At 46.6% G+C, this 71,672-nt stretch overlaps 5 protein-coding genes across 5 annotated transcripts; 4 read left to right on the forward strand and 1 right to left on the reverse strand.

The window, feature by feature from the left end:
• The first annotated feature begins 11,522 nt into the window (after positions 1-11,522).
• On the forward strand, positions 11,523-43,829 carry LOC123168993 (receptor-like cytosolic serine/threonine-protein kinase RBK2). Its single transcript, XM_044586853.1, has 6 exons — positions 11,523-11,694; positions 11,776-12,677; positions 14,019-14,098; positions 14,216-14,351; positions 14,435-14,587; positions 43,512-43,829. Exons 1-6 carry the CDS (start codon positions 11,658-11,660, stop codon positions 43,671-43,673), a joined length of 1,470 nt encoding a protein of 489 aa, XP_044442788.1. The 5' UTR covers positions 11,523-11,657; the 3' UTR covers positions 43,674-43,829.
• Positions 43,830-49,056: 5,227 nt separating this feature from the next.
• On the forward strand, positions 49,057-50,636 carry LOC123168595 (probable inactive leucine-rich repeat receptor kinase XIAO). The gene has a single exon (XM_044586481.1). It carries the CDS (start codon positions 49,220-49,222, stop codon positions 50,420-50,422), a length of 1,203 nt encoding a protein of 400 aa, XP_044442416.1. The 5' UTR covers positions 49,057-49,219; the 3' UTR covers positions 50,423-50,636.
• Positions 50,637-52,888: 2,252 nt separating this feature from the next.
• Positions 52,889-53,808, forward strand: LOC123167652 (cysteine-rich and transmembrane domain-containing protein WIH2). Its single transcript, XM_044585485.1, has 3 exons — positions 52,889-53,082; positions 53,172-53,346; positions 53,445-53,808. Exons 1-3 carry the CDS (start codon positions 53,067-53,069, stop codon positions 53,488-53,490), a joined length of 237 nt encoding a protein of 78 aa, XP_044441420.1. The 5' UTR covers positions 52,889-53,066; the 3' UTR covers positions 53,491-53,808.
• Positions 53,809-63,572: 9,764 nt separating this feature from the next.
• Positions 63,573-64,519, forward strand: LOC123166495 (cysteine-rich and transmembrane domain-containing protein WIH2). The gene is made up of 3 exons (XM_044584305.1): positions 63,573-63,830; positions 63,962-64,142; positions 64,249-64,519. Exons 1-3 carry the CDS (start codon positions 63,815-63,817, stop codon positions 64,292-64,294), a joined length of 243 nt encoding a protein of 80 aa, XP_044440240.1. The 5' UTR covers positions 63,573-63,814; the 3' UTR covers positions 64,295-64,519.
• A 482-nt stretch (positions 64,520-65,001) lies between these two features.
• LOC123166494 (histone-lysine N-methyltransferase ASHR2) lies at positions 65,002-67,456 on the reverse strand. The gene is made up of 2 exons (XM_044584304.1): positions 66,146-67,456; positions 65,002-65,303 (listed from the first exon to the last, which is right to left on the reverse strand). Exon 1 carries the CDS (start codon positions 67,354-67,356, stop codon positions 66,169-66,171), a length of 1,188 nt encoding a protein of 395 aa, XP_044440239.1. The 5' UTR covers positions 67,357-67,456; the 3' UTR covers positions 65,002-65,303; positions 66,146-66,168.
• Positions 67,457-71,672: the final 4,216 nt, after the last annotated feature.

The raw sequence follows: 71,672 nt of genomic DNA on the forward strand, positions 1-71,672 counted from the left end.
TTCACCACCTTGTCCTGCAACCAGACACCAACCCAACCCAGTCAGATCACACGCGCCGCAGAGATTCCAAGCAGGAGCACAGGGCTGGGTGCAGTACCACTGGCTTCTTCTTATGTTCCTCGGTTGCAGCCTTTGCAACCTCTCTTTCATATCCCTACGAACATACATAATCATCAGAATCAGCACTATAAGCTCTGGTTGCTCATCGGACATATAATTAACAAAACAGAGTAGTTTGTGGACATTGCAAAAGAACAGAAAGCACACATATATATTGAACAAAAGCAACAGCCAGGAATAGATGACTTAACAGTTCATGTTTGTTAACAAAACAAGAGTAGACATCTCACAGTGAGTTAACTATCTGATGACTTTAGTAAAACACATACTAGCATTCGGTGCTACAAGAGACAATGGGAATCCAACTATCTCGACATCCCAACTTGGTAAATCCATGATACTAAAAGGCCAATCCTAATCGGGTTGGAACTGGACCTGGTTTCAAACATGTGAGCTACAACTATCGCAATACCACAGCCCAAAAAAAACCTACAGATCCATCAAACTACTGTTTGTAGGTCTAGCATCAGTGGTGTCAACGTACAGTCCACTTACAGTCATTTGGGAGAAAATTAAAGTGGTAATTAAAGTGCATTCACACAGAACTTACACTCATACCGTGTGATTATTACAGTGAAATTATGACCAGAACTTATAGAAAGTATGAAAACAATGATCACAGTGGACTCACATAGAACTTACACTGTCATTTGAGAGAGAGAAAATTATAGTGATAATTACAGTCATTATAGTCTACTTAGAGTCTACTTGCAGTGTGCTTACAATGATATCTTAAGAGTTACAATCTACATACACGCAACTTAAGTCAAAATTAGCACTGGAACTTCTAAAAATTACAGTGTATTTACACAGTACTTACATACACACTGTTTGAAAATTACAGTGACATCGTGACAGGAACTTATAGATAATCGGTGATTGTATTTACATAGAACTTACACTGACATTGTGTAAATATTACAGTGGCATTACTACTAGGACTTAAAAAAATACTGTGTAAATATTACAGTGGCCAAATGGATTGCACTCAACTAGACCCGCTGCCAAACCAACAGAACAAAGAGGGTGGTGTACATGAGAACAAAGTAGATGAACAGTAGAACAAAAATTGCAATGTGATTAACATGAGTACATCTTGAAAATTATGAAAAAAACTGCTGCATATAACCACTGTAAGAACTGTAGATTATACCACTATAAATGAGTGTAAGTTTGTGAACCTCATTTGTAATTTACAGTAGTGAATCGGTTGAATTGCACTAGTATATTTATAGTTCTACAGCGGAGTTACAGTGTAAATGTGCAGTTGAATTACATTATAAATCTGTAGATTTGCAGTTTTCACAGTATCACCTAACGTTGACAAACCCCTAAAACTATCTAGAAAAGTGATGTTACCCAACAAAGACAAACCAAACAAAATTGCTCTGAAAATTATGTTGTAACTGCCCTCTGACTTACAGTGAGTTGCACTAGAATTAGTGAAACTCTGGCTAGAACACAGGCCGGAGTTGGGCACCCCTTTGCACGAGTGCTGCGAGGCGTTGTCATCCTCGAGGCCCAACAATAAAAAGTTAGCAACATAAAAACATTATTCATTGTCTAATTCAGAATGCAACAATGCAATGTCTAAATGTTCTCATCACATCACGCATAAATAAATTTTTGAAACATAACAACTAAACCATCACTACATTTTCTTAACACACGCTACAGCCGACGAAACTAGAACAGATGCTTCAACCAAAGAAACTACAAATCTATAATTGTGATGATCTTCCTTACAGAATCCCAGATCAGCTAAATGAACAAGTGTGCACAAATGCACACAACAGAATCCCAGACGGCCTCACCTTGCAGCTTGCTAGTGGGGCGACGGAGGGCTGGAAGATGGGGTTGGCGTAGCGGAACAGCAGCACCTCCGCTGTGTACGCCAACGCCGGACAATCCATTGGGGCGGGTCGAGATCACAGCCACCAGACCACCCCAGAGAGACTCGGCGGTGAGGAGACGCTGCAGCGAGAAGGCGTCCTCTATGGCGTCGGAGCAGGGGAGGAAGTGGCCATCCCGTCCATGGTGTTCCATTCCTCGAGCGATGATGGATCTGAGAGGGAGAGGGAACGTGGTGAGGAAGAGAGGGAGGGATGCGACGAGGAGGACTAGAGGGACTCACCTGAGTCACCGGATCACCGGAGCAACGCGCCCGTCGGATCCCGTCGACGCCGTTGCGTCCTGGTTGCCGAAGAGCCGTGGCGAGCGTGGGGCAAAGCCACCGCAAACCCTAGCGGCGAAGATGAGTACCGGGGGAGAGAGAGGGGTCGCTGGAGAGAGATGGATAGGTGGGGGGCTCTGCCTGAGGTGGGGGGGAAGCGGAGAGGAGGGGGAGAGGCCGCCAGCGGCAAGGTTTGGGAGGGAGACAAGGGGAGGGATGGGATCGGCGTGGGTGGCGGCGGCGATGTGGGAGACGAGGGTGAGAGCGGCGGGGTACGGATCTGGAGCGCTAGGGTTCGTGGGGAGAGAGGGTGAGGTAGTTTTCTTTTTCTTCTCTTTTTTTGAGACAAAGAGGGGGTGAGGGAGAAAGGGCTGCCGTCGGATCCGGGAGCATCCGACGGCGTTTGAGGCATGATCCGCGTGCCATGCCCATGGACTAATCAGAACTCAGTACACGTTATGACCTTCTAAATTGGTCATAATTGACTAAAAATAAGGTGTTGAATCATGTTGTTTCAAAAAAAGGTGTTGAATCATATAAACAGTTTTCTGATATGAGAAATTAAAAAAAACATTCTCATTGTGTCACCAAATGTGACATAGTTTTTAGGAAAACTAACAAACTTGGAATTGGAATAAGACAAATATCTTTAAAAAGTGTTTTGAGAAATGAGTTCTAGGAAAAAAATCATTTTCTATTTTCGGAGTGACAAAATTCTTTTTTTGTGAAGAATCTACCAAATATTTGTTTGAAAATGGCACCACACCATTTTCCAAAACTATAAGACTACATTTTATGTACAGTGGACCAAATCTTAACATGTAAAATGCTTTCGATCCACCTCTCATCAAAAAGACAAATTATGATTCAAAAAAGAATCTACCTTAACATTCATGGCATAGTTGATTCAAATGATCTCATATTTGTGCATAAGGGTGCATATTGGAATGGCAAACAATGTTGCCTAAGGAAATTTTCGTTTTCTTTGGACGAAAAAATCATTTTCCATTTTTCGAGTGCCCCAAATGAGGTTTTTTGTGAAGAACCTACCAAATAATTGTTGCAAAATTGGACCAAATCATTTTTATAAAATACTAGGCCGTATTTAATGCACAATTGACCAAATGGTTGCGTGTAAAAAGTTTTGATCCACCTCTGGTGAAAAAGACAAATTTCCGCCGTTTCAGTTGGAAGCGGGTCAAATTTGAACTGCGCTTGCCTCATAGTTTGTTATTTATTTTTTCCAAAAATCATTTCTAGGTACAAAAGTATCTATTTAATTAGAGAAACACCAAAAATTTCCAAGATTCAACCACTAGCTAGGAACGGTCATTCCCGCCGTTTTGACCGCATTTTGAAACGGGCATAAAAAATTCAAAAAAATCAAAAATTGGAAAACCTTCGCATTGTGTCATTATATGTGACCAAGTTACCAGGAAAAATAATAAACTTGTAATACGGCAATTATTTTAAAAACATGTTCTCAGAAATGAGCTATCATGTGTGAAGATTCATGGCTTTCAAGTCAAATGATCAATCTTATGGCCACATTCATGGCACAGTTTGTTAAAATAATCTCATATTGTGCACAAGGGTGCATATTAGAATGGCAAACAATGTTGCCTAAGGAAACTTTCATTTTCTTTGGACGGAAAAAATCATTTTCCATTTTTCGAGTGCCCCAAATGAGGTTTTTTTGTGAAGAACCTGCCAAATAATTGTTGCAAAATTGGACCAAATCATTTTTATAAAATACTAGGCCATATTTAATGCACAATTGACCAAATGGTTGGGTGTAAAAAGTTTTGATCCACCTCTGGTGAAAAAGACAAATTTCTGCCATTTCAATTGGAAGCGAGTCAAATTTGAACTACGGCTGCCTCATAGTTTTCTATTTATTTTTTCCAAAAATCATTTCTAGGTACAAAAGTATCTATTTAATCCGAGAAACACCAAAAAAATTCCAAGATTCAACCACTTGCTAGGAAGAGTCATTCCCGCCGTTTTGACCGCATTTTGAAATGGGCATAAAAACTCAAAAAAAAATCAAAAAATTAGAAAACCTTCGCATTGTGTCATTATATGTGACCAAGTTACCAGAAAAAATAATAAACTTGTAATACGGCAATTCTTTTAAAAAAAAGTGTTATCAGAAATGGGCTATCATGTGTGAAGATTCATGGCTTTCAAGTCAAATGATCAATCTTATGGCCACATTCATGGCAAAGTTTGTTCAAATGATCTCATATTGTGCACAATGGTGCATGTTGGAATGGAAAACAATGTTGCCTAAGGAAACTTTCATTTTCTTTGGACGAAAAAATCATTTTCCATTTTTCGAGTGCCCCAAATGAGGTTTTTTTGTGAAGAACCTACCAAATAATTGTTGCAAAATTGGACCAAATCATTTTTATAAAATACTAGGCCATATTTAATGCACAATTTACCAAATGGTTGGGTGTAAAAAGTTTTGATCCACCTTTGGTGAAAAAGACAAATTTCTGCCGTTTCAGCTGGAAGCGGGTCAAATTTGAACTGCGGCTGCCTCATAGTTTGCTATTTATTTTTTCCAAAAATCATTTATAGGTACATAAGTATCTATTTAATCAGAGAAACATCAAAAGGTTTCCAAGATTCAACCACTATCTAGGAACGGTCAAGCCTGCCGTTTTGACCGCATTTTGAAACGGGCATAAAAAATTCAAAAAAATCAAAAAATTGGAAAATCTTCGCATTGTGTCATCATACGTGACCAAGTTTCTAGGAAAAATAATAAACTTGTAATATAGCAATTATTTTAAAAAAAGTATTCTCAGAAATGAGCTATCATGCGTGAAGATTCATGGCTTTCAAGCCAAATAATCAATCTTATGGCCACATTCATGGCATAGTTTGTTCAAATGATCTCATATTGTGCACAAGGGTGCATCTTGGAATTCCTAACAATGTTGCCTAAGGGAGTTTTCATTTTCTTTTTTTCCATTTTTCGAGTGCCCGAAATGAGGTTTTTTTGTGAAGGAACTACCAAATAATTGTTGCAAAAAGGACCAAATCAATTTTATAAAATACTAGGCCATGTTTAATGCACAATTGACAAAATGGTTGGGTGTAAAAAAAATGTATCCACCTCTGGTGAAAAAGACAAATTTCCGCCTATTCAGTAGGAAGCGGGTCAAATTTGAACTGCAGCTGCCTTATAGTTTGCTCTTTATTTTTTCCAAAAATCATTTCTAGGTTCATAAGTATCTATTTAAGCATAAATACATGGTTTGGTGGTGATACGTTGAGGTTTGGACGGTGGCCCAGGGCCCCAACTCCAAAGCGCGTAGACTCGCATGCCCGCCGCGTGGTCACCGCATGACCGTGGCGTTGCCATGCGTTCTGGGAAGCCTAGGCATGTCTAGTAGGTTTGGCACTCCCCACGTAGATGATTGGAAGAAAATAACAACAGAAGAATCTCACGAGGAGACCGAACAATGCTCAAACATGAATTAGCACCCAAGTGTTTGATTAGTGGTACGGGAAATGCACATGGCCAATGGGCCTGAGTTTTGGCCGAGGATGATCATCTACTAAGGACACTATCCTGGAAAATTTGCATCTCAAATGGAGGAGCCTAGGTGTCACTTGCTTTGCAACGTACCATACTGGACAGAAATATGAATGTTGAAGCCACACTCACATGTATTGTCAGATGGGGCTCAAATTTTGTGGAGAGCTATGATTTGGGAATATAGAAGATGTGGCAAAAATTTAGCTCATTAGGATATGCCTAGCTAGTACTTCCTTCACAACAGTTCGAGTTGAACAAAAACTTTGGAAATTTGCCGAGGAAGATTTACCAGGCAAATGGAGTTGAATATTGTCATGAGGCAACGATTTGGATAGTAAAGAATGCCCAATTTTTTGGGAATTTTGGGAATGACAGAAATATACGTTGCTTCACAACCTAGGGCAAAAATTGACACATGGACATGACACATAGGCAAAACTGATGAGGTGGCGCCTAGTCATAGAAATCCACCACAACTTACAAGGTTATGACCATCTATATTGGTCATGACCAGCTAGAAATAAGGCAGCGGATCAGTGTTGTCTGCTTTGTGACCTTTTCGTGTAAGGAAATTACGACCTTTCTGACCAAAATGGTCGATATAGTTAGTGTTTGGAGCCCCCAAACAGCTTTTGACCAATTGGTCTCAAATGGTCGTAGATCTATGACCAATTCTTCCAGGGTCACTGACAGAAGGTCACTAGTTGACATATTTCTTGTAGTGTCTCGTTATCTCTAACTCTTGAGAAAGTAACTAAGGAAGGAAATTCTGATCACGTGTTTTATTTTAGCAGATAATCATTACAAAATAGATGGCAAAAATAATTAAATGTAATTTCTTTGGTGGCCCCCAGCCGATATTTCCCAAGGAAAGTAACCTCCACCATCAAAATCTTCGGACGTGTACATCCAGCTCTGGTGGTCTTGAACATGAGTAGCAGACTAGGATTTCATCATTAGTCTCAACAAAATATATCTCCTTTACTTGTGGGCCTAGTGGCCTTGTTTGGTACGAGGCAACCAAAAGAAACAAACAAATTGATGTACACCTTGATAAAATGTGTTTGGATTGGAACTCTTTTCTTTTTCATCTACATGCTCCACGTGAATTTGTTTCTTCTCATTAGCTAGTCTAACGGCTTATATTTTTTGGCCTTCTCTTGGCGCTCAACAACATCAACTTGATTTTGAGAACTGTTGGTACAATAGAACAAGAGTTGGTCATATCATTAATCATGTTCCAGTTGTTTCCAAAAGCAAACACTGGTTATGGCTCCAACGCACGGACCCTTCTAGACCATGGAGCCACCTGCACATCCCGCGTGACGCGGACGTCGGCGCCATCTTCCGTGCATCCACCTCTTGGTCTATTGGGCGCTTCTTGCAAATTCTGGACTGACCATTGGATCAATGGCCAATCGGTGGCTGAGATCACGCCCTATATCTACGCGATGATTCCTAGGCGACGCCGCAAAACCTGCAGCATTTTGGAAGGCATGCACCACTGTTCTTGGGTGCAAGATATTCAGGGCGCTCTCGGTCCTGCCGCCATGGTGCAGTACATCCAACTCTGGCGGACCGTACACCACATTGGGCTCTCGAACTCCTCGGACATCATACACTAGCGATGGACCACGACGGGCTGCTACTCCGCTAGCTCATGCTACCATGCACTATTCCTCGATGCTTGCGAGGACCCACACTGGAAGCTCACCTGGAAATCTTGGGCACCTCTCCGCATCCGGTTCTTCATTTGGCTCGCGATGCAAGATCGGTGCTCGACAGTTGATCGCCTCGCTCAACATGGTTTGCCCCATGAGCCCGCATGCACCCTTTGCGACATGGAAGAGGAGACAATGCAACATCTACTCATAGATTGCTCCTTCTCCACGCAAGTATGGCATGAGATTCTGGCCTAGGCGCGATCCACCACTGATCTTCCGAGCGACGAGATGGACTTTCACACTTGGTGGGCTACATCTTGTGCTCACGCGCCCGCCGCCGCGCGCAAGGGGCTAGCCTCCCTCATCATGCTCACCGCCTGGTGGCTTTGGAAGCACCGAAACGGTTGCGTCTTCGATGGAGACCGGCCATCGGTCTCACACATCTGCTCTAACATCAAGGACGAAGCACGCCTATGGGCTAGGGCCGGCGCCGGCGCTCAACAACATAATCCCAGAGAGTTAGACCGTGTTCTATCTATCGGGATGAGCAACCCCCTTCTGTTTGCTCGGCGATCACTTCCATGCCTGCTTGTATACATGGCGTAGTGCATCGTTGTAACTCATGCTGTAAATCACTCCTTCTACCAATGAAAAGATACGCACCGTATTCGCCAAAGAAAAAAGCAAACACTTCGGAAATGTCGTTTGGAGGCCGAGCTCCATGCAGCTCGTAATCTCCATCGTCAGTCATCATACCCATCAGCTGCAGTCTCTACATGTATTTCAGCTGATAGGTATTCACACCACACCGCATTCTCCATTTACTTCCCGCAAAAAAAAAAAAAGCATTCTCCATTTACGTGCAGTGTCATCCCACATCTTGTCGACGCCGCGCTGCAGACGTTCCATCGTTTCGCAGTGCGAGCAGTTCACGAACATGGGCGTGCGTCCGCTCTCATGTTCCCATTCCAAACCACTAAGCCGTTGCACCACAGTCCTCTGATTCAGACGGTCAGACCATTTGGGAACCATCTATCTATACTGTTCAAGAACAGCACCAACAGCTGAACACCTACCCACACGCACAACCCTCATCTGAATACCACTTCAAAACACTACTACTTAACCACATGAACTGGTTTAAATTAGGGAACAGGAAACAACCTCGGCGTCCAACAAGATCCTTGTGATTTCGACACGAGCACACCCTCTTCATATCCATCTTCAGTTGCCATCTCACCGGCCATATTTGCATGACCTAGCTCGCATGAATCGCCCACCACTTTGCCCTGGTTAGGCCTCTACTCCCTCCGTCCGTGAATAAGTATATTTTTAGTTTTTGTCTTAAGTCAAAGTTTTGAAATTTTGACCAACTATATACGAAGGAGTAATGACATATATGACATTAAATTGATATATTATGAAGGTATATTTCAAAATAGATCTAGTGATATTAATTTAGTGTCATAAATGCTATTACTTTTTCCTATAAAGTTGGTCGAAGTTTTAAAACTTTGACCTAGGACAAAACCTAGAAGTGCAATTGTTCGCGGATGGAGGGAGTAGGTGACAAATGTTTCCTCAGTCTGCTCGTCTGCTTCGTCCTCTAGAGCGTACCCACCCCGGCGCCCTATCTCGGAAGAAATCAAACCATCTTGGACACGCACGGGGGTTAGAGCATCTCCAGCCGTTGCCCCCCCCCCCCCCCCCCCCTCGGCGACGATTTTACGCGCCCCCTGGGGCGAGCCGGCGCTAAAATCAGCGCGGGGCGAGCGGGTTCCTAGCCGCTCGCCCCAGAGTCGCCCCAGACGCGTTTTTTTTTATTTAAAAAATCTGAATTCGGAAAAGTTGGGCCACATTCGGCAAAGTTTGGCTTAATTCGGCTAAACTTGACATTCATATTAAACATGTTCAGCGTTACATAAATTACTAAAAAAAGACATCCACGGGCTGAAGAAGTTGCTGAGTGCGGCGAAGTCGCCGACGTCGCCGCCGTCCTCGTCGTCGTCGGCGGCCTTCTCCTTCTTGATGGCACGGCCGCCCCTGCTGCTGGACCCCTGCCCGGCGTCTCCAAGGCGGACCGGTGGTGGCGGCGCGTCGTCATCGTCGCTGTCGTCGAGGACGACGACGCCTCCCTCGTCCCGGCCACGGCGCCGGGCTTCGAAGCGCTCGAAGGCGAGGATCTGGCGCTGCAGCTCCGTCTACGCCCAGTCGTTGCGCGCCCACTTGAGGGCCGCCGCGTCGTCGAGCTCCTCCTCCTTGACGCCGCCAGCGAACCCGGGCTCCGTCTTCACGACGGGGAGCCCCGGCTCCCGCTTGACAGCGGCAAGCCCCGGCTCCATCTTTGGCTTGACGAAGCGCGGAGGAGCCGAGGAGGAGGCGCTCCGGCCGCCCTCGTTAATGACGATGCCGGCGCCGCAGGTGCGCCGACCGAGCGGCGTCTCCGCGGCGGGCTCGGCCTTGACGCCGAAGAGCGCCGGCGAGCCGGAAGAGTGGGAGGAGGAGGAGCCGAATCTCCTCGGCACCCACGGCCCGGCACTCCGGCGGCGGCGGCGGGGGGGGCGGGGGGACGGCCACCGTGGTAGGGTATGCCAGCGGCGGGTCATTGCCGCCCTCGAGGTACTCCAGCACCCCGTGCAGTGTGCGGCCGGGGACGCCCCACCAGACGTGGCAGCCGTCGCTATTCTTGATGCCGCCCACCACCGGCGCCCCTTTCGTGGACGCCAGCCGATACGCCTGCCGCCGCTGGAAGTAGTCCGCCCACGCCGCGTGGTTTTCGGCGGCGTACTGGGGGAGGGCGCGCTGCTCCTCCGTCAGGGACGACCGCACGCGGTCGACCTCGGGCACCGGGGGTTGGGGACGCCGCCGTTGCTGAGCCTCCACCCCATCGGCCCGCGCGCGCATGTCTGGCGGTGCCGGGATGTTGGCCTCGAACAGGAGCCACGCCTCCGACGCCTGGAGCGAGCGGCGGCCGAAGCCGTTGGCTGCCGCGGCGTCGCCGGGGAAGCGTTCGGCCATCGCTCGAGAGGGAAGGGAAGGGGAGGATGGGGAGATAGCAGAGCTCGGCGGCGCAGACGGGAGAGAGCAGAGCTCGGCGGCGGCTGGTTTGGGCTCGGGCTGGTGTGGCCAGTGGTGAGGGGGAGCGGCGGGTTTCATAGCCCGCGCCGTGTGCACACATGGCGGGGGGGAGGCGTCGCCGCGCCGCCCGTGACGCGCCACCCGTGAGGAATCAATGGCAAGGCTGCCGCATTGATTCCCCGCGGGAAACCGAGGTGCTCTAGGGGAAGACGAGGCGTTGTCTCGCTGACGCGGCTGGGCCGCGGCTCTTTCGCGCCAAAACCGCTCGCCCCGGCGCCCCCAGCGCGCCGGGTTCAGCCTGGGTCCGCCGGCGCCAGTTTCGGTCCAAACCGACAAAAAACAGGCTTCTGAAGACGTGAATGGGCCGATTTTTTAGCGTCGTCGCCGCAAAAACACTTGGGAAAGGCATGTTGGGGACGCGGCTGAAGATGCTCTTACACTGGTCTCATCGTCAATCCGCCGCGCGCCGGCAACTCCATCTCTTAAGGCAAACCCAAATCGACTACCCGCCAGGCCGCACGATGGGCCAAATTCAAAGCCGCCCACACAGAACATCATGTTCACGGGAAGCACCAGCCGAAATGTAGGCCCACATACAAATCGTGAACACCAGAGGACGGCACCGGTGTATTTTCTCGTAAATAGCGATCGTATATAGTAGCTCAAAAGTCAAACGTCACGGATCTCGATGTTAAAAGGCTCGACGCAGATTTCCGCCTCCAAAACGCCTCTCTCCAAACACGTTCACTATACCATAAAAAAAAACACGTTCACTATAAAAAAAAACGTGTGCGCTTTGGCCACCTTTGATGAAAGTTGAAGGAGAGGCTTACCGCAGATTTCGTGCCAAAACACCCCAGCAGCTCCGTTGCTTTTCCGCCACCGCACTCTCTTGGGCGCTCCAAAATTAGATCGTCATCGTTTGCAAGAAACCCCCAAAGCTTGGGACTAGAAAAAGAAGAAAACATCTTTTTCATGCCGACGAGGAGCAAAATCTGCTTGACGATGGATCGACCCAGGAGTTGTGCCTCGACGGATTAGACAAAGCAAGTAAAAGATCCAAGATTCCATGGCGACGGAGCCACAAAAAGATTCTTCATACAAATGTAGGGATGGATTTGGTTGATTGGTTCTACTTACTTTGTTTTCTCACATGCCATGGATTTGATCTATGGATGGATCGGCAGCGGCGGGGGCGTCCATGTCCCGTAAGAACGGCTGCGGTGGAGGCGAGAAGTCATCGCGAGAGAGCGGCCACGATCTGGTCTCCCCGCGAAGCGTCCTCGAGGGATGCACGACGTCGAGCGACGTTGACGCCGCCGCAATGACAGACGAGACCAGCTGCACGATGGGGTCGTCGTCGACGAAGATGGGCGTTGTGGCCGCGTACTCGGAGCCGTCCACGCCCGCGCCGCCGCGAAACGACGGGCCTCCGGCCACGTGGAAGGGCGTCATGGAGGCGTGGAGGTCAAGGACCAAACGCCGCCTCTCCAGCGGCATCCCGTCAACCATGTCGTCGAAGCTCCGGAGCTTGAGCATCCGCAGCAGCAGCAAGTGGCAGTGGCCGTCGGCGGGGCAGGTGAACGTGGAACAGCACGACCTGTGCGCGCTGAGGCTATCCTTCCGGACTTTCTCGCTGTCGGAGCTGAGGAAGGCCACCCGCAACTTCAGCAAGGAGAACGTGGTGGGCAGGGGTGGGCACGCCAAGGTCTATCGCGGCCTCCTGCCTGACGGGCAGCTGGTGGCCGTGAAGAAGCTGTCGGCGACGGAGAATGGCCGCATGGAGAGCTTCCTGTCGGAGCTGGGGCACGCGGTGAATGTGCGCCACCCGAATGTGGCGAGGCTGGTGGGCGTGGGCCTGGAGGGCGGCGAGCACCTGGTGTTCCCCTTCTCCCGCCTGGGATGCCTCTCCCGCAGGCTCCACGGAGGGTCCGGCGAGGAGGGGACCATGCCGTGGGAGGCGAGGTACAAGGTGGCCCTGGGCGCGGCCAGCGGGCTGGAGTACCTCCACGAGCGGTGCGCCAGGAGAATCGTGCATCGCGACGTCAAGCCCGCCAACATCCTGCTCAAAGACGACTACGAGCCACAGGTAACCAAAATTGGATCGGTTCTGGTATTTCTCGGGTACCTGGAAATTTCTCTAGCGTGAGTCACCTTCTTCATTCTGGCATCGAAACCTCGTCAGAGAAGAGAGCCCCACTATCTGAATTCATTGCCCTATTATCTATCCTAGGGCGGGAGAGGGGGGTGCAGGGGATCGCCGGAAGTTTTCCTGGTGCGGAGGGGCTTAGAGGGATGGTCAGGGTGGGGTAGGACGAGGGCATCGTGAGGAGGAAGACGGTGAACAGTTTCTGGTTCTATTCTGGGCGGTTGGATGATGATCTGACGGTTTATATTAGATGTGACTGATGCACTAGTTTTTTTTCAGTTAACTGACAAATAGAGGCTCCCAAATTGGAAGCAGTGCGTGATATGGAGTATGTGAATTTTTTTTGAGAATTTTATCATTCAAATCATGAATCAGTACAAAATAGTTGACTTTTACAAGCACACTGAAACGCAAATACAAAAGACCATGAACACCTAGAGTACCCTAAGATAACCATAACACAAGAAGATCTCCAGAGCCCTGTGTCATCATCCCTGAATCTTGAGAGAAGACCCCTGCAGCAGAAGGATCTGCAACCAGTCGCAAGCAGGTCATCATCTTCGACCTCGGTACATTGCCGCCACGCTGCTTCCTCCTTTCTTGACACCAGCGCTGAGAGGGCATGGACATCAATCCAACACACCTGCAACAGCCGTCGCCATCTTTGGCTTTGAGTACCGCGAAAAGTGTCCCTTCCGGAAGGAAGAGAACTCGAGTCATCCGACCGGTCCAGCACCGCGGCCGGGCCATCCGCCCGGGCAAAGCAGGATCTCCCACCAGTATCAGCGCAGAGGAAGGAGAAGAACAATAGCAACAAATCATACCAACAAGGAAGAAGAAGGATCTTCGTCTCCCTGCATCCATCGCCCATCTGAGGACACAAACGGCCAGTGCCGATGGACCTCCGCCACCATAGCCCGCGACCTCGACGAGATCCGGGGATCCTCAACCCTGCTGGCTCCTAGACGAAGGCAAAAACCTCGCCTGACCGCGAACGGAGCCCGGCGAAATTTATTCCGACGCGACACCATCGCAACGGCCTCGGCAGCGTCTCCCTCAACCCTAACCCTACCACACACCGACCTAGCGAACAAACCCGAGGTTCCCCCTCCCTCCCGCCGCCGGAGCGGCCGACGGAGAAAGAGGGAACCGGCGGCGTCACCGGCGGCACGCAGGGAACTCTCGTCGCCTCCCTAGATCCTACTTTTCTTTCTGAGCAAATCCTTGGAGTATGTGATCTTGTGTGTGTTAATTTGGTTGTTGTTCCCGTTCGTGCTTCAGATATGTGACTTTGGGCTAGCAAAGTGGCTGCCGGCCAAGCTGACGCACTACCAAGTGACTACCTTCGAAGGCACATTTGGGTCCGTCGGTCTGTTTATCTGTCTCATTACAATCACGCCAATTTTAATCATCGTCGATAAATTGACCGGTTTGGGATCGAGTTTAAGTAACACGAATGAATGAAATCATGTGTACAGGTACGTGCCGCCCGAGTACACGACGCACGGGATCTTCAACGAGAAGACGGACGTGTTCGCCTTCGGCGTCGTGCTGCTCGAGCTCCTCACCGGCCGGCGAGCCATCGACGGCAAAAACCACAGCCTCATTGCATGGGTCCGCTTGTTTAAGCGTTCAAAGCAACATGGACGTAACATCCAACAGCTTTCATCACCTTTGATGAATCTCATTTTTTGTAGGTACGATCGTTCCTGAGCAGCAAGGACGAGGTCTTGAAGATGGTCGATCCCGCTCTAGGAGGACGATACGACGTGGAGCAGCTCCGCCGCGTCATGCACGCAGCCCAACTCTGCATACACACCTCGCCGGCCCAAAGGCCACGGATGAGCCAGGTATCTGTTATTCTGGCCCTCCTTTCTTTCTGATTTATAAGCTCCAACGCCGAGCCCCAAACCTCCCGCAATCGTTTGGACCGTGTTGTTCGGAACGCGGAAACCATCCAATGCGGTCCTGTATTGGTTCGTGGACCGGTCCGGACGCGATTTCTTTCTCAAACCGGAGACAAACATGAAGGGCTTTGCAGGAGTTCGGACACGCAAATCATCGCTCTCCGCCCCTGGCCCACCCAAAAGAAAGGTGGAGCCTGCGCTTTTGTAGCATCCCGCAATGCTTCTGCGCCCAAATCACCCACTCTCTTCTTCCATTCCCCGCCACTCTCCGCCCAATTCCCGCTCATTTCTCCTACCCTCTCCTTTCTTTCGCCGCCGACACATGGAACTGCCGGAGAACCTGTCGGAGATGGAGCTCACAGAGGTGCCGGAGGATCCGAGAATCACTCTCGCCTGGAAGATCAGCTCGGAGACACGGCAAGATTGCGCGTCAAAGCGAAGGCCGCAAAGGAGAAGTTCAAGGAGTGGTTGGCCTGGTGGTGGCGATGGGCGTGGAGGTCATGGCGGACGAGGCGTCGGCTCGGCCGTGGCGAAAATGTTGACCTTGAATATCGACTCTTTGGATGCCGACGCGAGAATTATCGTGCAATCCGTCCGTTACTAGATGTTGGAACGGCAAAAAGATGAGTTGACGGCGGCGGAAGATGAGAGGCGGATGCGGATACGGAGGTTGCCTACGCGGCGGTGACGACACCTCCGTGATCGGGGAACAACTTGCTAGGATTGCCAGTCTGGCAGGGCAAAAATGCACAGACTGTTGGACTGATGTTCATTTTGATTCTGGTATGTAAAAACTAAGCATATTTGGCTCTTTTTTGTTGTGATCGGGGATGCGATCCGGTGTGGGTGTGATCCGGCGCGTTGTGTGGATCAGCGTACCTTTAAATTTGATTTACTGGCGGACATATACATGCTACTATTGGATGCCATTCTTCCGCATCTGTGTCCGTGGACTGATCCCCTGTCCACGGACAGATGCTGGAGGACATTTGTGGGTTGCCTTTGAAAATGCCCTATGGTCCACATATCTCATTCGACTAATGGACAGTATAACACTTTATATAATATGATTAATCTTAATATTAAAAATGCGATATGGATTCGGAGGGAGTACATCAAGTAAATTGGGGCCATTTATTTATGTGATTCAGTGACCCAGATGTCATAATACTAGAACAGAATCCGAGTAATATATTAAGACATAAAAGCATCTCTAACCGATCCTTATAATTAAGAGGAAACAGTTCCTTATCTTTAACTCCTTATAATTCTACTTCTCCAGATTTAACAAATTTCTCAAATTTAACTCAAATGAATTGAGCTCACATGGAAATCCCTCTTCATCTTTTTCCTCCTTTTTCTTCTTCCTTTTGGCGCGCCCAGCTGGAGTTGTTCATCTACGACAACAAAGAGTGAGGTAGCTAGGCGGCGTATAGATGCGCACCCATGCCGTATACAAGGACAAGGATGTTGAAGAAGATGACCGCGTGGGCGAGGATGGCAATAGCGCTGATGGCCATGTTGCCGAGCTCCACCACTCGGGCCCTCGTCAGTGGTTGTGCACGCGCACACTGCAGCAACACACACATGCATACACGCAGCAGCAGACACCTATGCCACGTACCATGCCCGCACCGGTTTGCATCACTCGAGTCTGGCTCAGAAAAAACAGCTGATTCGGGAGTTCCTCCTCAACTTGACCTCGGAGTACTTTAAACATCGTGCAAACCAAGATTTTGGTGCAGCCTAACCTACTTTGTTTTTTATAAACATCTGTAATTTTATTCATACTCATAATAATTACATGCACACTGATTTAGATCTAAAATTCAAAAAAAAAAGTAACTCCTATAACTAAGAATTCCAATGAAATCTTTTCAAAACGCTTTTTTCATGATATTAATCTCTGCTATAAGAAATACTCTAAAGATTCCGGTGCAGCCCAACCTACTAAACTCCTGATCTGTGCACCGCACCGGCTTAGTTGGGTCTCCTGCATGCTACCAAACTTGTCCTGGATGTGTTCCGCTGGAAGACACACACCCATACATGAGCTTGGTTGATCGATGTTCGGCTGCACAAGCATGCACCTACGCACAAGGGAAAAGTCACGCATGCGAGACATTGGATTGATGAGGAACTAACTTGTGGAGGTGCTCATGTACACGGCCGTAGAGACGAGGCCGTCACGAGTTGTGAGATTGATGGCAACGGCGTTGGTGTTGGGTGCCCGTCCTTGGGCTCGACGGAGGCGAGGGTGTGCGGCATGTTAGCAATTACACCCGGGCTCTGTAACAACCCAATACCCTAATAGCACTACGGATGCACAGCCAAAAAAAGAAGAAGTTAAAAAAATAGTCCCGCTACAGTGATCTAGCCCTTGAAGCAGCAGTACAAACATCACCAAAACAACTCCTGAGTTCAAATTCTCCAAAAGCGACACCTCCAAGAAAAAAAACAATGCACAAGCGCCATCTTCGTCCGATCATAAATCCTAGGTTTTCACCCTGAAGAAAGTCCACGCTCTCAAAACAATACCTTCAAAAAGTCAAATGCCAGAACAATCAATTAAGGCCAGAACTTGGATTTTCACCCTGAAAGGTAAGACCTTGAATTTCTCGTGTGTTGTCGCCCTACTTGCATGTCGCTGCTACGAGTCCCGAAACACCAAGCAAATTTCTCATCACCGCAAAGGCTCATACCACCATTGCTAGTCCTCGGATCACAGCTTCCATGACATTCTCTGCCTCTGACTTCACCATTGAACGAAAAAGACATATCCCACGAGATGTTTAGTGAGACTTATCTGAAGAATCTGAAACTTGCCCTTAGACATACGACCCTCCGGGGTAGGAAGACCCAAGTATTTTCCTCGAATAACAAACTGGTAACATTCAAAGTGGTTGGGACTTCTTCTTGTATAGCAATATGACAAGCACCACCAAAGAACATAGAGCATTTATTGTAATTGAGACTCTGACCTGTAGTTGAGCCATATAAATCCAGTGCCGCTTTCACACTTTCTGGCCTGTGCTCTAGAGGCCTCAAACAACAACATAGTATCATCAGCGAACAAAAAATGGGATATGCATGGCTCCCTCCTGCAAATCCTAACTGGAATATCACCAGTATGCACTTTACTTCTCAAGATAGTTGACAGTCCATCCGCCACAAACGAAAACATGAATGGTGAAAGTGGATCACCTTGCTGAAGCCCTCGTGATGGTGCAAATGAATCCAAGGGAGTTTCATTTAGTTTAAAAGAATACCTCACCAATGTGATACATTGTCGAGAGAACCCCAACTATTGCATCACCTGCTCCAAGAAAACCCAATCCATCCTATCAAATGATTTAGAAAGATCAAGCTTATAAGTGTAGAAGCTCCTTGCGGGGTCCATCTCCTGCTTAATATAGTGGAGGCACTCAAAAGCAACTAATGCATCCTACTGGAAATAAAAGCACTCTGCTCCACTGAAATTAAGTCATCGAGAAGCAGCCGCAGATGGTTCACCAGGCACTTTAAAATAACCATATAAATCGCATTACAGAGACTAATAGGCTTGCAATCACACAACTTTGTAGACTTGGCAATTTTTGGAATAACAATGAAATTAGAGTTAACTCCCTCTGGCATAACACTCGTACGAAAGAAGTCTTTGACCGTGGCTATCACGCTATCTTTTAAAGTACTCCTATTCCGCTGAAAAAACCGAGCAGGTAAACCATCCGGCCCTGGTGCCTCCAAGGGGCCAATTTGAAACATAGCGCCCGATATCTCCTTATCTGTGAAAGGAGCGCAAAGCTTGATATTGTCCTGTGTTGTGACCAGGGACTCAAGAAGATCAATCATAGGAGACGCATCAAGCAATGTATCTGCAAAAAAATATCATGAAAATACTCGTTTGCAAGTTTCCCCATGGTAGCAAAATCTAAATGCACTACACCAATGTTATCTGTCAATTCCTGGATCTTATTATTCCTAGATCTCCAAACAGCCTAGCTCTCCAAAAACCCTTTGATTAACTTAATACCACACGTCATATTGTGTAGTGCCATGTACCACAAAAAATCCCAAAAAGTTACCATTACCAACAAACACTTTTTCCCCTCAAAAAATTGTTGATTGCTATATATTGATGATATACAACATGTATTAGGTTGGTCAAATTATCAATCTACAACACACACAATGTTGGGGAACGTAGCAGAAATTCAAAATTTTCTACGCATCACCAAGATCAATCTATGGAGTAATCTAGCAACAAGGGGAAGGGGAGTGCATCTACATACCATTGTAGATCGCGATGCGGAAGCGTTGCAAGAACGCGGATGAGGGAGTCGTACTCGTAGCGATTCAGATCGCGGTTGATTCCGATCTAAGCGCCGAACCACGGCGCCTCCGCGTTCAACACACGTGCAGCCCAGTGACGTCTCCCACGCCTTGATCCAGCAAGGAGAGAGGGAGAGGTTGGGGAAGACTCCGTCCAGCAGCAGCACGACGGCGTGGTGGTGGTGGAGGAGCGTGGCAATCCTGCAGGGCTTCGCCAAGCACCGCGGGAGAGGAGGAGGAAGAGGGGTAGGGCTGCGCCATGAGGACATGTGTTCTCTTCTGTATGGCAGCCCCAAAACCCCAATATATATATAGGGGAGGGGAAGGGCTGCGCCCCCATCTAGGGTTCCCCCCCCCCAAGGGGTGCGGCCAGCCCTAGATGGGGCTTGGGGGCGGCCAAAGGGGGGGAGAGAGGGGGCGCCCCACTAGATGGGCCTTAGGCCCATCTGAGCCTAGGGTTTCCCCCTTTCCCCCCCCCCTCCTGCGCCCTGGGCCTCTTGTGGGGGGGCGCACCAGCCCACCTGGGGCTGGTCCCCTCCCACACTTGGCCCACGCAGCCCTCTGGGGCCGGTGGCCCCACCTGGTGGACCCCCGGGACCCTCCCGGTGGTCTCGGTACATTACCGATAGCACCCGAAACTTTTCCGGTGACCAAAACAGGACTTCCCATATATAAATCTTTACCTCCGGACCATTCCGGAACTCCTCGTGACGTTCGGGATCTCATCCGGGACTCCGAACAACATTCGGTAACCACGTACATACTTTCCCTATAACCCTAGCGTCATCGAACCTTAAGTGTGTAGACCCTACGGGTTCGGGAACCATGCAGACATGACCGAGACGTTCTCCGGCCAATAACTAACAGCGGGATCTGGATACCCATGTTGGCTCCCACATGTTCCACGATGATCTCATCGGATGAACCACGATGTCGGGGATTCAATCAATCCCGTATACAATTCCCTTTGTCTATCGGTATGTTACTTGCCCGAGATTCGATCGTCGGTATCCCGATACCTTGTTCAATCTCGTTACCAGCAAGTCTCTTTACTCGTTCCGTAACTCACATCATCCCGTGGTCAACTCCTTGGTCACATTGTGCACATTATGATGTTGTCCTACCGAGTGGGCCTAGAGATACCTCTCCATTTACACGGAGTGACAAATCCCAGTCTCGATTCGTGCCAACCCAACAGACACTTTCGGAGATACCTGTAGTGCACCTTTATAGCCACCCAGTTACGTTGTGACGTTTGGTACACCCAAAGCATTCCTACAGTATCCGGGAGTTGCACAATCTCATGGTCTAAGGAAACGATACTTGACATTAGAAAAGCTCTGAGCAAACGAACTACACGATCTTATGCTAGGCTTAGGATTGGGTCTTGTCCATCACATCATTCTCCTAATGATGTGATCTCGTTATCAACGACATCCAATGTCCATGGTCAGGAAACCGTAACCATCTATTGATCAACGAGCTAGTCAACTAGAGGCTTACTAGGGACATGGTGTTGTCTATGTATCCACACATGTATCTGAGTTTCCTATCAATACAATTCTAGCATGGATAATAAACGATTATCATGAATAAGGAAATATAATAATAACCTATTTATTATTGCCTCTAGGGCATATTTCCAACAGTCTCCCACTTGCACTAGAGTCAATAATCTAGTCCACATCACCATGTGATTAACACTCATAGGTCACATCACCATGTGACCAACATCCAAAGAGTTTACTAGAGTCAACAATCTAGTTCACATCACTATGTGATTAACACTCAATGAGTTCTGGTTTGATCATGTTATGCTTGTGAGAGAGGTTATTAGTCAACGGGTCTGAACCTTTCAGATCCGTGTGTGCTTTGCGAATATCTATGTCATCTTGTGGATGCTACCACGCGCTACTTGGAGCCATTTCAAATAACTGCTCTACTATACGAATCCGGTTTACTACTCAGAGTCATCCGGATTAGTGTCAAAGTTCGCATCGACGTAACCCTTTACGACGAACTCCTTTTCACCTCCATAATCAAGAAATTCCTTAGTCCACTAGATACTAAGGACTAGTTCGACCGCTGTCATGTGACCCATTCCCGGATCACTATTGTACCCCTTGACCAACTCATGACAAGGCACACTTCATGCGCGGTACACAGCATAGCATACTGTAGAGCCTACGTCTAAAGCATAGGGGACGACCTTCGTCCTTTCTCTCTCTTCTGCTGTGGTCAGGTCTTGAGTCTTACTCAATACTCACACCTTGTAACACAGCCAAGAACTCCTTCTTTGCTGATCTATTTTGAACTCTTTCAAAATCATGTCAAGGTGTGCGTTCTTTGAAAGTATCATCGGGCGTCTTGATCTATCTCTATAGATCTTGATGCCCAATATGTAAGTAGCTTTTATCCAGGTCTTCCTTTGAAAAACTCCTTTCAAACAACCCTCTATGCTTTCCAGAAATTTTACATCATTTCGGATCAACAATATGTCATTCACATATACTTATCAGAAATGTTGTAGCGCTCCCACTCACTTTATTGTAAATACAAGTTTCTAACAAACTTTGTATAAACCCAAAAACTTTGATCACTCCATCAAAGCGTATATTCTGACTCCGAGATGCTTGCTCTAGTCCATGGAAGGATCGCTGGAGCTAGCATACCTTTTAGCATCCTTAGGATCGACAAAACCTTTCTGATTGTATCACATACAACCTTTCCTTACGAAAACTGGTAAGGAAACTTGTTTTGACATCCATCTGCCAGATTTCATAAATGCAGCTAATGCTAACATGATTCCGACGGACTTAAGCATCGCTACGGATGAGAAAATCTCATCGTAGTCAACTCCTTGAACTTGTGAAAAGTCTCTTTGCCACAAGTCGAGCTTCATAGACGGTAACATTACCGTCCATGTCCGTCTTCTTCTTAAAGATCCATTTACCTTAACAGCCTTACGACCATCAAGTAGTTCTCTCAAAGTCTATACTTTGTTTTCATACATGGATCCTCTCGGATTTTATGGCCTCGAGCCATTCGTCGGAATCCGGGCCCACCATCGCTTCTCCATAGCTCGTAGGTTCATCGTTGTCCAACAACATGACTTCCAAGACAGGATTACGCATTACTCTGAAGTAGTACGCATCCTCGTCGTCCTACGAGGTTTGGTAGTGACTTGATCCGAAGTTTCATGATCACTATCATAAGCTTCCACTTCAATTGGTGTAGGTGCCACAGGAACAACTTCCTGTGCCCTGCTACACATTAGTTGAAGTGGCGGTTTAATAACCCTATCAAGTCTCCACCATCCTCCCACTCAATTCTCTCGAGAGAAACTTTTCCTCGAGAAAGGACTTGTTTCTAGAAGCAATTACTTTTGCTTCCAGATCTGAAATAGGAGGTATACCCAACTGTTTTGGGTATTCTATGAAGATGCATTTATCCGCTTTGGGTTTGAGCTTATCAGCCTGAAACTTTTTGACATAAGCAGCCCCAAACTTTTTAAGAAACGACAACTTAGGTTTCTCTAAACGGTGTCGTCTCAACAGAATTGCGTGGTGCCCCTTTTAAAGTGAATGCGGTTATCTCTAATGCCTAACCCATAAACGATAGTGGTAATTCGATAAGAAACATCATGGTATGCACCATATCCAATAGGGTGCAGTTATGATGTTCGGACACACCATCACACTATGGTGTTTCACGCGGTATTAATTGTGAAACACTTTCCACAATGTCTTAATTGTGTGCCAAACTCGTAACTCAGATACTCATCTCTATGATCATATCACAGACATTTTATCCTCTTGTCACGACGATCTTCAACTTCACTCTGAAATTACTTGAACCTTTCAATAATTCAGACTTGTGTTTCATCAAGTAAATACACTCAGCATCTACTCAAATCATCTGTGAAGTAAGAACATAACGATATCCACTGCATGCCTCAGCACTCATTGGACCGCACACATCAAAATGTATTACATCCAACAAGTTGCTCTCTTGTTCCATCTTACTGAAAACGAGGCTTTTCAGTCATTTTGCCCATGTGGTATGATTTGCATGTCTCAAGTGATTCAAAATCAAGTGAGTCCAAACGATCCATCTGCATGGAGTTTCTTCATGCATATATACCAATAGACATGGTTCGCATGTCTCAATCTTTTCAAAAACGACTGAGTCCAAAGATCCATCTACATGGAGTTTTTTCATGCGTTCTATACCAATATGACTCAAATGGCAGTGCCACAAGTATGTGGTACTATCATTACTATTTTATATCTTTTTGGCACGAACATGTGTATCACTGCGATCGAGATTCATTTTAGGTGCAAGACCATTGAAGGTATTATTCAAATAAACAGAGTAACCATTATTCTCCTTAAATGAATAACCGTATTGCGATAAACATAATCCAATCATGTTCAACGCAAACACCAAATCTCGATAGTAGAGGGAGCATGCGATGCTTGATCACATCAACCTTGGAAACACTTCCAACACACATCGTCATCTCACCTTTATCCAGTCTCCATTTATTCCGCAGCTTTTATTTCGAGTTACTAACACTTAGCAACCGAACCGGTATCTAATACCCTGGTGCTGCTAGGAGTACTAGTAAAGTACACATTCATATAATGTATATCCAATATACTTCTGTCGACCTTGCCTGCCTTCTCATCTACCAAGTATCTAGGGTAGTTCCGCTTCAGTGACCGTTCCCCTCATTACAGAAGCACTTAGTCTCGGGTTTGGGTTCAACCTTGGGATTCTTCACTAGAGCAGCAAATGATTTGTTGTTTCATGAAGTATCCCTTTTGCCCTTGCCCTTCTAGAAACTAGTGGTTTTACTAACCATCAACAATTGATGCTCCTTCTTGATTTCTACTTTCGCGGTGTCAAACATCGCGACTTGCTCAAGGATCATCATCTATCCTTGATATTTATAGTTCATCATGAAGCTCTTAATAGCTTGGTGGCAGTGATTATGGAGAACCATCACTATCTCATCTGGAAGATTAACTCCCACTCGATTCAAGTGATTGTAGTACTCAGACAATCTGAGCACATGCTCAACGATTGAGCTTTTCTCCCTTAGTTTGCAGGCTTAAGAAACTTGTCAGAGGTCTCATACCTCTTGACGTGGGCACTAGTCCGAAATCCCAATTTCAGTCTTCGGAACATCTCATATGTTCTGCGACGTTTCAAAAAACATCTCTGGTGCCACAATTCTAAACCGTTAGCATTACGCACTGAACTATCACGTAGTCATCAAAAACGTGTATGTCAGATGTTTCGTAACATCTATAGACGACGCTGAGGTTCAGCACACCGAGCGGTGCATTAAGGACATAAGCCTTCTGTGCAGAAATGAGGACAATCCTTAGTTTACGGACCCAGTCCGCATAATTGCTACTACCAACTTTCAACTAAATTTTCTCTAGGAACATATCTTAACCAGTAGAACTAAAGCGCAAGCTATGATATAATTTGCAAAGACCTTTTGACTATGTTCATGATAATTGAGTTCATCTAATTAATGAACTCCCACTCAGATAGACATCCCTCTAGTCATCTAAGTGATACATGATCCGAGTCAAACTAGGCCGTGTCCGATCATCACGTGAGACGGACTAGTCATCATCGGTGAACATCTCCATGTTGATCGTATCTGCTATACGACTCATGTTCGACCTTTCGGTCTCTTGTGTTCCGAGGCCATGTCTGTACATGCTAGGCTCGTCAAGTCAACCTAAGTGTTCCGCATGTGTTCCGAGGCCATGTCTGTACATGCTAGGCTCGTCAACACCCGTTGTATTGCGAACGTTAGAATCTATCACACCCGATCATCACGTGGTGCTTCGAAACAACGAACCTTCGCAACGGTGCACAGTTAGGGGGAACACGTCTCTTGAAATTTTAGTGAGGGATCATCTTATTTATGCTACCGTCGTTCTAAGCAAATAAGATGTAAACATGATAAACATCACATGCAAATCATAAGGTGACGTGATATGGCCAATATCATCTTGCGCCTTAGATCTCCATCTTCGAGGCGCGGCATGATCACCTTCATCACCGGCATGACACCATGATCTCCATCATCGTGTCTTCATGAAGTTGTCTCGCCAACTATTACTTCTACTACTATGGCTAACGGCTAGCAATAAAGTAAAGTAATTACATGGCGTTTTCATTGACACGCAGGCCATACAATAAATTAAGACAACTCCTATGGCTCCTGCCGGTTGTCATACTCATCGACATGCAAGTCGTGATTCCTATTACAAGAACATGATCAATCTCATACATCACATATATCATTCATCACATCCTTTTGGCCATATCACATCACATAGCATACCCTGCAAAAACAAGTTAGACGTCCTCTAATTGTTGTTGCGTGTTTTACGTGCCTGCTATGGGATTCTAGCAAGAACGTTTCTTACCTACGCAAAAGCCACAACGTGATATGCCAATTTCTATTTACCCTTCATAAGGACCCTTTTCATCGAATCCGATTCGACTAAAGTGGGAGAGACAGACACCAGCTAGCCACCTTATGCAACTAGTGCATGTCAGTCGGTGGAACCTGTCTCACGTAAGAGTACGTGTAAGGTCGGTTCGGGCCGCTTCATCCCACGATGCCGCCGAATCAAGATAAGACTAGTAACGGCAAGTAAATTGACAACATCGACGCCCACAACTACTTTGTGTTCTACTCATGCATAGAAACTACGCATAGACCTAGCTCATGATGCCACTGTTGGGGAACGTAGCAGAAATTCAAAATTTTCTACGCATCACCAAGATCAATCTATGGAGTAATCTAGCAACGAGGGGAAGGGGAGTGCATCTACATACCATTCTAGATCGCGATGCGGAAGCGTTGCAAGAACGCGGATGAGGGAGTCGTACTCGTAGCGATTCAGATCGCGGTTGATTCCGATCTAAGCGCCGAACCACGGCGCCTCCGCGTTCAACACACGTGCAGCCCGGTGACGTCTCCCACGCCTTGATCCAGCAAGGAGAGAGGGAGAGGTTGGGGAAGACTCCGTCCAGCAGCAGCACGACGGCGTGGTGGTGGTGGAGGAGCGTGGCAATCCTGCAGGGCTTCGCCAAGCACCGCGGGAGAGGAGGAGGAAGAGGGGTAGGGCTGCGCCATGAGGACATGTGTTCTCTTCTGTATGGCAGCCCCAAAACCCCAATATATATAGGGGAGGGGAAGGGCTGCGCCCCCATCTAGGGTTCCCCCCCCCCAAGGGGTGCGGCCAGCCCTAGATGGGGCTTGGGGGGGCGGCCAAGGGGGGGAGAGAGGGGGCGCCCCACTAGATGGGCCTTAGGCCCATCTGAGCCTAGGGTTTCCCCCTTTCCCCCCCCCCTCCTGCGCGCTGGGCCTCTTGTGGGGGGGGGCACCAGCCCACCTGGGGCTGGTCCCCTCCCACACTTGGCCCACGCAGCCCTCTGGGGCCGGTGGCCCCACCTGGTGGACCCCCGGGACCCTCCCGGTGGTCCCGGTACATTACCGATAGCACCCGAAACTTTTCCGGTGACCAAAACAGGACTTCCCATATATAAATCTTTACCTCCGGACCATTCCGGAACTCCTCGTGACGTCCGGGATCTCATCCGGGACTCCGAACAACATTCGGTAACCACGTACATACTTTCCCTATAACCCTAGCGTCATCGAACCTTAAGCGTGTAGACCCTACGGGTTCGGGAACCATGCAGACATGACCGAGACGTTCTCCGGTCAATAACCAACAGCGGGATCTGGATACCCATGTTGGCTCCCACATGTTCCACGATGATCTCATCGGATGAACCACGATGTCGGGGATTCAATCAATCCCGTATGCAATTCCCTTTGTCTAACGGTATGTTACTTGCCCGAGATTCGATCGTCGGTATCCCTATACCTTGTTCAATCTCGTTACCGGCAAGTCTCTTTACTCGTTCCGTAACTCACATCATCCCGTGATCAACTCCTTGGTCACATTGTGCACATTATGATGATGTCCTACCGAGTGGGCCCAGAGATACCTCTCCGTTTACACGGAGTGACAAATCCCAGTCTCGATTCGTGCCAACCCAACAGACACTTTCGGAGATACCCGTAGTGCACCTTTATAGCCACCCAGTTACGTTGTGACGTTTGGCACACCCAAAGCATTCCTACGGTATCCGGGAGTTGCACAATCTCATGGTCTAAGGAAATGATACTTGACATTAGAAAAGCTCTGAGCAAACGAACTACACGATCTTGTGCTAGGCTTAGGATTGGGTCTTGTCCATCACATCATTCTCCTAATGATGTGATCCCGTTATCAACGACATCCAATGTCCATGGTCAGGAAACCGTAACCATCTATTGATCAACGAGCTAGTCAACTAGAGGCTTACTAGGGACATGGTGTTGTCTATGTATCCACACATGTATCTGAGTTTCCTATCAATACAATTCTAGCATGGATAATAAACGATTATCATGAACAAGGAAATATAATAATAACCAATTTATTATTGCCTCTAGGGCATATTTCTAACAGTCTCCCACTTGCACTAGAGTCAATAATCTAGTTCACATCACCATGTGATTAACACTCATAGGTCACATCACCATGTGACCAACATCCAAAGAGTTTACTAGAGTCAACAATCTAGTTCACATCACTATGTGATTAACACTCAATGAGTTCTGGTTTGATCATGTTATGCTTGTGAGAGAGGTTATTAGTCAACGGGTCTGAACCTTTCAGATCCGTGTGTGCTTTACGAATATCTATGTCATCTTTGTGGATGCTACCACGCGCTACTTGGAGCCATTTCAAGTAATTGCTCTACTATACGAATCCGGTTTACTACTCAGAGTCATCCGGATTAGTGTCAAAGTTCGCATCGACGTAACCCTTTACGACGAACTCCTTTTCACCTCCATAATCGAGAAAATTCCTTAGTCCACTAGGTACTAAGGATAAGTTCGACCGCTGTCATGTGATCCATTCCCGGATCACTATTGTACCCCTTGACCAACTCATGGCAAGGCACACTTCATGTGCGGTACACAGCATAGCATACTGTAGAGCCTACGTCTAAAGCATAGGGGACGACCTTCGTCCTTTCTCTCTCTTCTGCTGTGGTCAGGTCTTGAGTCTTACTCAATACTCACACCTTGTAACACAGCCAAGAACTCCTTCTTTGCTGATCTATTTTGAACTCTTTCAAAATCATGTCAAGGTGTGCGTTCTTTGAAAGTATCATCGGGCGTCTTGATCTATCTCTATAGATCTTGATGCCCAATATGTAAGTAGCTTTTATCCAGGTCTTCCTTTGAAAAACTCCTTTCAAACAACCCTTTATGCTTTCCAGAAATTTTACATCATTTCGGATCAACAATATGTCATTCACATATACTTATCAGAAATGTTGTAGCGCTCCCACTCACTTTATTGTAAATAAAAGTTTCTAACAAACTTTGTATAAACCCAAAAACTTTGATCACTCCATCAAAGTGTATATTCTGACTCCGAGATGCTTGCTCTAGTCCATGGAAGGATCGCTGGAGCTAGCATACCTTTTAGCATCCTCAGGATCGACAAAAACTTTCTGATTGTATCACATACAACCTTTCCTTACGAAAACTGGTAAGGAAACTTGTTTTGACATCCATCTGCCAGATTTCACAAATGCAGCTAATGCTAACATGATTCCGACGGACTTAAGCATCGCTACGGATGAGAAAATCTCATCGTAGTCAACTCCTTGAACTTGTGGAAATACTCTTTGCCACAAGTCGAGCTTCATAGACGGTAACATTACCGTCCATGTCCGTCTTCTTCTTAAAGATCCATTTACCTCAACAGCCTTACGACCATCAAGTAGTACTCTCAAAGTCAATACTTTGTTTTCATACATGGATCCTCTCGGATTTTATGGCTTCTAACCATTTGTCGGAATATGGGCCCACCATCGCTTCTCCATAGCTCGTAGGTTCAGTATTGTCCAACAACATGATATCTCAGACAGGATCACGTACCACTCTGAAGTAGCACGCATCCTCGTCGTCCTACGAGGTTTGGTAGTGACTTGATCCGAAGTTTCATGATCACTATCATAAGCTTCCACTTCAATTGGTGTAGGTGCCACAGGAACAACTTCCTGTGCCCTGCTACACACTAGTTGAAGTGACGGTTCAATAACCTTATCAAGTCTCCACCATCCTCCCACTCAATTCTTTCGAGAGAAACTTTTCCTCGTGAAAGGACTCGTTTCTAGAAACAATTACTTTTGCTTCCAGATCTGAAATAGGAGGTATACCCAACTGTTTTGGGTATTCTATGAAGATGTATTTATCCGCTTTGGGTTTGAGCTTATCAGCTTGAAACTTTTTCACATAAGCTGCGCAGCCCCAAACTTTTAAGAAACGACAACTTAGGTTTCTCTAAACGGTGTCGTCTCAACGGAATTGCGTGTTGCCCCTTTTAAAGTGAATGCGGTTGTCTCTAATGCCTAACCCATAAACGATAGTGGTAATTCGATAAGAGACATCATGTTATGCACCATATCCAATAGGGTGCAGTTATGATGTTCGGACACACCATCACACTATGGTGTTCCAGGCGGTATTAATTGTGAAACACTTTCCACAATGTCTTAATTGTGTGCCAAACTCGTAACTCAGATACTCATCTCTATGATCATATCACAGACATTTTATCCTCTTGTCACGACGATCTTCAACTTCACTCTGAAATTACTTGAACCTTTCAATAATTCAGACTTGTGTTCCATCAAGTAAATACACTCAGCATCTACTCAAATCATCTGTGAAGTTAGAACTTAACGATATCCACTGCATGCCTCAGCACTCATTGGACTGCACACATCAAAATGTATTACATCCAACAAGTTGCTCTCTTGTTCCATCTTACTGAAAACGAGGCTTTTCAGTCATCTTGCCCATGTGGTATGATTTGCATGTCTCAAGTGATTCAAAATCAAGTGAGTCCAAACGATCCATCTGCATGGAGTTTCTTCATGCATATATACCAATAGACATGGTTCGCATGTCTCAATCTTTTCAAAAACGAGCGAGTCCAAAGATCCATCTACATGGAGCTTCTTCATGCGTTTTATACCAATATGACTCAAGTGGCAGTGCCACAAGTATGTGGTACTATCATTACTATCTTATATCTTTTGGCATGAACATGTGTATCACTACGATCGAGATTCATTTTAGGTGCAAGACCATTGAAGGTATTATTCAAATAAACAGAGTAACCATTATTCTCCTTAAATGAATAACCGTATTGCGATAAACATAATCCAATCATGCTCAACGCAAACACCAAATCTCGATGGTAGAGGGAGCATGCGATGCTTGATCACATCAACCTTGGAAACATTTCCAACACATATCGTCATCTCACCTTTAGCTAGTCTCCGTTTATTCCGCAGCTTTTATTTCGAGTTACTAACACTTAGCAACCGAACCGGTATCTAATACCCTGGTGCTGCTAGGAGTACTAGTAAAGTACACATTCATATGACGTATATCCAATATACTTCTGTCGACCTTGTCTGCCTTCTCATCTACCAAGTATCTAGGGTAGTACTACTTTAGTGACCGTTCCCCTCATTAAGAAGCACTTAGTCTCGGGTTTGGGTTCAACCTTGGGATTCTTCACTAGAGCAACAAATGACTTGCTGTTTCATGAAGTATCCCTTTTGCCCTTGCCCTTCTAGAAACTAGTGGTTTTACTAACCATCAACAATTGATGCTCCTTCTTGATTTCTACTTTCGCGGTGTCAAACATCGCGAGTTGCTCAAGGATCATCATAACTATCCCTGATATGTTATAGTTCATCACGAAGCTCTACTAGCTTGGTGGCAGTGACTATGGAGAACCATCACTATCTCATCTGGAAGATTAACTCCCACTCGATTCAAGCGATTGTGGTACTCAGACAATCTGAGCACATGCTCAACGATTGAGCTTTTCTCCCTTAGTTTGCAGGCTTAAGAAACTTGTCAGAGGTCTCATACCTCTTGACGTGGGCACTAGTCTGAAATCCCAATTTCAGTCTTCGGAACATCTCATATGTTCTGCGACGTTTCAAAAAACCGTGTTTGGTGCCACAATTCTAAACCGTTAGCATTACTCACTGAACTATCACGTAGTCATCAAAACGTGTATGTCAGATGTTTCGCAACATCTACAGACGACGCTGAGGTTCAGCACACCGAGCGGTGCATTAAGGACATAAGCCTTCTGTGCAGCAATGAGGACAATCCTCAGTTTACGGACCCAGTCCGCATAATTGCTACTACCAACTTTCAACTAAATTTTCTCTAGGAACATATCTCAACCAGTAGAACTAAAGCGTATGACATAATTTGCAAAGATCTTTTGACTATGTTCATGATAATTAAGTTCATCTGATTAATGAACTCCCACTCAGATAGACATCCCTCTAGTCTTCTAAGTGATACATGATCCGAGTCAAACTAGGCCGTGTCCGATCATCACGTGAGACGGACTAGTCATCATCGGTGAACATCTCCATGTTGATCGTATCTCCTATACGACTCATGTTCGACCTTTCGGTCTCTTGTGTTCCGAGGCCATGTCTGTACATGCTAGGCTCGTCAAGTCAACCTAAGTGTTTTGCATGTGTTCCGAGGCCATGTCTGTACATGCTAGGCTCGTCAACACCCGTTGTATTCGAACGTTAGAATCTATCACACCCGATCATCACGTGGTGCTTCGAAACAACGAACCTTCGCAACGGTGCACAGTTAGGGGGAACACTTCTCTTGAAATTTTATAAGGGATCATCTTACTTACTACCGTCGTTCTAAGCAAATAAGATGCATAACATGATAAACATCACATGCAATCAAATAGTGACATGATATGGCCAATATCATTTTGCTCCTTTGATCTCCATCTTCGGGGCACCATGATCATCTTTGTCACCGGCATGACACCATGATCTCCATCATTGTGTCTTCTTGAAGTTGTCACGCCAACGGTTACTTCTACTTCTATGGCTAACGCGCTTAGCAATAAAGTAAAGTAACTTACATGGCGTTATTCAATGACACGCAGGTCATACAAAAATAAAGACAACTCCTATGGCTCCTGCCGGTTGTCATACTCATCGACATGCAAGTCGTGATTCCTATTACAAGAATATGATCAATCTCATACATCACATATATCATTCATCACATCTTCTGGCCATATCACATCACATAGCACATGCTGCAAAAACAAGTTAGACGTCCTCTAATTGTTGTTTGCAAGTTTTTACGTGGCTTGTATAGGTTTCTAGCAAGAACGTTTCTTACCTACGTAAAACCACAACGTGATATGCCAATTTCTATTTACCCTTCATAAGGACCCTTTTCATCGAATCCGTTCCGACTAAAGTGGGAGAGACAGACACCCGCTAGCCACCTTATGCAACTAGTGCATGTCAGTCGGTGGAACCTGTCTCACGTAAGCGTACGTGTAAGGTCGGTCCGGGCCGCTTCATCCCACAATGCCGCCGAAACAAGATAAGACTAGTAACGGCAAGAAGAATTGGCAACATCTACGCCCACAACTACTTTGTGTTCTACTCGTGCATAGAAACTACGCATAGACCTAGCTCATGATGCCACTGTTGGGGAACGTAGCAGAAATTCAAAATTTTCTATGCATCACCAAGATCAATCTATGGAGTACTCTAGCAACGAAGGGAAGGGGAGTGGATCTACATACCCTTGTAGATCGCGATGCGGAAGCGTTGTAAGAACGCGGATGAAGGAGTCGTACTCATAGCGATTCATATCGCGGTTGATTCCGATCTAAGCACCGAAGAACGGTGCCTCCGCGTTCAACACACGTGCAGCCCGGTGACGTCTCCCATGCCTTGATCCAGCAAGGAGAGAGTGAGAGGTTGGGGAAGACTCCATCCAGCAGCAGCACGACGGCGTGGTGGTGGTGGAGGAGCATGGCAATCCTGCAGGGCTTCGCCAAGCACCGCGGGAGAGGAGGAGGAGGGAGAGGGGTAGGGCTGCACCGAAAGAGAGACGTTCTCGTGTGTCTTGGGCAGCCCAAACCTCAACTATATATAGGGGGGGAGGAGGCTGCGCCCCCCTTAGGGTTTCCACGCCCAAGAGGAGGTGGCCAACCCTAGATCCCATCAAGGGGGGCGGCCAAGGGGAGGAGAGGGGGGGCGCCCCACTAGATGGGCCCTAAGGCCCATCTAGACCTAGGGTTTGCCCCCTCCCACTCTCCCATGCGCCTTGGGCCTTGGTGGGGGGGCGCACCAGCCCACCTGGGGCTGGTCCCCTCCCACACTTGGCCCACGCAGCCTTCTGGGGCTGGTGGCCCCACTTGGTGGACCCCCGGGACCCTCCCGGTGGTCCCGGTACATTACCGATTTCACCCAAAACTTTTCCGGTGACCAAAACAGGACTTCCCATATATAAATCTTTACCTCCGGACCATTCCGGAACTCCTCGTGGCATCCGGGATCTCATCCGGGACTCCGAACAACATTCGGTAACCACGTACATACTTTCCCTATAACCCTAGCGTCATCGAACCTTAAGCGTGTAGACCCTACGGGTTCGGGAACCATGCAGACATGACCGAGACGTTCTCCGGTCAATAACCAACAGCGGGATCTGGATACCCATGTTGGCTCCCACATGTTCCACGATGATCTCATCGGATGAACCACGATGTCGGGGATTCAATCAATCCCGTATACAATTCCCTTTGTCTAACGGTATGTTACTTGCCCGAGATTCGATCGTCGGTATCCCTATACCTTGTTCAATCTCGTTACCGGCAAGTCTCTTTACTCGTTCCGTAACTCACATCATCCCGTGATCAACTCCTTGGTCACATTGTGCACATTATGATGATGTCCTACCGAGTGGGCCCAGAGATACCTCTCCGTTTACACGGAGTGACAAATCCCAGTCTCGATTCGTGCCAACCCAACAGACACTTTCGGAGATACCCGTAGTGCACCTTTATAGCCACCCAGTTACGTTGTGACGTTTGGCACACCCAAAGCATTCCTACGGTATCCGGGAGTTGCACAATCTCATGGTCTAAGGAAATGATACTTGACATTAGAAAAGCTCTAAGCAAACGAACTACATGATCTTGTGCTAGGCTTAGGATTGGGTCTTGTCCATCACATCATTCTCCTAATTATGTGATCCCGTTATCAACGACATCCAATGTCCATGGTCAGGAAACCGTAACCATCTATTGATCAACGAGCTAGTCAACTAGAGGCTTACTAGCGACATGGTGTTGTCTATGTATCCACACATGTATCTGAGTTTCCTATCAATACAATTCTAGCATGGATAATAAACGATTATCATGAACAAGGAAATATAATAATAACCAATTTATTATTGCCTCTAGGGCATATTTCTAACACCAACCCCTATGCATAGGTTCATGGGCGGAACCCGCAAGTTGATCACCAAAACATACATCAAGTGAATCACGTGATATCCCATTGTCACCACAGATACGCACGGCAAGGCATACATCAAGTGTTCTCAAATCATTAAAGACTCGTTCCGATAAGATTACTTCAAAGGGAAAACTCAATCCATTACAAGAGAGTAGAGGGGGAGAAACATCATAAGACCCAACTATAATAGCAAAGCTCGCGATACATCAAGATCGTATCACCTCAAGAACATGAGAGAGAGATCAAACACATAGCTACTGGTAATACCCTCAGCCCCGAGGGTGAACTACTCCCTCCTCGTCACGGAGAGCGCCGGGATGATGAAGATGGCCACCGGTGAGGGTTCCCCCCTCCGGCAGGGTGCCGGAACAGGGCCCCGATTGGTTTTTGGTGGCTACAGAGGCTTGCGGCGGCGGAACTCCCGATCTATTCTGTTCCTCGATCGTTTTAGGGTATATGGATATATATAGGTGGAAGAAATACGTCAGGGGAGCCACGAGGGTGGAGGGCGCGCACCCCTGCCTCCTGCCTCCCTTGTTGCTTTCCTGACGTGCACTCCAACTCTCCCGGGTTGCTTTCCTTCCAAAAATAACTTCTCCAGAAGGTTTCATTCCGTTTCGACTCCGTTTGATATTCCTTTTCTTCGAAACACTGAAACAAGGGAAAAACAGGAACTGGCACTGGGCTCTGGGTCAATAGGTTAGTCCCAAAAATAATATAAAAGTGTTTAATAAAGCCCATAAACATCCAAAACAGATAATATAATAGCATGGAACAATCAAAAATTATAGATACGTTGGAGACGTATCAGCATCCCCAAGCTTAATCCCTGCTCGTCCTCGAGTAGGTAAATGATAAAAACAGAATTTTTGATGTGGAATGCTACTTGGCATAATTTCAATGTAATTCTTCTCAATTGTGGTATGAATATTCAGATCCGGAAGATTCAAGATAAAAGTTCATATTGACATAAAAGTAATAATACTTCAAGCATACTAACTAAGCAATTATGTCCTCTCAAAATAACATGGCCAAAGAAAGTTCATCCCTACAAAATCATATAGTTTAGTCATGCTCCATTTTCGTCACACAAGAATGCTCTCATCATGCACAACCCTGATGACAAGCCAAGCAATTGTTTCATACTTTAGTAATCTCAAACTTTTTCAACCTTCACGCAATACATGAGCGTGAGCCATGGATATAACACTATGGGTGGAATAGAATATAATGATGGGGTTATGTGGAGAAGACAAAAAAGGAGAAAGTCTCACATCAATGCGGCTAATGAATGAGCTATGGAGATGCCCATCGATTGATGTTAATGCAAGGAGTAGGGATTGCCATGTAACGGATGCACTAGAGCTATACATGTATGAAAACTCAACAAAAGAAACTAAGTGGGTGTGCATCCAACTTGCTTGCTCACGAAGACCTAGGGCATTTGAGGAAGCCCATTGTTGGAATATACAAGCCAAGTTCTATAATGAAAAATTCCCACTAGTATATGAAAGTGACAAAACAAGAGACTCTCTATCATGAAGATTATGGTGCTACTTTGAAGCACAACTGTGATAAAAGGACAGTAACATTGTCCCTTCTCTCTTTCTCATTTTTTTGGGCCTTCTCTTTTTTATGGCCTTTCTCTCTCTTTTTTTAATTATTCCTCACTTGGGACAATGCTCTAGAAAATGATAATCATCACACTTCTATTTATTTAGAACTCAATGGTTACAACTCGATAATAGAACAAAGTATGACTCTATATGAATGCCTCCGGCGGTGTACCGGGATATGCAATGAACCAAGAGTGACATGTATGAAAGAATTATGAATGGTGGCTTTGCCACAAATACTATGTCAACTACATGATCATGCAGAGCAATATGACAATTATGAACGTGTCATGATAAACGGAACAGTGGAAAGTTGCATGGCAATATATCTCGGAATGGCTATGGAAATGCCATAATAGGTAGGTATGGTGCCTGTTTTGAGGAAGATATAAGGAGGTTTATGTGTGAAAGAGCTTATCATATCATGGGGTTTGGATGCACCGGCGAAGTTTGCACCAACTCTCAATGTGAGAAAGGGCAATGCACGGTACCGAAGAGGCTAGCAATGATGGAAGGGTAAGAGTGTGTATAATCCATGGACTCAACATTAGTCATAAAGAACTCACATACTTATTGCAAAAATCTTCAAGTCATCAAAAACCAAGCACTACGCGCATGCTCCTAGGGTGATAGATTGGTAGGAAAAGACCATCGCTCGTCCCCGACCGCCACTCATAAGGAGGACAATCAAAGAACACCTCATGTTTCAAATTTGTTACATAACGTTTACCATACGTGCATGCTACGGGACTTGCAAACTTCAACACAAGTATTTCTCAAATTCACAACTACTCAACTAGCACAACTTTGATATCAGTACCTCCATGTCTCAAAACAATCATCAAGCATCAAACTTCTCTTAGTATTCAACACACTCATAAGAAAGTTTTTACTAGTCTTGAATACCTAGCATATTAAGATTAAGAAAATTAACATGCTATTTAAGACTCTCAAAATAATATAAGTGAAGCATGAGAGTTCATCTATTTCTTCAAAATAAAACCACCATTGTGCTCTAAAAGATATAAGTGAAGCACTAGAGCAAACGACAAACTACTCCGAAAGATATAAGTGAAGATCAATGAGTAGTCGGATAATTATGCAACTATGTGAAGACTCTCCCATTTAATAATTTTAGATCTTGGTATTTTATTTCAACAGCAAGCAAAGAAAAAAAATGACGCTCCAAGCAGAACACATATCATGTGGTGAATAAAAATATAGCTCCAAGTAAAGTTACCGATGAACGAAGACGAAAGAGGGGATGCCATCCGGGGAATCCCCAAGCTTAGGCTCTTGGTTTTCCTTAAATATTACCTTGGGGTGCCTTGGGAATCCCCAAGCTTAGGCTCTTTCCACTCCTTATTCCGTAGTCCATCGAATCTTTACCCAAAACTTGAAAACTTCACAACACAAAACTTAACAGAAAATCTCGTGAGCTCCGTTAGCGAAAGAAAACAAAACACCACTTCAAGGTACGGTAATGAACACATTATTTATTTATATTGGTGTTAAAACTACTGTATTCCAACTTCTCTATGATTTATAAACTATTTTACTAGCCATAGATTCATCAAAATAAGCAAGCAACACAATGAAAACAGAATCTGTCAAAAACAGAACAGTCTGTAGTAATCTGTAACTAACGCAAACTTCTGGAACTCCAAAAATTCTAAAATAAATTGGTCGACCTGAGGAATTTGTCTAGTAATCATCTGCAGAAAGAATCAACTAAATAACACTCTCCAGTAAAAAGTTGAAGCTAATCTCGTGAGTGCTAAAGTTTCTGTTTTTTACAGCATGATCATAAAGACTTCACCCAAGTCTTCCCAAAGGTTCTACTTGGCACAAACACTAATTAAAACATAAAACCACATATAACCAGAGGCTAGAACAAATATTTATTCCTAAACAGAAGCAAAAAGCAAAAAAAACTAAAAATAAAATTGGGTTGCCTCCCAACAAGCGCTATCGTTTAAAGCCCCTAGCTAGGCATGATGATTTCAATGATGCTCACATAAAAGATAAGAATTGAAACATAAAGAGAGCATCATGAAGAATATGACTAGCACATTTAAGTCTAACCCACTTCCTATGCATAGGGATTTTGTGAGCAAACAACTTATGGGAATAAGAATCAACTTGCATAGGAAGGTAAAACAAGCATAACTTCAAAACCTTAAGCACATAGAGAGGAAACTTGATATTATTGCAATATGTAGAAGCATATGATCCTCTCTCATAATAATTTTCAGTAGCATCATGAATGAATTCAACAATATAACCAGCACCTAAAGCATTCTTTTCATGATCTACTTGCATAGAAATTTTACTACTCTCCACATAAGCAAAATTCTTCTCGTTCGGAATAGTGGGAGTATCATAAGAGACTTGAATACTATAAATTGTTTCCACATTAAAAGAGTAATGTTTAGAAAAAGGGTAATCATAATCATGACAAGTTTTATAAATATAATCATCACTACTCTTTATAGCATAAGTTTCATCACAATAATCATCATCAGTAGCAACTTTGTTCTCATCATAATCAATTGAACCCTCTTCCGAAATAGTGGATACATCACTAAATAAAGTCATGACCTCTTCAAATCCACTTTCATAAATATTATAAGATTAAACATCCTCCAAAATAGTGGGATCATTACTTCCTAAAGTTGACACTCTTCCAAACCCACTTTCATCAATATAATCATCATAGGTAGGAGGCATGCTATCATCATTATAAATTTGCATATCAAAACTTGGGAGACTAAAAATATCATCTTAATTAAACGTAGCATCCCCAAGCTTGGAACAAACATTAATTGCAGCAAATATATTCTCAAAAACATCATCTTCATCAAACATAGCATCCCCAAGCTTGGGCCTTTTCATATCATAAGCATAATCACTCTCATCGTTAATAGTATGGATAACACCAATAGTATAGCAATTATCATATTCTTCCAAGCAAGTGCCAAAAAGATTTTCAAGATCATAAGAAGTATCATTATCTTCCCAATCATAATCACCACAACAAGCAATAGGCATAACGAGATCATCATCAAGTGCATCATCTTCATTTTCATGAGGCACAACAATATGGGAGCAACTTTATTTGGGAGAGATAACTTTTTACCTCTCTTCCTTTTTCTTTTCTTCTTCTTCACCACATCATGTGTGGGTTCAATCCTCTTTTTTGAGCTTTTTATTGATGAGATTGGTTGAATAGAAAGCTCCTCCTCGTTACCTGATTCATCATAAGAAATAATAGGAGGATATTGGGAAGTCTCTTCCCTTTCATTAGTATTCTCTTCGTATTCTATTTGTTTTCTTTTCTTTATGTAATTCGCAATATAAGGATTTTCAATGCAATTCACCGCACAATACATATAAATTTCCTCTAGATCAAATTCAAGAAGTTTATAACGGGCAAATTCTGGAAGATAATTAGTCATACGTTTCATTTATTCGTAGCCCATAAGCAAACTAAGTTCATTATAATATGCAAGGCAAATCAAGTCATCACAATTTTTGGACACGATTAGATCATGAAACAATTTGCATCGAATAGTTAAATGACCCCGTTCATTGCAAAGTTCACAAGTTCGGCCAAGAAAATTTAAATTTTCAGCACAAACATCTAGCCTTTCTTGCAACAATTTAGTTTCTAAATGCTTATGCCTCTTGCAATATCTATCTTCCCTATTTGGTGTGTACTTGCAAACCCAATACACTCCACAAAAATCGACATGCTTATAAGAGATATTTTCATCATGACTAGTGCAATCATCATTAGTACCATGGATATTCAAGGAGTTCATACTAACAACATTGCAATCATGCTCATCATTCAAAGATTTAGTGCCAAACATTTTAATGCATTCTTCTAACACTTTGGCACAATTTTCATTTCCATCATTCTCACGAAAGATATTAAAAAGATGAAGCGTATGAGACAAACTCAATTCCATTTTTTTGGTAGTTTTCTTTTATAAACTAAACTAGTGATAAAACAAGAAACAAAAAGATTCGATTGCAAGATCTAAAGATATACCTTCAAGCACTCACCTCCCCGGCAACGGCGCCAGAAAAGAGCTTGATGTCTACTACGCAACCTTCTTCTTGTAGACGTTGTTGGGCCTCCAAGTGCAGAGGTTTGTAGGATAGTAGCAAATTTCCCTCAAGTGGATGACCTAAGGTTTATCATTCCGTGGGAGGCGTAGGTTGAACATGGTCTCTCTCAAACAACCCTGCAACCAAATAACAAACAGTCTCTTGTGTCCCCAACACACCCAATACAATGGTAAATTGTATAGGTGCACTAGTTCGGCGAAGAGATGGTGATACAAGTGCAATATGGATGGTAGATATGGGTTTTTGTAATCTGAAAATATAAAAACAGCAAGGTAACTAATGATAAAAGTGAGCACAAACGGTATTGCAATGCTAGGAAACAAGGCCTAGGGTTCATACTTTCACTAGTGCAAGTTCTCCCAACAATAATAACATAATTGGATCATATAACTATCCCTCAACATGCGACAAAGAGTCACTCCAAAGTCACTAATAGCGGAGAACAAACGAAGAGATTATGGTAGGGTACGAAACCACCTCAAAGTTATTCTTTCCAATCATTCCGTTGGGCTATTCGTATAAGTGTCACAAACAGCCCTAGAGTTCGTACTAGAATAACACCTTAAGACACAAATCAACCAAAACCCTAATGTCACCTAGATACTCCAATGTCACCTCAAGTATCCGTGGGTATGATTATACGATATGCATCACACAATCTCAGATTCATCTATTCAACCAACACATAGAACCTCAAAGAGTGGCCCAAAGTTTCTACCTGAGAGTCAAGACGAAAACGTGTGCCAACCCCTATGCATAGGTTCATGGGCGGAACCCGCAAGTTGATCACCAAAACATACATCAAGTGAATCACGTGATATCCCATTGTCACCACAGATACGCACGGCAAGGCATACATCAAGTGTTCTCAAATCATTAAAGACTCAATCCGATAAGATTACTTCAAAGGGAAAACTCTATCCATTACAAGAGAGTAGAGGGGGAGAAACATCATAAGACCCAACTATAATAGCAAAGCTCGCGATACATCGAGATCGTATCACGTCAAGAACACGAGAGAGAGAGAGAGAGATCAAACACATAGCTACTGGTACATACCCTCAGCCCCGAGGGTGAACTACTCCCTCCTCGTCATGGAGAGCGCCGGGATGATGAAGATGGCCACCGGTGAGGGTTCCCCCCTCCGGCAGGGTGCCGGAACAGGGTCCCGATTGGTTTTTGGTGGCTACAGAGGCTTGCGGCGGCGAAACTCCCGATCTATTATGTTCCCCGATCGTTTTAGGGTATATGGATATATATAGGCGAAAGAAATACGTCAGGGGAGCCACGAGGGTCCCACGAGGGTGGAGGGCGCGCCCAGGGGGGTGGGTGCGCCTCCCTGCCTCGTGCCTCCCTCGTTGCTTTCCTGACGTGCACTCCAAGTCTCCTGGGTTGCTTTCCTTCCAAAAATAACTTCTCCAGAAGGTTTCATTCCGTTTCGACTACGTTTGATATTCCTTTTCTTCGAAACACTGAAACAAGGGAAAAAACAGGAACTGGCACTGGGCTCTAGGTCAATAGGTTAGTCCCAAAAATAATATAAAAGTGTTTAATAAAGCCCATAAACATCCAAAACAGATAATATAATAGCATGGAACAATCAAAAATTATAGATACGTTGGAGACGTATCAGTGGTCACCTCTGGTAAAGCTCGACCTAGAGATGACGCGGTTTCACGCTTCACTGCTGCTAGGCTCCTCACATGGCCTGTTCATGGTGGCTTTTCGCTGGTGTGTGGTCGGCTAGCAGCGACGGTTGCATCAGGACTGCAGCCCTGGGCCTCGCGAAGGTGACCTTTCTCTACACGGGGAGGTCGGCCAGGGAGTGGTGCGGCTGTGCTGGCTGGGAGACATCGATTTCGGGATCTCGTGCTCAGTTCTTGCGTGGATCAATGGGCACATGGTGGACGGGGTTAACCTCTCTAGCAGGAAATGGTAGTGTTATGTGACACAGAGTAGTGGGCAGCTTGGTCCTAATGTCTAAGCCAGTGCATGCATTCACTTAGGTTTGGGAAACCGAGGCTTTCTCAGGGGAGGGGTTCTGTGCTAGTGGAGGGAGTGGGGGCGGCCTTAGTGCGGAGGTGGTGGCCGTCAAGGGAGGGCGCCATGCAAGGCGGGACCATATGTGGTGGTTCTCATCGGCCGGCGTTGTTCTGGCTAGTTTGGGCGTGCAATAGTTGTGGGCTGGCTTTGGCGGCTCATGGCTGTGGAGGTGGCTAGTGCTGTGGCTTGGTGATTAGGTGGTGGCCGCAGGCTAGATCCAGACAGATATGGAAGGAATCATTGGACTGATGCATGGTGTGTAGGGCTTGGGAGGTTGGCCGAGACGTAAGTCTTGTCTCTGACCATGGCTAGAGCCAGCGATGATGGCATTCTCAAGCGATGCTCCCTTTTTCTTGGGATCGTCGAGGCGATACTCTCAGCCCCAACTTTCCCGTCTTCTAGAGTAACCCTAGATCCATTGAATTGGACGATGGCAGCGTATCCTCTCTTGGGGGCTTTGTCTTTGGAGTTGGGCATTGCCAAGCGGGACCGATGGAAGACAGCGGTGATGGCGTTGGGTCTTATGTGGCCACGATCACAGTGGTGAGCATGGCGGAAGCATGTCAATGGTTGCGGTAGTCGGCTCTTCTTCAATGTGTTCGTGGGATTGTCTCAGTTTGTTTGTTGTTGTGAAGTTGTAGCTGCGACAATGAGGTCCCGGTGGCGACGATACCGGGGAACAGGTGGTTTGTTCAGTGATCATTCACGGCGCCGCCTTGCATAGTTCTCCTTCATGGCTCTACTTCAGAATAGGAGTTGTGATGTCCTCGTTGCAGGTGCTGGGCCTTGGCATGATCTTCATGTGGCTCCACACAAACCTCTTTGAAGTGTGTTAGGTCGATGGTGTTGAGTAACAAAGTCGGAGTTCCTGCTTAGGGAGAAGGGACAGTGATGACGCATGTGTACGGAGAGGTGATGGTGATGATGCCAATGTGCTATCACGACGAGCTCTCTTTGTAGAGGTGTGTTTGTGGTATCTTGTGTGTGCTGCTTAGCAGATTGTGAAAAATTTTGCTTGGTTTTTCCGTTGATTAACTGAGCAATTTCTTCTACTTAATTAATGAGTGAGACAAATCTTTTACCTCCATAAAAAAATCAGGTGACAAATGTGCGTAGGAGGCCTAGTCACGTATTAATTTCTATTAGAAGCTTTTAGTTGTGTAAGGAAAATTTTCACAAAAGTTTTGTAAGACTACCCAAGTCTTGAAGCTTCCAAAATTAACGTACAGGTTGGAAGAATCCTCCGAGGAGACCACGAACAACAACAAATCATGGGGCACGAAAGCGCAACTACGACAGAGCTACATGAAATAGATGGCTATGAACCACCCACGCCAAGAACATACCTCCACGATCTCAGTCGGCACAAGGCGCTAGCATTTGACTTCTAGGTGGTGCCCAAGGAGAAGATTAAATCTTTAATCAATCTAGAATCTGCGTTTATTTTGTGCACATGTTTATGCAGTCGTGTACATCATTGTGTACTGTGCACGCCTAAATGACTACTAAATTAATGCAAACATGATGTATACATAGGCCTCGTTTAAGACATGGGACATATTTAGGAGCTAAAAGATTAGGGTTTTCTTTATGAAAGGATGAACCTCCTTTTTTGACAAAGGGTGCTTTTTATTGACTCATATTGTAGCATGGAGCGATACAATCATATTTAGTACACACCCACCTTCTGCATAGTTAGGATGCACACAACCAACACACACACAAAATCACGCCGGCAAACAGCAAAGGCAAATTAGACTGAAGCTATGCTTAGGCGCAAAAAGAAATGAGGAAAAAATCTCAAAGTGACCAAAACAGCTTCCAATGATGTACCTCGGTGACCATCTATACCAACCATCTTTTGACATCACATATACTACAAGAATAGTTCTCCAAAGACGACGCCTCCAAAAAGGGAATGACCCATGCGTGCCGCCGTCGGATCCAACCATCGAGAATTAGATCATGGGTTTCCACCCAGAAGATCACGTTGGAGCAAACTCCAGGCAATGCCTTCATCAAGGTGACGATGCAAAATACGCCCCCATTGCCAAGTATAATCAGCAAGGGCCAAACTTACGGTTTTCACCCCTGAGCTCGAGACCGGGTACTCAATAAGACCACCGAACCGAAGTCATTATATGAAGCGATCAAAACAACGATCATTAAAGGATGAACCTCCTGGCCTCTGCATATTAATGAATTTTTTTGGGACAATCTGCATATTAATGAATGTACATAGCTAGGCCAGATGGGCCCGAATTTTCTGATAGGATATTTTTATGTTGAAGGTAATATTTAGACCCAATTAACATTCACATGCGGCATGAGTTTCATCGCGAAATCACTAATTGAGGAGTACTCATTGCAAAGATCACTCCCACCTTCCCAGGCTGCGACAAGTGGCCCGCTGCATGTGCGCCACTTGTCGCAACCTGGGAGTTTTCCCTTTTTTCGTAGATCCGTTTATTCAAAACGTTTTTATCTCTTAAACCGTGCGTCCAAATCTCGAACCGTTTTCACCGTTGGATTCCTCGCGTTGAGATCTTCAAAACTAGATCCCACGTTAATAGGTTTTGACGAACGTTTTTATGCACGAAAAAACCGAACCAGGAGCACGAGTTTTTTTCCCGTTCTAAAAGAGGCACGCCCGTGCCTCTCGCGAAATCACAACCATGCCTCTCGCGGAAGAAAAGAAAAGAAAAAACATGTTTTTTTCGTTTATGTGGAGGCACGGCCGTGCCTCTCGCGAAAACACAACCATCCCTCTCGCGAAAGCACAACCATGCCTCTCGCAGCTATCGCGGAAACAAAACCGTGCCTCTCGCGGAAGAAAAAAACATAAAATATGTATTTTTTCTGTTTCCGAGAGGCACGGCCGTGCCTCTCGCGAAAGCACAACCGTGCCTTTCACGGAAGCAAAACCATGCCTCTCGTTGAAGAAAAAAAAAAGCAGAAAACGTGTTTTTTTTTCGTTTCCGAAAGGCACGACAGTGCCTCTCGCGGAAGGAAAAAAACAAAAAATGCGTTTTTTTCATTTCCGAGAGGCACGACCGTGGTACTCGCGAAAGCAAAACCGTGACTCTCGCGAAAGGGAAAAGAAAAAAGAAAACACGCTTTTTCGCGCTAATTTTTTTTCAAAATTTTTTTACCCAAAAGCTAAGGAAGACCGATGGAAAACCGAGACGTAAAAAAAAACCGTTTAGAAAGCCGAAAACGGGCACGAAAAAAATACAAAATCCGGAGGGAGCGTCAGACACTTGGCGGGCGGCTGAGAGCGCATCAAGTGACGTTGATCGTTGTGTGGCTCCCGAAGAAGCGCTCGTCAACTAGTTGCTCTCGTTTCACCGGCCTTGTGATATGCGGTTTTGTCCGTGGGTGCTATCAAACATTCATCAAATGTTACGAAAAATGCCAAAGATACCAAGCTAGAGAAATGTGCCTCTCCCTTTCCGAAAAAATCTTAACAAAGATCAATGGCCGGCCAATAATATACAGAAAAAATAGATCTCACATAGAAGAGCAGCGTCTTTATGATGGGCAGTTCCTCCATGTAGAATGGATAAATATCTCGTCGATATGTACATCCACCCTCGATCCTAGTACTGCCAGTCAGTGCGTTCTACAGTCACCTCGATTTATCTTTTGGGCGAGGAGCAGTGACGAGCTCGATCGATCGGCTTACAAACATGTAAAGTGTCCGAAAACGTACGTATAACCTGCATGCTTGGGACCATGAAAGCTAGCGTTGTCCATAAGCAAGTATCTCGCCGATCAGCATCAGCAGACGCCGCCATGAATGCATCGCTCTGGTTCTGGTTGCGTTTGGTTCGCCATGGCCTGATCATGGAGCCACCTCACGTACGTACGTACGTACGTACAGTCCTGGCTACTGCAGACACATTCAATTGCATCGGCCAAAAATGAGGTTGGGGCATGCATTTCAGTTTTACTCCAGTACATACCAGGCCTGACCGGCCATGAATAAAAATCACGGGCGCGGCAGCCGCAGACAAGGTAAGCGCATCACCAGGGCGCATGTACGTGAAACCTCGATTGATCTTTAGTTTACTCCCACACCAACATCACAGGGGTGCTCTCCCCGTCAAAGAAAAAATAAAGTAAAATAAAATCCAGGGGTGTTCAGAGCTAGGCGTGCACACCATACAAACAAAGCCGAAGATAGACCCGCCGCAAAATCCATCCAAGACCGGCTGGCGCGCCGGTAGCTCCAGCACCCGCCGGCGTGCGTCTTGTGCTGTCGGGCGCCAAAGGACATCTCCCATTCACATCTCCTCCTGGGTTCGTCCTTAACTCCTTATGTTTGCGAGGTCTGGTTAATGAATTTTGTTAGATCAATGAATTTGGTAGTTTTTTTTTTGAGAAAATGATTCGCATTTATGGAGGCGACTAGGGAGCACACATGTGCTCTCCAGCGTTCCCGAGCACACAGCCAAAAAAGAAATTTTTTTGTCTTAATGCTATGGTTCAAAAATTCACCATAAAAAAGTCAAGATCTTGTCCCATGTGTAATTATTTTGTGGGTTTAAAACTTTCAAAAGGTCATAATTTTTAAACCGAGCATCAAAATAAGATCCGTTTTCAACATTACGTTTCTGACGATGAGCTTTTCAAAACTAAATCCCATATGCGTATGTTTTGATGAACTTTTTTTTTCTCAAGCAACTTTGGTGCCACCCAGAGGCAACTCTTGTACCACAGTAAGCACCTTTTGGTTAGGATGTGTATCATGATCATCTATCATCCCAATATCCTTTTAAGTTGGCTATGATGACATCAACTCGCTCCTATTTCGACCACGCAGATCCTTCTGTGATAAATGTCAGTGACAAATTGGGAAAAAAAATGCTCATCCCTTGCAACCCACCTCCGCCCATTTAGCAGAGCATTCTTTCAGAATAAAAATACACAACCAAGTCAAAATACATCTATGATCAGACACACATAGCAACAAGTTTCAGACCGGTAAATATACACGTACATGATACATGCTCACGGCTTCAGGAGCCTAAAAATCCATTGGATGGTAAAAAAAAGAAGAGATACATAGAAGACAAAGAATCACACAGATTCATGAGTGCATCAACCACATGACAAGAAATTCCATTGATTGGTCTTCCTCCTGTACAGTTGCTTTGACAGAATATAATCAAGGCTGGAATTAGTGTAGCAGCAGCAACAAATTGAGCGCTAGGCTAACAAGTCAAGATCAACATCCCTCTCTAGCAATATGTAAGCAACAATCTAGAAGCGCGCGCGCACACACACATCAAGCACACATCAACCACGCACAACACAGCTGGATCAACTCACGCATGCGCACATCAAGCACGCGGCTTCGGTTGGTGCTGATGGCCGTTAGGTTCATCCGCCACTGCACTGCCGGAGAGATGGTGGACGGCGGGGAGCAGACCAACAACTGCATCCGGACTTTGGAGCTGCGACATTATCAAACACCTGCTTGTGATCATTTGATGGTATCGGTATCTCGATGTAATTTTTATTATGTTTGAACACTGGTATAAGGTTTGGACTTTGGAGCCGCCCGAGTCGCCCAAGGAGGGACGCAGGGGCGAGCTACCAAGTCAACCTTACCGACACATTCGCGGAGCTCACTAAAGGGAGCATGCAATGCAGCAGTGGCCGGCTCAGAGGCATGCACGCACCAATGCACTACTGATTTTGTACAGACCAGACCTGAGATACAACACTAGTGTCGTGCGCGATCTGGAGCTGCCTGCCTACATGAAAACTGAAATCCAGCAGCATACGTACAGTTTTTGTACACTACCCAGCGAGGCGTCCTCGATGCAGGAGCTCTTCAGCTAACCTGCTGGCCGTTGTAGGAGTAGTAAATTGACACCTCTTGCGACAAGTATTTATGCACCATGTCCCCGGCCTGCATGGCCGAACGAAGCAAAAAAGAAACAACAATGTACCTGCAGCCGCGTCGAGATCGGGCAAACTTAGTAGTAACAGCCATAGATCAAGGCTGAACCATGCAGCTGCACTTACAGTCTATCTGTGTGTTCACATTTATAAATTGTACGCTTTAGAGTTGGATTATGTATTGTAGTAGTGTTGATCTCTGTATTTGGATGGATTACATGTGACGGTGGGGGTTGCATTCACGCACCTGTATGGCTTCAGTCTTTGTGATTTGTCATAGCACCTATGGACTTAGTATCATGTCATGCACACTTGGGAGTTCACTGCACTGGAAGCTAGCTAAGTTAGCAGCAGGCCATGCTATCTAGGGAACGGAGATGAGAAAGGTGGTGAACCAAGAGCCATGGTTATTCTACTTAACCTGATGCTGGGACATTAGAGTAAAGCAGGGACAAGTAATGCACTTTTTGTCTCTCTTGTTCCAACCCATCATTAGGAACAAACAAACCACAACCAAACAAGCGCAGTGGAGATAGATGCTTGTCCCAGATGCTGTGCCAAATCCTCTCGCTTTTCTCCTTCCTGAAAATAAATGGCATCCTCTCACCTTTTGGCTTTTGCCTCTCTTCTCCCCAGGGAAGCTGGACAATCATCAGGACCAGGACCCGAATTAAAATATGGTTGTTCTCTTGCTATTCACTCCTCACCATTGACGTCCATGGCTCTGCGCCCCTGCCTCCATCTGCACGGCTTTCAAAGCGCAGCGCACTCCCAAAATTAACCTCTGGCAATTGGGGCCACCGAGCCGGGTGTCCCACTTGTCCGTGAGCGACAGGATGCAGTCGGGTGGGAACCACCACACCACACCACACGCAAGGTTATCAAAGGCAGAGCCCCATCCCCAGCGCGTTCTTCCCCGACCAGCTCACACCACCCAACGCCGCGCTGAACAATGCGATTCACTGAGCTACTACCTCGCTCTCCTTGCTGATACACCACCGCCTCGCGACCTCGCCTCGAGAGCCCAATGGCCGCGCGCATGACGCGGCGCCCTGCCGTGTTCCTGCTCCTCGCCGCCGCCCTTCTCGCGGTTGCGGTACAGCCGGCGGCAGCGACGCTGCATCCGGTGGACTACCTGGCGCTGCAGGCCGTCCGGCGCGCGCTCTCCGACCTGCCGGGCTCCGGCTTCTTCGCTTCGTGGGACTTCACCGGCGACCCCTGCGGCTTCGCGGGGGTCTCCTGCTCCGGCGATGGCCGGGTCGTCACGCTGGCCCTCGGGGACCCGCGAGCCGGCGCGCCGGGCCTCTCGGGCGCATTCCCCTCTGCCGCGCTCGCGCGTCTCTCCGCGCTTAGCTCGCTCTCGCTCGTCCCCGGCCGCGTATCCGGGGGGTTATCCTCCGCCGTCGCGGCGCTCCCGTCGCTCCGCTTCCTCGCTCTGTCTGGGAACCTCATCTCGGGCAACCTCCCCGGAGCATTCTCCCCTGCTCTTCGGACGGTCGATCTCAGCAAGAACTCCTTCTCCGGCAAGATACCCTCGTCGCTGCTCCAAATCAGGAGTCTCCGAACGCTCGTCCTCTCCCACAACTCCCTCTCCGGCGAGATCCCCAAGACAGTGAGTTCGCCGCTGGTCCACCTCGACCTTAGGAACAATCGCCTATCCGGCGGCGTACCGCCGCTCCCGATGACGGTCGTGTACCTCAGTCTCGCTGGGAACAGGCTCTCCGGCCGCGTGGGCGGCGTCCTTCGCAGACTGACGAGGCTGTCGTTTCTTGACCTCGGCGGGAACTGGTTCTCCGGCGAGGTGCCCGGAGAAGTCTTCTCGTTCCGGATTGGGTACCTGCAGCTGCGCAAGAATGCCTTCTCTGGCGAGCTCCGGCCGGCGGGGCGGTTGCCTTCGGGCGCCACGGTGGACCTCAGCCACAACGCGCTATCCGGGCGGGTGCCGGCGGAGCTGGCGAGCGCGGCCGCAGTGTACCTGAACGGGAACAAGTTTGCTGGCGCGGTGCCGGCGGAGATTGTGGCGGCGGCGGAGGGCGGGCGCATGCGGGTGCTCTTCCTTCAAGACAACTTCCTGACCGGCATCAGCGTGCGCGGCGTGCCGTCGAGCGCAGCGGTATGTGCACACTGGAACTGTGTTGCGCCGCCGCCAACCGTGGTGGCCGCGTGCCCGGCCAAGGGCGGCAGGGGCCGGCGCCGGCCGCCGGCTCAGTGCGGCGGGAGGAGGGGGTAAGGAAGGAAATGTTTTAAGGCTTTTGGGGTGGTTTAGTGGGTAATGATGGTGTCATAGCTCATGACACAGGTGAAAAACCAATTTTTGGTGTATATTTTGTGATCTTCCTTTAGATATACGGCCGTAGTTTGTCAGTTGTACACGTGTAAGGTGGATCTGGTGTGTTTCAGTGTCAGCGATTGCGATTTACACAGAGAAACTTTGTGCAAAGAAATGTTCGGCCATGCTATGTTATCTCTACCGATTTGTTGCTCAATGGTTCGAATTGTTACAAAGTGCATCTCTGCAATTTCGATACGGAGGGGTATTATTCTGTACATTGCAGGACTGAAGAATAATTCAGCACAAACTTGGACGTGGGGTGCTACGCGGTTTCAGAATGTAGCAACTGTGTGTTTTTGTTTTTTCTACTTCCAAACTACTGTACCAACCACCCTGCACAACTAGGATTCGAGACCAAATGTAGCAAACCAGATGTATTGTTCTTCTGTAATTTGATGGCTTGGGTCAGAAACACTACCAAAGCATATTCTCATGTGAACATGGCTTACGCAAGTTAAACAACAGCTCTCATCCCTTTTTCACTTGTTCTTCCCTCCTTTCTCCTTTCCACAACACGCTGGGAAGTGGAGAAGAGCTGGGAAGTGGAGAAGAACTCACGAGAATGATCTACCGTTAGGGCATCTCCAACGATAACCTAAAAAAAAACCCGCATCCCTGTCCGCGGACATGGATGCGGGAGGCGGCCATCCAACGTTAGCCGCATACATTTTCACAACAACTCAAATCAACCGGACGAAATTCGTGCAGGATTACATGCAGACTCGGCCGGATTTCATACAAACATGACAGATTTCATACAAACCAGACACAAACGGTTACATTTTGGATATATATTTGACTAAAAAGTTAAAACTATGTGCACGTACGGTCGCGCAGAGCTCCACTCCCACGACGCGGATACACTACACTAGTCTATGGTTGGCCGCATAGAGCGGTTCCGAATCCCGCAAACCTCCATCACTGGCTTGCGAGAGAAATCGCGTCCGGACCGCTCCACGGCCAGTCGGCGTTGAATGACATCCGCTGTCCGGACAGTTACGGGAGGTTTGTGAGTCCGCCTTGAAGATGCCCTTAACAGTCTCTCGTCTCGGATTCTACTTGTCGATCTTGCTTTCTGTCTGTATGTGTGTGTTTTCAACCTTTGGACAAAGCTCCGAACAAAGTTACAGGATCTTTTCACTTTCTGCATCATGACCTCTACCAAATCTTTCCTTCGCCCACAGAGCACTAGATGAGCAGAATGATGCTTGTATAGTTATGTACACAAGAAGGCAGCAATTATGCATGTCTTGGCATTGGTGTTCTGAATAATCATCAAGGTGTACTTACTTTCTGCATGCACCATCTTCTTCTTCTTCTTCCATGGACCAAGCCTGTGCAATTATCCATGCCTGTTAATCTCTGGCAAGTAATTAGATGATGGATTAATCGAATGATGTTCCTCTTGCTAATAACATGCGCACGCGCTGGGGTTCAGTTGCAGAGAGTGGCAGTCAGCTAGGTGAGTGCTGTGGCAGTGCCATCTTTAGCCCTGCATGTCTTGGCGTTGCCGCTACGCATGGCTGGATAGGAACTATACGTACTCCTCCGTCGTGGCTGCGCCGATTCGCCCATACGTGGCATCTCCTCTGCTCTGGATGCAGTTGACCAGCTACGGATGCACGCCGGCCCTCGTCGACGACGAAGGTTCGCCGCAGATAAGCCCGGCGAGGAAGGAAGGAAGGGAGGACGGAACCGTAGCATGGCCATTTCTGCCGCGGGCGAAGGTGTCGAGGGCAGCATGGCCACTGAGTGTGGCCATTTCTGCCGCGGGCGAAGTGAGGGATGTTGATGAGGGATGTGGCTTGGCGACTAAGAGCGAGGGCACTTTGCATGACTTCGCCGACCTGTTCACCGGTCTGACTCCAATCATTCAATGTTTGTGTCGCCTGGTCAATGCGAAGAAGATCAAGAAGGTCAACCGGCGGATCAGTGCCCCCTTGGGGGATAACCATGCAGGATGTTAGTTGCTAGCACGTGCTTGTTTCTCCGGTGGCCGTCTTTTTGGAGTAGTCCGCTTGTGGTTTCGCGGGATGGCTTGTTCTTGTGTGCCATCTGCGGTATCTCCGTTGGTTTTGAGTCTTATGGGTTTTGACCCTTGATGTATCGGTTTTCGCCCGATTTTTCATCAATTAACTTAATTAATGAAAAGGCAAAGCTTTTGCCTCTGTTTAAAAAAAAAAAGACGGAACCGTCACCTGCAGGCTGCAGCCAAGCCACCGACCCACGAGAGCGACGCCTCGCCATCGACGCGTGGACTCAGTTTAAGGGATCCGTCGACCAGTCTCTGTCTGACTGTCTCAAGCAGGCAAGACGACGCGTCTAAGCAAACCGACCGGATGCCGCGTACGTATGTGCATCTCTCTATAAGTAGACGCTCGATTGATGCAGTTTCCACTCCATCCCGTTCTGTCCAATCCTAGCTGACGTCCTCCTCATCCTCTATCGTTCTTGATTTGTATCCGTTCATCCCGTCAGAACTCAGAGGATCAACAGAGCATTGTTCTGCAGAGTTTTTGCTAGCTCTTCCTGCGACTCGATCATGAGCTACCAGCAGGGTACGTACCAAGCTACCAATAGAAATCACCAGCGAGCATTTTTGGTTCATGAATTCTGAGTGATCTTTTTGTTTCTTCCGGTTACGCAGGCTACCCGCCGCCGGGCACTGCAGCAGCGTACCCTCCGCCGGGCCACCAGCAGCAGGCCTACGTCGCGCCGCCGCCGGCTATGTACCAGCAGGATCAGCAGTACCCTCCTGCCGGCGCCGACACCACCAGCCGCGGCGGACACGGAAACGGCGGCGATGGCTTCTTGAAAGGATGGTAATTTTTCTCTCTCCCCTGTTCTGAATTCTCCCTCGTGTCCGTAGCCTCATTTCTGACGAACTGATACTGATCGTCTGCTTCTTGTGTTGTTGCAGCTGCGCGGCGCTCTGCTGCTGCTGCCTCCTCGACGCCTGCTTCTGATCCACTTCGTCCCATGTTTTTCGACCGGCACGATCAGACGTGGCATATACTGTAGATTATAGAGTATCGTCATACTTATTTTGCTTCTTTTTTAAACGTGGTTCATGTGTTGAGTACTAGTCCCAGAACAGGAATTTTTTTTTGAGAGGCAGAACAAGATTTCTTGTGTGATAAAAAAAAATTAACAAGTTTCTGTGTGTGATAGATAGACATGTGAGACTGATCTGATGGCCTTATGGAATGTATATTTTCTTGGTGTTTCCTTTTTAAATGAAATTCAGGAATCTCGTCGGAGACCACCTCCAAAATAAAGTACAATCCGGTGGCACATTTAACCACCTTGCAAAGTTCATCACCCACGTGTGCTTTAGCTAACCTATGAGCGGCAACATTTGCTGTCCTTCTCACCCAAGAAACCTTCCAGTCTTCATAAGCACGCAGCATACCTTTAATTTCTTCTATCACCGGCCCTGCGACAGAGAGATTTCTCTCTTGATTATTGAGCATACCTACAACGGACTTGCAGTCCAGCTCGACGTGGATTCTTCAGAAATCCATCTCTGTCGCCACCTCGATAGCTCTCCGACATGCCAGCATTTCTGAAGTGTGGGTTTTCACTTTTCAGAGCTCGAGCTCCATGGTACTCTCATGCACAGTAAAATTTAAAAAGTAAAAAGATCCAAAAAATCTGAAACTTTGTAAGAGTGATTGTGACCAAATGTTGTAATTTCTAGCAAATTTTTGTGGCCAAATAACATTCTAGGAGCCTGTACAGAAAATAAAAAACTATTGGTGCTCAAACTTGTGTGCACTGTTGAGCAGAACCTTTTTTTTGAGCTCGCCAGACGTCATATAGGCACCAAAGTTTGCAAGCACTTCAGTTTTTTTGGTCATAAACAATGTCACAAAATTTCAAGATTTTTTGAATTTTAACTATTTTTATTTTACTGTTCATGGGGGTACCATGGAACTCGAGCTGCACTACCACTTTCTGGAATCTCGGTTATCTCTGGATCAAAGGAATGACAAAATAAATGGCAAGCGGCGACTTTGAAGGCGTCATTGTGATCTCTGATAACTACGGGGCTGTTTGGATTGCAACCATTGCCTGCCATGCCAAAATATTGCGTCATATGGATGTCTAGACGCCCAAACCACCACGGCTCTCTCCATATATTCTGACGCCAAATCATGGGCGGATCACGGGCGGGTAAAACCAGCGCCAATATTTTGGCAGCCCTTGATTTGGTCAGGCGAGCGTGGGCAAGAACCAAACAGCCCCTACACCACCACATACCCTTCTCGCCAAATCTGGACACCGTCGCATCATAGCTGACCTTCACCCATCCAGGCACCGGCGTGTTCCATCTCTCCGTCACCGGCAGCGTACTCGAAAGCACACGCCTCACCTGCATTGACCTCCATTCTTCCATGTGTGTGCACACCAAATTCATTATTTCATGTGGAGGAGCTATGCACTTACCATCCTTTGCATCATTCCGGGGCGCCAACCACAGGCCACAGAAACTAACTCGCATAAGTGCTCTAGGAGTCATTCTACACCGGTGGTGGATTACCACCGAGACTCCCTTTTCTGAACGCAAGAGTTTCCAAAATAAGGCGGAGTGCCGACACGCCCAAAAGCGATGATAGCTTGTCTCCTCTCATCCATGCGCGACACAAAAGACTCCAGCCTTAATTCTACGGCAATGAAGTTCACACCCGACCGCCAGCCCGTTCCTCATAAGCCTCCACATATGGATCTTCACTTTATTTGGCGCGCAAGTGTCCCACAAAAGACAACCAACTCTTGTGGTTTCCAACAAATAAGGTAGACTTCGGTCATCCAGTCTTCACTATGTTCATGGCCGTGCGTATATGATACGATGCTGGTCGTACCGTGAACTGGCTACTTTTTGTGTAGTTCCAGGCGACCTAGTCTATCATTCTCGGGCCTCCGATCACTATCTGCTTTATGTCTTGCGCGTCATCATGGGAAAACATGTTGTCCACCCTCTCCTCGTCCCACCTCGTGTCGTTGGCTATGATCAAGTCAGAAACCATATTAACTCCATGTACCCCCTGAGGGTTTCAGACTGCCTCTCCTCAGAATCCAATTATCATGATGGTTGTTCACTCTCGATCCATCTCCTATACGCCATATAACACCCACCCTCGACAAGTCATGTCCATGAAGGATGCTTTGGAAGGTGAAAGAGCCCCCCCCCCCCCCCCGCCGGACACGCCGCATTCATGATCATACCCTCCTTGAAATAGCGTTCCTTTAGCACTCTCACACAAAGAGAAGAGGGGACTTGTAGAATTCGCCAGGCTTGCTTTGCTAGTAATGCTTGGCTAAAAGCTTTCGGGTCCTTGAAACCAAGCCCTCTAACTCTATTTGCCATACATATCTTATCCCATGCAATCATATGCACCTTCCTATCGCCATTCACTGCATCCCAGCAAAATTTCAAAAAAATCGAAGTCAGGTTCCGACACATTTTCTTTGTGAGGTGAAAACAACTCGTGGTGTAGGTTGGTGTGTCTTGAGCACATATTTGATGAGTACTTCTCTTACATCTTTGGACAAACCTTGACCCTTCCATCCAGAAACTTTACTTTTCGAGCATTCAGTCATATATTTGAAGGTGCCATCTTTTGATCTATCAACCATTGTTAGGAGTTGGGACACCCAGGTACCTCTCGATCAAAGCTTCAAATTGAATTGCTATGGCCTGATTTGAGTGCCCCTTTGTCCTCCTCCTTGCAACCCTTACCAAAGAAAATTGATGACTTTTGGAGATTAACTTTCTACCCAGAAGCATCCTCATATTTTCCTAAGATGTCCCTTAGGGCGTCCAAGTTATATCGTGAATCTTCCAAGAAAACAACCTTGTTGTCTGCAAAAAGCAGGTGAGTAACATGGGGGCCGGTGCTCCCAATATTGATTCCCTTTATAGTTTTGTCGCTTTGCGCTTTTCCTCAACAGACTGAAAAAACCTTCAATATAAAACAAAAATAGATAGGGGAGAGTGGCTCACCCTGTGAGAGACCTCGGTATGGAACAAAACTCCTAGTGCAGCCCTCATTTATCTTCACTAAATATTTTTTAGATGTAACACATCTCATGATCATTGAGATCCAACCCTAAGCAAACCCAAATTGTGCCGACATCAGTTCCAAAAATCCATTCTACCCTGTCATATGTCTTCATCATATCCAACTTACCTACACACAAAGGTTTCTTGCACTTCCTAGTACTTATGGCATGAACACACTCGTATGCCACAAGAACATTGTCAGTGATCAACCTCAAAGGTGCTTTGTTCTTCAGATATTGGAATAGGCAAAATCACCTTAAGCCTATAGCATGACATAGCGCCAAATAGTGGCATGAATGCTACAGTCCAGGTAGAGTTTGGAGGCCACGCCCCAGGCCGCGGCCCAACCTGCTGGGGGCCTGGCGCCGCCACTGATCATCTAGGCCAATGTCTATACATCTGATGGGTGCTCCCAAGCCCTTTTCCACATTTGTGACTAGTCCCATGATGTCCTCGATCTTTACAAAATGGAAGTAAGTGATGTCCACGTCCTCCTTTAAGAAGGCCATAAAATGGCAACACATCTGGATATAGCGAAGTACGGAGGTATGCTGTAACACTCCGCATGTAACTTGCCATATTTGTAACTCCGACTCTTGCCATTTCTGGCTATGTGTTATGATTTTCCCTCCGTTGTCGGGTTTTGTCTTTCGTTTTGTATTTTGTCATGTCATGCATTTTCATATCATGTCATCATGTGCATTGCATTCGCATACGAGTTCGTCTCATGCATCCGAGCATTTTCCCCGCTGTCCGTTTTGCAATCCGGCGCTCCTATCTCCTCCGGTGCACCCCTTTCGTTTTCTTTCGTGTGCGGGTGTCAAACTTTCTTGGAATGGACCGAGGCTTGTCAAGTGGCCTTATTATACAAACCGGAGACCACCGGTCAAGTTTCGTTCCATTTGGAGGTCGTTTGGTACTCCAACGGTTAACCGGGCATCCGCAAAGTCCATTTGTGTGTCCAGCAAAACCCCCCTCCAAAACCAGCCCAAAACCCACCAAACTCTCTTCCATGCTCTAGGTCGTTCGATCACGATCGTGTGGGCGAAAACCGCACCTCATTTGGAGCCTCCTAGCTCCCTCTACCTATTTATATGTGAGACTCCCGAAATACAACCGCAGTCCAAACCCTAGAAAAATCCTTCCGCGCCGCCGGACGCGTCCGTACCCCGCCGGACACGTCCGCCGCCGCGCCCCGACGAATCGCAAGCTGCCACGTGGCATCCGGCCACATCCCTCCGCCGCCGGCCCGCAGGCCCACCGCCGGCCCGCCGGCCCACATCGCCGCCGCCCTCGTGCTCGCGCCCTTCGCCGCGCACCCGCCGCCGCCTCGCCTCCCGTGCGCCGCCGCCACACTCGCCCCGCCGCCGCGGCCTCTCCGCCGCCCGCCGCCGCGGCCGCCCCTCCTTCCTCCGGCCTCCCTCCGCCGGCGCCTCCCCGCGCCATCTTCTTCCCCCGCGCCGCCGTCCTCTTCCTTCGGTCGCCGGCCCGAGCTCGAGGAGCACGGCAGATCTCGATCCCGTTTGACTAGAGGTTGACCCGTTTTTCTCCCGAAATATTCTAAGTATTTTCTTTTCTACAGCAAGTGCCTTTGTTCGTATAGCTATAACTCCGTGCATGTAGCTTCGATTCACGCGTGTAATATGTCAAATTGTTTGTCTCGTGATGCTCTTCATTTTGTTCAATTGCACCATGTTCATTAGAGGTCTTCTTGATGCCCAAATCTCTGTTGGAAGAGGGCTAGTTGCTGTTATTCTCTGGTTCTTGACAGAACTTGGAGATTTGTCATTTTTGTATCATTTAATCTGTGCATCTTATAAGCATGAGCTCTACATGTGTTTTGAAGTATACCATGCCATCTTTCCAGGGGTGTAGTCCATGTATTTTTGTGATCTCTGTGGTGACTAGCACAAGCATGCAAAGTAGGCCCCGTAATATTTCTGATTTCAGGGACTTACTGATTTCTCTTAAGTCCTTGTCTGCTGTAATTTTGTTGCCATGTAAACTTGATGCTACAGAATGATCCATGCATATTTTGGAGATGTTCATTAAGGATGTTTTGTAGCTATAGTTGTAATTGACCCATTCCTGCAATTGTTTGCAATTATGGAGTGCCATAGCATGACTCAATCTTGCTCTACTTTTGCTATAAAATATTTCAGGCAGATTCTTAACATGATATGCAATTTTGCCAAGCTTATTGTAGTTGATCCATACATGCTATGCTTGTGTTCTTGCCATGAATAGCTTCATAAACATGCCTTCTTGCTGTAGGTATGCTTGGTTTGTCATGCATTGCTCTGTAGTGAGTGCATCAAGCTCACAAATAGGCCTATATATTAATATTTCTGCCATGCTCTGTTTTCTGCTAAGTCGGAAACCTGATAACGAAACTTGCTATGTTTACATGCTTGCCATCATATCTTCTTGTCCTTTTTGGCTTATGGTCATAAAGGGACTTTTGTCATGTGCATTTAGTAGAACACTTCCATGCCTTGCTTTTCTATGTTGAGTTCCCGTAGCATGTTGATTTCGTGCTCCGAACATTGCTACCTGATGCTGTTTACTGCCATGTCCAGTTTTTCACTAAGTCTGTGAACCTGTAATCTTTTGCACTTTTGCCATGCTTGTTTGAGCTTGATATGTTGGGAACTAGCCGTAGCTCAGTGTTCATCTTTTGTCAAGCATCTCCTGTAGTATACTGTCATATGCTTTGTTGCTATGTTGGGGTGCTGTAGCATTGTTGCTTGTTGCATTCTAAGTGCTATCTTGCTGTTTATCGCAGATTCGTGTCATTCTTGTTTTGCTTGCCATTTGCAAACCGTGCATCCGATTCCGGTGATCTTTATATCGATTTCTACCGAAATCATCTCATCTTTCCAGTGGCATGCTTGGTTTGCCAAGTTACTGCCATGTTCATCATTTTCCTTCCGGAGCACGCATATGCATCGCATATCATATCTTGCATATCATACATGTTTTGCATCATGTTGCTTGTGCATTTCTCGTGGTTGATTGTGGTTCCGTTTGCTTCTGTTCTTGTCTTGGGTAGAGACGGGAGACGAGTTCGTGAACGAGGAACCTGTCGAGTACGCTTACGAGGATCAAGCTTTCGACAACTCTGAGAATCTTGCAGGCAAGATGACCACCCCTCGAAATCACTTCTATCTTTGCTTTGCTAGTTGTTCGCTCTATTGCCATGCTCCGCTACCTATCACATGCTATTTCATGTCTCCCATTTAGCCATGTCAGCCTCTAACCATCCTTTCCTAGCAAACCATTGTTTGGCTAAGTTACCGCTTTTGCTCAGCCCCTCTTATAGCGTTGCTAGTTGCAGGTGAAGTTGAAGTTTGTTCCATGTTGGAACATGGATATGTTGGGATATCACAATATCTCTTATTTAATTAATGCATCTATATATATTTGGTAAAGGGTGGAAGGCTCGGCCTTATGCCTGGTGTTTTGTTCCACTCTTGCCGCGCTAGTTACTGTTATACCGGGATTATGTTCCTTGAGTTTGCGTTCCTTACACGGTCGGGTGATTTATGGGACCCCCTTGACAGTTCGCCTTGAATAAAACTCCTCCAGCAAGGCCCAACCTTGGTTCTACCATTTGCTACCTAAGCCTTTTCCCCCGGGTTTTCGCGAGCCCGAGGGTCATCTTTATTTTAAATCCCCGGACCAGTGCTCCTTCGAGTGCTGGCCCAAACCGAGCGATGTCCGGCGCCCCCTGGGCAACCAGGGTCTATGCCAACCTGACGTCTGGCTCATCCGTTGTGCCCTGAGAACGAGATATGTGCAGCTCCTATCGGGATTTGTCGGCACATTCGGGGGCTTTGCTGGTCTTGTTTTACCATTGTCGAGATGTCTTGTAAACCGGGATTCCGAGACTGATCGGGTCTTTCCGGGAGAAGGTTTATCCTTCATTGATCGTGAGAGCTTATGATGGGCTAAGTTGGGACACCCCTGCAGGGTATTATCTTTCGAAAGCCGTGCCCGCGGTTATGAGGCAGATGGGAATTTGTTAATATCCGGTTGTAGATAACTTGTCACTTGACCCAAGTAAAATACATCAACTGCGTGTGTAGCCGTGATGGTCTCTTCTCGGCGGAGTCCGGGAAGTGAACACGGTCTGAGTTATGTATGACGTAAGTAGGTGTTCAGGATCACTTCTTGGTCATTGCTAGTTGACGACCGCTCCGTTGCTTCTCTTCTCGCTCTCTTTCGCGCAAGTTAGCCACCATATATACTTATTGCCGCTGCAGCTCCACCTCATTACACCATTCTCCCCTACAAGCTTAAATAGTCTTGATCTCGCGGGTGTGAGATTGCTGAGTCCCCGTGACTCACAGATTCTACCAAAACAGTTGCAGGTGCCGACGATGCCAGTGCAGACGATGGGGTCGATCTCAAGTGGGAGTTCGACGAGGAACGTGGTCGTTACTATGTGTCTTTTCCTGATGATCAGTAGTGGAGCCCAGTTGGGACGATCGGGGATCTAGCATTTGGGGTTGTCTTATTTTCATCTGGATTTTGACCGTAGTCGGTCTATATGCTTGTATTTTGGATGATATATGAATAATATTTATGTATTGTGTGAAGTGGCGATTGTAAGCCAACTCTTTATCCCATTCTTGTTCATTACATGGGATTGTGTGAAGATGACCCTTCTTGCGACAAAACCACTATGCGGTTATGCCTCTAAGTCGTGCCTCGACACGTGGGAGATATAGCCGCATCGTGGGCGTTACATATGCCCCCTCTCTCTCAACCTTTGTAAATCTCTATTTGTGGTCACAACATCAAGAATCTACTGAAGAGGGTCTATGTTAAGGACAAAGAGGAGAGGCAACAAAGGACCCCCTTGCCAGAGTCCTCTTCCGCGTGGAATGGGGTATCCAGGTGCCCCATCGAGGAGAATCTTGGAGGCTGAGGTGCGCCACAGAGCAGCGACCCAATTCTAGAAATATGAGGGGAAGCCTTGCTTCTGCACGAGGTCTAACAATACTGCCACTTGACAGAGTCAAAGGTATTCTTGATGTCAAGCTTTAAGAGCATAGATGGATTATTCGTCCTTTGCAATCTTCATGTATAATTCCTAACAAATATGAAGTTGACATGAATGTTTCTAGTCTTAATGAAGGCACTATATGAGGGTGTTCATGAAAGAGGTCATCTTGGCGACACCGATATTTATTAAAACTACGTAAGTTGAAGAGGGCCCTATCCAAAGACTAGACCGTCATCCATGGTCAGGGAACCCCTCCTTAACCATAAGCTCTAACAAGGTGGAGGGGTGAGGTCGTCATAAAAATGTTCATGCCCTCCGGTCTTATAATTCGTTAGCTTGTTTGTTAATTGTTACTAGACCCCAGCATAATACTCGTGCTATGGTGCGGCAGCAAGGTTGCTTATGGCGGGCAATGCCGTGTGAACTAGCAGCGAGTTTGCTGCCCTTTGGGTCTCGGTGGGTTGGGAATTCATGATCTACAATGAATGGGTGTCGCTCTTTGCACCCGTTGGCTTTTGCTCCAGAAGCCAGACCCTTCCCTCCCTTGGCACCACCTCCCTTTCAACCACGACAACGACATCCGTGCCATCTTTCAAGCTTGTACAACATGGCATGTGGGAGACGACCGCTCATGCCTGTTTTGAGAACATCACTGGTTACTACGGCATTCGATCACGGAGATCGCGCCGGCGGTGTTTTCTATGATTCCAAAGAGACAATGGAAGCGACACACGGCTGCCGAGGGCATCTACGGGTGATCTTGGGTGCAAGACATGCATGGCTCTCTCTCTCTCTCAATGGAGGCCACTGTCTAATACATCGAGTTATGGACGAGTCTTTAGTTTCCTCAGTTATCAAATGAACCTGACCAACTCTCATGGAAGATGACCGCCACTCTGTTGCCTCCTGCTACTCGGCGATGCTTTTCGGCTCCACCACGGCATATTGATGGCAGCTCAACTGTAAGTCTTGGGCGCCATTGAGAACCAAGATCTTCGTCTGGCTCGCTCTCCAACACCGGTGTTGGACAGCCGACAAGTTGCTCTGACGTGGACTACCGCATGTGCCAAGTTGTGTGCTTTGCAACCAAGTACCCAAGACTATGCAACACCTGCTTGTGGGCTGCCCTTTTTGGCGACAAATCTGGCATGAGGTCCTCTCTTGGTGCTGGGTGGCGACTCCTCCTGGTAGCATTCAACGAAAGCCGCTTGCTTTTGTTGAAGAAATGCCGACGTTCAAGAAAACTAGTCTATGAAGTTAAAACGCCGCAATGACACTTCACAATCACTCTGTTTCATAGCCGTGAACAGAAACAACATTTCATACGTTAGGATTGGAGGGGAACGTTTGGTTCCTGGGTACAAATGTACCCTATATGAAAGAAAATTAGCAATTCAACAAAAAGTCAAAAATTCCTGAAAATATTTTTAAAATAAACTTGACCTTTCATTGTACTAGTGAGAAAAGTTCCGCAAAAAAGAATCCTCTTTGACTTCTTTATATGAAGTCAACGTTGGTTTTTTTGTGAAAATTTATATGCTAGTGCGCAAGTAAGTTAATCTAAAAATACTTTTGAACTATTTTGACTTTTTATTTATTTATTTAAAAAAAACTCATATATAAAGTGTATATACATGCGGGAGCCAAAGGTATTCGAATCCCCGTTAGGATCGCACCATCCTCCCGTGTAGGAAGCGTAGGAGAGAATTGTCGTCGTGGCATGCACCCGATGTTCGTCCCCGCGTGGCATTTCCTCTAGCAGTACTTCGATGCAGTTGACCAATGCCAACCCAGTCAGCAGTCAGCACGCCGGCCCTCGTCGACGACGAAGGTTCGCCGCAGATAAGCACGGCAAGGGAGGAAGGAAGGGCGGAACCGTCACCTTTGGCCACCCACCGACGAGAGCGACGTTGCAGCCATTGCCGCGTGGATTTCTTCCTTTAATCTAAGGAAACCGTCAACCAGTCTCCGTGTCAAGACGGCGGCGATCGACGCGTCTAAGCAACTCACCGGATGCCGCATGCGCGCGTGCATCTCCCTATAAGTAGACGCTCGATGACGCTGTTTCCACTCCATCCCGTTCTGTCCAGTCCTAGCTAGTTCCTCCTTCCTCCTCTCCTGATCCTGATTGGTATCTGTTAGTTGCGTCAGAACTCAGAGGAACAGAGCATCGTTCTGCGGAGTCTTTGCTAGCTCTTCCAGCAACCCGACCATGAGCTACCAGCAGGGTACGTACCAATTCCAATTTCCTTGTGTGTAGTCATCTTTCGCTACGGTTCGTAGGAATCGCCAGTGAGGAGCGACCATGTTTGGTTCTTGAATTCTGAGTTTATTGTTCTGTTTTATTCCGGTTACGCAGGCTACCCACCGCCGGGCACTGCAGCAGCTTACCCTCCGCCGGGCCAGCAGCAGCAGGCCTACGTCGCGCCGCCGCCGTCCACCTACCCGCAGGACCAGCAGTACCCTCCCGCCGGCGCTGGCGCCGACACCACCAGCCGCGGCGGACACGGCCACGGCGGCGATGGCTTCTTGAAAGGATGGTATAATTTCTCTCTCCCTAGTTCTGAATTCTCACTCGTCTCCGTAGGTAGCCTCAGTTGCAATTAACGAGCTGATAATGATCGTCTTCCTCTTGTGTTGTTGCAGCTGCGCGGCGCTGTGCTGCTGCTGCCTCCTCGACGCCTGCTTCTGATCGACTTCGTCCCATGTTGTTCCACCGGCACAATCAGGCGCCGCATGTAGAGTGCATTTTGCTTCTTTTTTGTGTGCGGTTGACGTGCTGAGTACTAGTCCCAGAGCACGATTTTCTCGTGTGTCATGTGTGCGTTGTTTTGTTTCCATTCGTATGACTCAGATAGATATATACATGTGAGATGCATCTAGTGGCCTTATTCAATGCCATATTCTCTTGGTGTTATTCACCTTGTTGGCTGTGCTGAGTGAATTATTCACAGATCGAATAATTTCATGATACTTGTAGTGAACTGGGTGCAGTTAACATGATGTTGCAATGTTGTTGATCCATCTGAATCGTACACTAATTTCACAAATCTCCAAAAATGGGTGCTCGGTTTCAGTCTCGCCGACAACCGAAACCTGAATCGTACAACTACTATAAAAAAACCAGGAGGTCTGGTTTCAAACACCAGCAGCCAGGCAAATAAAGCATACCTTGACAGCGAATGTTGTTTCTTAGTAAGAGCAAACCAAACTTCTCCAGCACACCGGCCGCCATATCTACTCTCCTGGATATATACAGGAGGTGGCTAAGCCCATTCATATGCTGAGAACACAAAAAATGCACCACGCTCAGGAAGTTTGATCTCTCTAATAACCAAATAAAACACAATAATTGCAATGTCGATTTTTATAACTACAACGAACAGCTAGCCAATGATGCAGGTCAAAGGGCAAGATGAATAAAGGAGGCATAATTCACACTCTGACAAGTAGACTTGCTACTTGCACCATCAGTTTCTAACACCGCAGGTTCACCGTTCACATCGCCAAGAAAGATACAGGCATACTGAAAATTGTACAGATCCAAGCAAGGCTGCCTACAAATCACATTCAGTGAACGAAATCATGTAGCACAACATACATATTCCTGAGTTCAGGCGCACTGGACCAGTCCTTTAAGGCAAACAGCCCCCAAAGTACGGAGAACGCCAACCAGTGCATCCATTTCATCACCAAGTGCTCTGCGACAACAATTTGCATGTTAGATCATCAAAGACAAACGAACACATACAAGCAAATAACTCCCAAACTATCTGCTACCAATGTAGTGCCCACTACAGTTATCACAAATATAACCATTAACCGCAATAGGAAGCCTACATATGTTCCCGTGACTTTCTGCTAATTTAATTTAATCACTAGAACATTTATGTGTATGTTTTGAAAGTATAGAAACCGAGAGGAAACCCAAATATAATGTCTACTCATTGCCTACATGTTCTTTCAAATTCGATGCTCGTACTCACTGCAAACTTCTCCATATTAAAATATAAGACCTTTTTTGACACTGTCATAATGTCAAAAGGCGTCTTATATTTTGATACAGAGGGAGTAATATATAATGAAGCACAAATTTTAACTGGGTCAGCTTTCTGTGTCTCTCTTCAAGTCAAGAAACCAAGTCGAACATAATAAAATTCAGCAAGATTTCTGTGTTTCTCTTACAAAGTAACATACTTCCAAATGGTAAGCTTTGCTAGTCAAGTAGTGTGTGACTTGACATTTCACCTGTTCTTTTGGCTTTAACCAGAGAAATCAAAGATACCAAAATAAAAATTTCACACATTAAACTACGAAAAACAAAAACAAATGGAAATTAACACCGGTTAAGGTTGTTGTCAATTGCATACTACACTGGCCTAATCAAATCATTCATTTCCTGCACTACAGCTCACCCAAATGTTTTATCTTGAGCTGACTAAGATACTACTTAGGATATGAATTCGGAACATTCAGGAAGCAGTATCACCAATGCAGCAGATAGAAGTGTAAGTGGTGAATACTCAGTGCTGCGAACACTTACCCAAAAAAACAGCAGCAAACATCCTACTGGTCCATGCTGCAATCACCAGCATCAGCATCAGCCTCAACCTCGTCTTCTTCCTTCTTCAGTTGCCCACAGGCATTGCACTCAAATACATGGGACAGCTCACCGTTCGGTAAGGGTGGCAACGGCGCAAGCATGCCATAGCAGTCCTCCCGATCACACAGATACCTCACAAAGAAGAAGGCATGCGGGAAATCGTCTTCATCGCCGTCACTCCCTTCCTCCTGCTCCATCCCCTCATCACCACCATCTTCAGCATCCTCCTTGCCATGCTCCTCTTCCATGGTGTCATCCCCATCACCGGCATCATTATCGTCATCAAACTTCCACTTGCTCTCAATCTGACACCGATCACACTCACACCGGAACCCATAATCCTCCAGCAGCCTGCATTGCCGGTCAGCATACCTCCAATTGGCTGCGAAATAGCTGATGCAAACCTCTTTCCCCTCTGTTATGCCATGGAGAGCGCGCACGACGATGTCCGTGTTCCCCGGACCCGGCCTGTCGGCGTAATCGAAGTGGCAAGCATTGGGCAGGCAGTCGTGGTTGAGCAGTGACGCGCGAGGGTACACCGCGCAGCACCGCGCCTTGCGGAGCTCCAGCGGCACGTCGGGGCGGTACGGCTCCAGGATGGAGAAGCTGTTGGTCCTGTCCTTGGAGAGGAGGGCCGCCGTCAGGTCCGGAGAGAAGCCCGCGGGCAGCATGTGCGGCGGCGCCACCGACGCCACCGCGGCGTGGAGGCTCGCGGCGTCCTGCTGCTGGCTCGGGGAGGGACCTTGCGGAGCCGAGGAGAGAGAGAGGATGGCGCTGAGGGAGGGCTCCTGGAGCGAGTAGGCCGAGAGGAGGAAGAGCAGGGGCTCCTGGTGCGCCTCGGGGGCGGCGGCGAGGCCGCTGGAGAGCGCGGCGCAGAGGAGGCGCGGGTGGGAGGCGGCGGCGCAGGCAGGGGAGCAGAAGGCGGCGGCGCGGCAGGATGGGCAGGGGGTGTGCGGCGGTGGTGGGAGCGAGCGGAAGCAGGCGGAGCAGTAGGAGGAGAGGGAGGCGAGCGAGGACGGGTAGAGGAGGATGGGCGACTCGGACAGGAGCACCTCGCCCTCGAGGATGTCGCGGGCGGCGAGGAGCGCGCGGCCGCGGCCCGGGAGGTCGGCTACCCTGAGCGTGTCGCCGGCCATGTTTGGCAGTGCCATTCCGGCGGCGGCGGAGGAAGAGGAAGAGCAACCAACAAGCCGCTGGCAGAACGATGGCCCTCTCGCAGAGTGAGAGCGGTGCTCTTTTCGGCTGCTCCGTGGGCCGGAGTGGAGTATTTGGCAGTCCACTTCGCTGCATTAGGGTTTCTGATCCCGTATTTCCTATACGACGCTCACTGCGTCAAGTTGTCAGCAAACGCACAGAGACAAGAGAGCTTGCGATGGAGTGGGCCGGCCCATTTAGCAGCATAGTGTTGGTTTTTCTGAAACGGTTTTTTGGGAACCGTTTAGGGCATAACTAATGCTCATAAGCTGGGCGCTAGAGGAAAATAAAAACTAAAATATTAGCTTAACGTTTGTGTTACCGTCTATATCTTCAACGCTAATAGCATCAGGCGCTATAGAAACTACGCAATCGCTCATTTGTACTTTCTTTGTAAACGCTCTTATATTTTTTTACACGGGAGTATAACATAAAGGCCAACAAGTGCAGGAAAGGGAACGTCTAACCGCTCTTTGTCTTTCTCTATCCCATCGCTTTGTCCTCTCTCTCTTTGTAGCTCGCGGCTCACCTCCGACGCCGATACCTAGCGCCATCGGACGCTGCCCACACAACATATTCTCCCCTCCGCACTACGCGGCACGAATCTCTCCCGATAGGATCTACCTCCCCATGAACAATTTGGTGCCACCAACAAGGGATTTCCCTTCCTAGTTGGTCGCTATGAGGATCATGCACCCCCTCTGCCATGAGGTCTACGAAGAGCCACATGAGGGAGCCAACGGCGAACTAATGTTGTTTCTGGCAAGGACGCCCTGTCCAGGAGTGATATGCTCGTACGAGATCGACATAATCTTTGTCCCTCACTCTAGTGGGATTTTTTAAGCTTGTACTTCTCATTTGATTCGAATTTTTTTGTTTTGCATCCACAATAGACCGCCTCCAGTCAAAATAGCCTTGATGACCCACAAGTATAGGGGATCAATTGTAGCTTTTTTCGATAAGTAAGAGTGTCGAACCCAATGAGGAGCAGAAGGAAATGACAAATAGTTTTCAGTAAGGTAATGTCTGCAAGTGCTGAAATTGTAAGTAGCAGGTAGTTTGATAGCAGGATAATTCGTAATGAGCAAATAACGATAGTAGCAATAAGTATGCAGCAAGGTAGCCCAATCCTTTTGAGGCAAAGGACAGGCCAAAACGGTCTCTTAAGCAAAGTGTTCTTGAGGGTACACGGGAATTTCATCTAGTCACTTTTATCATGTTGGTTTGATTTGTGTTCGCTACTTTGATAATTTGATATGTGGGTGGACCGGTGCTTAGGTGCTGTTATTACTTGAACAAACCTCCTACTAATGATTAACCCCCCCGCAAGCATTCGCAACTACGAGAAAAGTATTAAGAATAAATTCTAACCATAGCATTAAACTTATGGATCCAATCGGTCCCTTGCGAAATAGCGCATAAACTGAGGTTTAAGCTTCTGTCGTTCTCACAACCCATCATCTAATTCCTACTCCACAATGCATTCCCTTAGGTCATGTAGTCGACGTTCACATGACACCACTAAGGGAATCACAACATACATACTATCAAAATATCGAACACGTATCAAATTCACATGATTACTTGCAACATGATTTCTCCCATGACCTCAAGAACAAAAGTAACTACTCACAAATGATAAACATGTTCATGATTAGAGGAGTATTAAATAGCATAATGGATCTGAACATATAATCTTCCATCAAATAAACCATATAGTAATCAACTACAAGATGTAATCAACACTACTAGTCACCCACAAGCACCAATCTATAGTTCTGGTAACAAGATTGAATACAAGAGGCGAACTAAGGTTTGAGATGAGATGGTGTTGTTGAAGATGTTGATGGAGATTTCCCTCCCCAAGATGGGAGAGTTGTTGGTGATGATGATGACAATGATTTCCCCCTCCAAGAGGGAAGTTCCCCCGGCGAAATCGCTCCGCCGGAGGGCAAAAGTGCTCCTGCCCAAGTTCCGCCTCGAGACGGCGGCGCTCCATCCCGAAAGCCTTCTCCTTATTTTTTTTCTAGGTAAAAATGACTTATATACCAGAAGATGGGCACCGGAGGTGGGCCGAGGAGGGCACAACTCACCAGGGCGCACCTGGGCTGCCTGGCGCGCCCAGGTGGGCCCCCTAGGGTAGTTATTTGCTCCAATATTTCTTATATATTTCATAAAAAAATCTCCGTGAAGTTTCAGCTCATTTGGAGTTGTGCAGAATAGGTAGCCTGATGTAGCTTTTTCATGTCCAAATTTCCAACTGCCGGAATTCTCCCTCTTGGTGTGTACCTTGCAAATTATGAGAGAAAAGGCATTAGAATTACTCCAAAAAGCATTATTATGGATAAAAACATTATAAATAACAGTAAGAAAACATGATGCAAAATGGACGTATCAACTCCCCCAAGCTTAGACCTCGCTTGTCCTCAAGCGAATACCGAAATCGAAAAACATGTCCACATGCTTTGAGAGAGGTGTCGATAAAAACAAAATACGGACATAGAAGCATCATGTTGATTATTATAACAGCAACAAATTTAAACATAAGACTTTTATCACAGAACTTTTATCATATACTTCCCATGAATAAGTAATAGTTCATCACACAATCGAAGTATAAAGCAAAAACTTTATTAGAAACCAACAAACTATGTTCTTAGTCAACTTTGCAACTACAATTCATCATCTTTTTAGGAAGGGTCACGTGTCGGAGCTTTAGGCAAGTCCACATACTCAACCGTCATATAGTCTTCTATGATTGCTAACACTCACCGAGTACACATGAGCAAAGCGTTTCAACCGGACACATAGAAAGATAGTGGCTTATAGTTTCACCTCCCAACATACTCACCTCAAGGGTGATGTCAACAATAGTAACTCATGCTATCTATATTCAACTGGACATATGTGCCTAGATCTTTCCTCACCACATGATGCTTGCCAAGAAAGAAAAATAAGAAGGAATAGAAGGAAAACTTTGACTCTTTGCATAAAAGTAAATACATGAAAGTAAAAGATAGGCCCTTCGCAGAGGGAAGGAGAGGTTGCCATGCGCTTATCTGTTTGCATGCTCAATCCCTTAGTGCAAGTTCTTTTACACTAAGCAAACTCTCAAAGAAGAAATGATCGAACTAAACTTTATTTCATCTAAAGCAAAAAAGATCGAACTAAGATAAGTAAAAGCAAAAATATAGTGGGATGATACGATACCGGGGCACCTCCCCCAAGCTTGGCGGAAGCCATGGGGAGTGCCCATACCCGATACTCAGTTCTCCTTTGGTGGTGAAGAAGATGGTGGTGGTGACAATTATGCCTTCAACTTTTTCATATTGTAGTTGAGGAGAGCAATTTCCTCCTTTAAATCATCGATTTCCAACTCCAGCTTCAAGATCTTATCACATAACTCCCCTTTGCTTTTCTGCCGAAAACGAGAAGGAATAGATAGATTTTTAGGACGGTTAGCTCTCTTAGGGAGACTTGATTTCTTGAACTTCACCTGCATATCCCCAGGTTGAGGTAGAGGCACATCCTCCTCCTCTGAGCTTGAATCATCGATCCTCATCATGTGAGCATCTTCCTCGTCATCCGTAGTTCGACCATAGGGAGATAGGTCCCCATAGGTCTTTGGATCAACAACGAGATGTGAGACATAGCTCTCTCCATCAGAGTCTCGAGACGACATATTTTCAGAACTGCGCAGAAAATAGTGTTGGGGAACGTAGTAATTTCAAAAAAAAATCCTACGCACACGCAAGATCATGGTGATGCATAGTAACGAGAGGGGAGAGTGTTGTCCACGTACCCTCGTAGACCGACAGCGGAAGCGTTATCACAACGCGGTTGATGTAGTCGTACATCTTCACGATCCGACCGATCAAGTACCGAACGCACGGCACCTCCGAGTTCAGCACACGTTCAGCTCGATGACGTCCCTCGAACTCCGATCCAGCCGAGTGTTGAGGGAGAGTTTCGTCAGCACGACGGCGTGGTGACGATGTTGATGTTCCACCGATGCAGGGCTTCGCCTAAGCTCCGCAACGATATTATCGAGGTGTAATATGGTGGAGGGGGGCACCGCACACGGCTAAAATATCGTATATCAAGTGTGTATAGAGGTGCCCCCTGCCCCCGTATATAAAGGAGCAAGGGGGAGGCCGGCTGCCCTAGGCGCGCCAAGGAGAGGGGGGAGTCCTCCTCCTAGTAGGAGTAGGACTCCCCTTTCCTAGTCCAACTAGGAAGAGGGGGGGAAGGAAAGAGAGAGAGAGGGAGAGGG

The sequence above is a fragment of the Triticum aestivum genome, chromosome 7D (assembly GCF_018294505.1).
Source record: "Triticum aestivum cultivar Chinese Spring chromosome 7D, IWGSC CS RefSeq v2.1, whole genome shotgun sequence".
Lineage (NCBI taxonomy): Eukaryota > Viridiplantae > Streptophyta > Magnoliopsida > Poales > Poaceae > Triticum > Triticum aestivum.

What these genes read in the sequence shown, in the direction of transcription:
- LOC123168993 (XM_044586853.1), top strand. Translation starts at nt 11,658, where the DNA reads ATGGCGACGGAGCCACAAAAAGATTCTTCATACAAAT. An exon ending in ACCTTCGAAGGCACATTTGG is followed by an intron (nt 14,099 to 14,215) that starts GTCCGTCGGTCT and finishes TCATGTGTACAG; the next exon opens with GTACGTGCCGCCCGAGTACA. An exon ending in ACCACAGCCTCATTGCATGG is followed by an intron (nt 14,352 to 14,434) that starts GTCCGCTTGTTT and finishes CATTTTTTGTAG; the next exon opens with GTACGATCGTTCCTGAGCAG.
- LOC123168595 (XM_044586481.1), top strand. Translation starts at nt 49,220, where the DNA reads ATGGCCGCGCGCATGACGCGGCGCCCTGCCGTGTTCCTGCTCCTCGCC.
- LOC123167652 (XM_044585485.1), top strand. An exon ending in GATGGCTTCTTGAAAGGATG is followed by an intron (nt 53,347 to 53,444) that starts GTAATTTTTCTC and finishes GTGTTGTTGCAG; the next exon opens with CTGCGCGGCGCTCTGCTGCT.
- LOC123166495 (XM_044584305.1), top strand. An exon ending in GATGGCTTCTTGAAAGGATG is followed by an intron (nt 64,143 to 64,248) that starts GTATAATTTCTC and finishes GTGTTGTTGCAG; the next exon opens with CTGCGCGGCGCTGTGCTGCT.
- LOC123166494 (XM_044584304.1), bottom strand. Translation starts at nt 67,356, where the DNA reads ATGGCACTGCCAAACATGGCCGGCGACACGCTCAGGGTAGCCGACCTC.